This window comes from Sorex fumeus, unplaced genomic scaffold (assembly GCF_029834395.1).
Source record: "Sorex fumeus unplaced genomic scaffold, SorFum_2.1 ptg000033l, whole genome shotgun sequence".
In the NCBI taxonomy this organism is placed as follows: domain Eukaryota; kingdom Metazoa; phylum Chordata; class Mammalia; order Eulipotyphla; family Soricidae; genus Sorex; species Sorex fumeus.
In genome coordinates, this window is record NW_026606090.1 from 267,188 (window position 1) to 338,149 (window position 70,962).

Here is a 70,962-nt window from a genome sequence, read left to right on the forward strand (position 1 = left end):
CCGAGGCGGACGGCGGCATGGTCAAAAAAAAAAAAAAAAAAAGCGGCGCGGCCCCTTTAAGAGGCACAGCACCTTCTCCAAGATACCATCTTGCAGCAGGAGTTCACGTAAGCTCTCTACCTACCTTGCTAATGTTCCCTCCTCCCTCACTGGGTACGACCGGCCGGCGGGGCGAGCGGGCCTTCTGATTGGCGTGGCGCGCACAGCCCTAGGGTTCTGATTGGCTCGCGGCGGTGCCACTCGGCGCTGTCTCCCGCCCGCCGGCGCCGTCGCGCTCGGTTGAGTGAGGGCTCTGGGTTAGTTCCTGTTAGGCCCCCGGCCGGGGGGGAGTAGGTTGAAGTCTCCGAAGATGCCCGGTGGCTGGGGGCGCCGGGCGCTGTGAAGAGGGCGTGCGGACGCGGCGAGGGGGACCCCCGCGGCTGGCCTGGGGAAGCGCGGCGGCGTAGCCCGCCCGGCCTGCACCATGCTCATAGAGGATGTGGATGCCCTCAAGTCCTGGCTGGCCAAGTTACTGGAGCCGATGTGAGTGGGCGCCGGGCCGGGGCGGCGCGAACGTGGGCGTTGGGGGGCGTGGGGGGAGGGGAGGCGGCCGGGGAGGGGGGGGGCGGCCGCGTCCTCCCCGGAGTACTCGCCCCATTGTGGCGGCGGGGCCCGCCAGGGCTTTCAAAAAAAAAAAAAACTGGGGAAAAAAAAAACGCGAATTGTATGTGTGTGTGTGTGGGGGGGGGAGGCGGGGGGGCCGGGCCGGGACATGTGGGGGGGGGGGGGCGGAGAAGAGGGGGAAGCAAAAAAAAAAAAAAAGTAAAAGCCCGGGAGGGGGAGCTGGAGGGGCACGGAGGGGCTCTCGGGGGTCTCGGAGCGCGGCTCTGCTGCTCGTGTGCCCGGGAGCCCTGGGCCGGGGCGCCGGGGGAAGTTGGTGTTGCTGTTTGGGGTGGGGGGTTTGGGGACTTAAGGGGGAGTCGGGCGGACTAGGGGGGCTCGGACGGGTTCCAGGACGGAGCCGGAGCTGGTTGAGTGAGGGGCTGGCTGGGAAATAGGGAGACGGGCGGCGCGGGGAGGGGGGGCTTTTCGAACCCTTGCGGGCTCGGGGAGGGGGAATGGAGAGATTCATTATTTTTATTACTACTTATTATTATTATTACTATTACTATTTTAAAGTTTGGGCGCTGGGAGGGGCGCGGAAGGACGACCTTGGTCTCACATCCCTGCGAGTCTCACCTGGGAAATTGGGATCCACGCGGCATCTCGAGGTGTTTGGTTGCCGGGGTGGGGGGGGCGCGGGGGTGGGGTTTAAAAAAAAAAAGGAGGGGGGATAGTTAAAAAAGAGTTAAGTTTTGTTCAAGGCATGTTAAAAAGACAGAGAGGCTAAGGGAATTGGATGAGGGGTGGGAGGGTGGTTTAGGATGTATTTATTGGGCGGGGCTGGATGAGAGATGCTTCTAGAAGAATATTTGGGGGCTGGAGGTGGGGGCAGTGTTTGGTGGAGGGATGACCAACTTTTTATTGGCGCTCCAGTCACGGTTATAGAGTGGGGTTGTAGGGAGTAAGTTTATTGGGGAGCCCGGATGGCATCTGCGAAGCGGAGCTCCCTGGAGGCAACCCCGAAACCTGCAGGGAAGGTGGGGAGACTTTGGTATCTTGAACTCTTCTTTTTTTTTTTTTTTTTTGGCGAGGCAAAGGGTCATTTCCTGCCCCCCTGTCCCCATTGCTGCTGCTTCCACGGCCCTGGGGCGAGCTCGGGGCATTCGGGATGAAAGGGAAAGGGGTCGAGGAAGGGAGGGCGGGCTTTGATTGCACAATTTTCTGCTCGCTGCGGTGGAAAATTCGAGTGTTTCTTAGAAGTGGAAATGAGGGGTAATTTGGGAGGTGTTGGGGACCTGATGTGGAGTCGGGCCGCTGGGAGACAACCACTTCCCTGTTTATCTATTTCCTGGTCCTCCCGGGGAAGCCCTGCGCAGCCCTGCGCGGTGGCCTGGGTGTGCGCCGAGGCCACCGTAGACAGGTGGGTCAGCCACGTGTCCAGGAAGGTCCGAAGCCCTCGGATTGGCATTCGGAGGAGGAGGAGGAGCGTGTTAGTAAATCACGCGCAAGAATGATGCTCCGTCGAGGTCTTCTGAGGAGGTGGGCAGTGCTTCAAGTGGAAATGGCTGCTGGACACATTCGAAAGTTTTGTGGAGGAAGGGCCTCAAATGAAAAGTTTCGGAGAGCTGCTCGGGCGGGCGCTGACCTTGTGCGCAGCCCCCTCGGGTTCCGTCCCTGGCATCACCTGGGGTGCTCGGTCGAGGCCCGCCCGGAGTGGACTGAGTGACCCCCCCTGAGCACGGCCGGGGGTGTGGCCCCAAAACTAAACCAAAAGAGGAAAGCTTTGGGGGGTTAGGATGGAGGTAGATCTGAAATGGATCTAGTGAAGCTGGCCACATATGGGAAAAAGACTGGGAGAAGGAAAGAGGTCGGTGTTTCTGCACATGCTCCTCTGGCATCTCTGAGAACTTAGATTCGATCCCCAGGTTTCCCTCGCCATTGGTTTGTGCACATCCTTCTCTCCCCCTCCCCCCCCCCCCCCCCCCCCCGTGACTTTTCTGAACAGGCTCTGATTTTGTTTGTTGGTGGAGATACAGAAATATTAAATGTACATCTTCTGTCTTGAGTAAAAAGTGACAGTTTAATATTGTGGACAAAAAATACCCCCCCCCCAAAAAAAAACCACACCATTTTAATTGCTTTTTAAGTTTACTTACTTTTATTTACTTATTTTTTTAGTTGAGACTGTCTTACTTGCATTTTTTTCAGGGCAGGTGTGGGAGATACCTGAATACGACCCCCTCCACCCCAGCAGTGCTTAGGGCTTATTTTTTTTCTCTACTCAGGGGTCGCTCCTGGTGGGACTTTGGGCAACTCTGTATGGGGATCAAAACCAGTGTTGGTCCAGTGCAGGCCTTAACTTCATGCTATCCCTTAGGTCCCTTCATTGCAAAATAATTTTTGTTTTGTTATGTTTGGGGGCCACACCCTGTAGTGCTCAGGGCTTACTCTTGGGTCTGCGCCCAGGGATCACTCCTGGTACTCTTGGGGGGCTATATGGGGTGTTAGGGATCGAACCCTGGACAGACGCGTGCAAGACAAATGCCTTATCCAGTGTACTATCTCTCTGGCCGCCCCTCAGATAGTTTTTACTGAAAGAAATTTAGAGGTGTGTGAGAGGGGAGAAGGCGGGGGAGAAGAAGTGGGCAGAGATGAGAGTGAGAGAAGGAGCAAGAGCAGTAGCAAGCGTGGGTTTCTCCAGGAGGGAAAAGCCTCATCTTTTTTTTTTTTTTTAAGCTCCTTAAAATGCTTTACTCCAAGAGTGTGGTTTTCTTTCTTTCTTTTTTTTTAATGTCAAAATTAAGTTGGGTAATTTTGACTGTAGTGATAATTAGTTCTCAGATATTTTGTGGGGGGTTTTTTTTTTTTGTCATTGTTTCAGGCCACACCTGACAGTGCTTAGGGCTTATTCCTGGCTCTGCATTCAGGGGTCACTCCTGGCGGGCTCAGGTCACCATGTGATGTGGGTGCTGGGGATCGAACCTAGGTCAGTCACCGTGCAGCAAGGCAAGTGCCCTACTTATTGTACTATTGCACCAGCCCTAGATATTTTGTGATTTTTTTTTTTTTGGACTAAAGATTACCTACAAAAGGATTGAATTCAGTGCCACCTCCCATTCTTTTTTTCTGGTTTGCTTTGGGGCCACACCTGTGCTCAGTGGCTGCTGCTGGGGATTGAATTACGCAGAGCATGCCCTCCGACCCCTTCACCCCCTTTGCTTTGAATTACTCTGTCCATTTAAAGGACACATCATGCTTCAAAATCGGTGCTGGGAGAGCATCTTGGGGATGGGTGACTTGGTGACCATTTAGGAGTGACCTGTGGTGGTTCTGAGGGGACCACACTTGGTGTGAGGGATTCGAGTAAGACTGCCACAGCTGTTAGATCTACAGTTCCAGTGGGTTGTATGCGGTGTTGGGATCGAGCTGGGCTCAGCTACATGCAAGGCAAGCACCTCGACCCCTTTACTTTCCCGATTCTTAGTTGCTGTCCTTGTTGTTTTTAAATAGGGCCAGTGATGTGACTTAATGGTAGAGTCCCTGCCTTGAGTACTTGAGGCCCTGGGGTTAATCCCTTAAAGCCCAAGAGAGTGTAGATAAAGAAATATTTTTTATTTCATTTGGGGTTAAGGGAGATCAAAAAATAGGGCCTAGGTATATGTGTCAGAGATAGAACCACTTGTCTTGCTTGTTGACGCCCTTCAGTTCAAGGTCACAGAACCCTCCCTCAGCCCCCTAGCACACTCCCCAGTGTAAAGATACTTTCCTAGAACTACCAAAAATAATTATTTGGATTTCTGTGAGAGCTCATCGGACTGGTACGTGTACTCTGCATGCAGGAGGCCTAGTTTGATCCCAGGTGTCATAATGAACACAATCAGGAAGGACACCTCTCCTTCCAACACAGGAGTAGCCACAGCCCAGCAGTAACTACCGAGGGAAGCCCCCAGAAGCAAACTTTAAAAAAAAAATCTTGGGGCTAGAGAGATAGTACAGCAGTTAGGGCATTTGCCTTGCACAGGGCTGAACCTGGGTTCCATCCCCGGTATCCCGTATTGTCCCCTGCCCAGCCAGTGGGTCCCCTGAGCATGGCCTAGTGGGTCTAAAACTAAAAAATGAATTCGGGCCGACACTAGTCCAGCGGGTAGGATGCTTGCCTTGATTTGTCATGTTCAATCTGCACCGCCCCGTATTGACTCACAAAGGGTGATCCCTGAGCACTGCTGGGTGTGACACAAAGAGCAAAGAAAAAAAAAAGCCCAACTTATTTTTAGCTTCACTTAACCAGGTTTTGGATGGAATTGGTAATAAGAAATGATAAATGCAAAACTGTTATCACATGTATTTTTGTTAGTATGTTGTCTTAGGAAAAAATTTTTTTGTTTAGGCAACCTACAGTGTATTAAACGATATGCTAAAATGGATTGTGTTTGTAAATTTACTTTTTGCATATTCCAGATTCATGAAAATTTTCATGGCAGATTGGCATGTTGCTACAACATAGCATTTCAGAGCAGTTGTTAGGCTTTCATATAGTGAAGTTGCAATGGATTTGTTGAAATTATCATATTGTGTGCACATGATTTAGTATTGCAATTTTTTTTTAAATTTTTATGCCCTTCCGACTATGCTAAAGGCTTACTCTTGCCTCTGTGCTCAGGGATCACTCTTGGCCAGGCTCAGAGACCATATTTGATGCTGGGAATCAAACCTGGATCAAATGTGTGCAAGGCAGATGTCTTACTCTTTGTACAGTCTCTCTGGCCCCACTATTGCACTTTCTTATTTAACTTGACGAACTTTGCAATTTAATAGTACTTTGTTTTTTAACTGAAATTGACAGTTAATTAAATTGATCAAAGTTTGCAACTGGTGAGTCTTTAAGCATGCTCATCCATCCTGTCAGTGATGAAACAAAAATGGACTTTTTTCCCCCTCCCTTCAATTCCCCCCCTCCTCAGTATTCAGGCCTTACTCCTGACAGCACTCAGGGATCATTCATGGTGAGCAGGGGGCCTGGGATTGAAGTTGGGTTGGCCTCCTACAAGGCACGTGCCCTGCCCTCTATAGTATTTCGTCAACCTTTAATAGCTTATTTCTAAAACCGTCCAATGTTGTGAGAGTGTGTGTGTGTGTTTTCCTTCAAGTTAGAAATGTCATGCACATACAGTTTGAACTTTTCTCTTTCACTTTCACAGATGTAGAACACATCTCTTACTTTGATTAGAGAAAGTCTGGAAGAAATGACTCCGTTGATTAGGAAAAGAACAGCACCATTTTTTGTTGGCAGGGCGGTATAGGGGAGAGAAATCATTTTGGTCAAGACATTTCTATTTCAGGGCTGGAGCAATAGCACAGCGAGTACGGCATTTGCTTTGCACGTGGCCGACCGGGGTTCGATTTCCAGCATCCCATATGGTCACCCCAGCACCGCCAGGAGCAATTCCTGAGTACAGAGTCAGGAGTAACCCCTGTGTATCACCGGTGTGACCCAAAAAGAAAAAAGACATTCTATTTCTGGAGCTGGAGAGATAATATAGCGTGTAAGGTGCTTGCTTTGCATGTCCCAACCAGATTTCAATCCCCAGCACTCCATCAGGTCCCATGAGCCCCACCAGGTGTGATACGAGGAATAAGCCCTGAACACAGCTGGATATGGCCCCAACCCCCCCAATTATATTCAGATAAAAATTTTTCTAACAAATTCATTTTTTTATGAGGTGTTGTCGGGTTGGGGGCTATACTTGGTGTTGCTCAGGGTGCACTCCTCAGGGTGCACTCCTGGCTCTGCACTTGAGGGCTCACTTGTGATGATGCTCAGAGGAATATTTGTGGGAATTGAACCTGGGTTGGCCACATGCAAGGCAAGTGCCCTGCCAGTTGTACTCTATCTCTGGCCCAACATTTGTATTTCTTGGCTGGAGAAATAGTACAGAATTAAGGTGCTTGTCTTTCATCCCACCCATCCTGGTTCAAATCCTCAACAACACATACAGATTACAGAGTACTGTGGGTCAGTATTCTTGGGCACCACTGGATCTAGGTGCAACCCCCCCCCCTGCATCCCCCCCCAAAAAAAAAGTCTGTTTCTTTTCTGCTGTTTGAACAGATTGGACTCAGAGATCTTGTTGGGTTTGTCATCTTTTCCTCACTTTTAAAACTCATGTAGACCATGTAGGAATTATGTGTTTAGATCTGTTTGTTTAGATGTAGTCATCTATTATTTCAGCATAATTTTATATGTAATGATTTTGTTTTTTTAAAAAATGACATAAAAATATCACTTAGATGTGGTATTTAGAATAACTGGGTGCTAGAAATGCTGTGGTTCAAAGGGGGAGGGATCCCTGCATCACCCTTGGCCCCGAAGTATAGGGAGGAGGAAAGAAAGAGTGGCGTTAAGTGAATGGAGGAGAGAAGAGATAGGTGAGAAGCAGCAGGGGCAAGGGCCAAGGGCTTCAGGTACACCGGTGTGTTAAGGGGGAATAAAGCTAAATACCCACACCGCAGAGGCAGCAGTACCAGAACCATGGCACCCAAACGTTACCAACCAGACTCAACAAGGGGACTGTCAAGAAGGCAGGTGGGGGTGAGGGGTTAGTGGGAAAGTGGTGGGGGGAAGTTGGCCCTGGTGGTGGGCACTGGTGCCAGGGCATCGTATATCTAAAACCCAACTATGAATAACTTTGTAAATCACGTGCTTTAAATAAAATCGAATGGCACTGGGCTGGAGCCTAGTGCAGTGGATAAGGTGCTGGCCTTGCACAGAGCCGACCTGGATTCAGTACTCAGCATTTCCTGTGGGCCCCTAAGCACTGTCAGAGGGGATCCCTGAGCACAGCTGGATGTGGCCCGGAAGCAAAATCAGAAATAGATCACATCTCAGTTAAATAGGTGAACCTCATGAAAGCGAGTTTCTCTACATGAACCTAGAGGATAATCTCTGAAAATCTTTCTAGAAGTTTACAAAGAGTTCAGGAAACTTTTTTCAAAAATAAACAAGTGCTTCATGTTTCTTTTGGGGTGGGGGTGTCGACCCTGGCAGTTCTCAGAGGCCTCTCCCTGGAATGCTTAGTGGACCATAAGATGCTGAGGTAAGGTGTCCCGAAAGCAAAGGTCTTTTACAGCCCTTTGAACTGAGATCCCCCCAGAATATTTTTATGTCTGTATTATTTATAATTTAGAAGCTGTATAAGCATTAATTCACTGCTGCCTGTTTAGCTTATTGTAAAAATTTATATAGCGTTTAAAATGAATGGGTGGTGAGATTTAGAATACCTGTTTTTGTTGTGATGCAGGGATTAAACCCAGGGATTCACTAATTTCTGCAGTTGATCTATTTTATTGAATCATTATATAAATCAGGACGTTTAGTTACTAGTTTTTTTTGGGGGGTAGGAAAGGGCAAGCCACAGTCAGGTATGTTCAGGGGTTACTCCTGATTCTCCACTCAGGAATCGCTTCTGGCAGTGCTCAGGGGACCGTGTAAGGTGCCGGGATTAACCCCAGGTTGGCTGCATGCAGGGCAGGTCTGTACCCGCTGGCCTGTCCTCTGGCCCTGTCTTCTAGCTCTGAATCCGACTCCCAGTCTGATATTAGAAAAATTGCGTAACCTTGATTAAATAGAGCTAATTATATTAGCCTTTTACCTAATTCATATTATGTGCATTAATGATGTAGACTATAAAAAATGATTTGTATTTTCCCAGCCGGAGAGCTAGTGCGGAGGCTAAGGCACTTGTCTTCATGTGCTGTGGCCACATTCAGACTCTGCCACCGCGTGTGTTCCCCCAGCACTGCCAGGGGTGTCCCAGAACTCTGCTGCTGTCGCTGAGAACAGAAAGTGCATTTTCCCCTGTTAAATGTAAACAAAATTCAGTGGTTTTTGTATATTTTTAAAGATTTTTTTAGCACTATAGCACTGTCCTCCCGTTGTTCATCAATTTGCTCGAGTGGGCACCAGTAACGTCTCTGTTGTGAGACTCCTTACTGTTTTTGGCATATCGAATACATCACAGGGAGCTTGCCAGGCTTTGCCTTGTGGGCGGGGTACTCTCAGTACTTGCCAGGCTCTCTGAGAGGGGGCACAGGAATCAACCCGGATCAGGCGTGTGCAAGGCAAACGCCCTACTTTCTGTGCTATCACTCAGGCCCTAGGGCACTTGGCCTTGCACACAGCCATACTGGGTTCGATTCTTCCACCCCTCTTGGAGAGCCCGGCAAGCTCTTGAGAGTATCCAGCCCACACAGCAAAACCTGGCAGGCTCCACGTGACGTATTTGATATGCCAAAAACAGTAACAAGCCTCACAGTTTGTTTTGAGACGTTACTGGGCCCGCTCAAGAAAATCGATGAACAACGGGAGGACAGTGCTAAATTTTTTTTAATTAAAAAATTTATTTAGGGGCTGGAGCAATAGCACAGCGGGTAGGGTGTTTGCCTTGCAAGCGGCCGACTCGGGTTCGATTCCCAGCATCCCATATGGTCCCCCGAGCACTGCCAGGAGTGATTTCCTGAGTGCAAAGCCAGGAGTGACCCCTGAGCATCGCCGGATGTGACCCAAAAAGCAAAAAAAAAAAAAAATTATTTAATTGAATCACTGTGAGATAGACACTTACAAAAGTGTTCATGATTAAGATTCAGTCATAGAGTATTCTAGCACCCGTCCCTCCACCAGTGTCCATTTCCCAGCGCCAATGTCCCCCATTCTTCCCATCGCTCAGTGGTTTTTTAAATATGAAAATTGGTGCCGAATGTATAGAGTTGCATGTTCAAGGCCCTTGATGTTAGTCTCAGCACTACCTGGTGTTATCTAAAACCTGTTTTTACCTGCACTGTAGCACTGTTCTCCCGTTGTTCATCGATTTGCTCGAGCGGGCCCAGTCCATCGTGAGACTTGTTGTTACTGTGTTTGGCATATTGAATACGCCAGAGGTGGCTTGCCAGGCTTTGCTGTGCGGGCAAGATACTCTAGGTAGCTTGCTGGGCTCTCTGAGAGGGTTGGAGGAATCAAACCCAGCTTGGCTGGGCCGGCCGTGTGCAAGGCAAACGCTCTACCGCTGTGCTGTCGCTCCAGCCTGTTTTTACCTAAAGTTGCAAAAACATTGATTCTTTTTTTTTTTTTGCAAGGGTGGCGCATGTGGTTTTGGGGTGGCATCCTGTAGTATTTAGGGGCTATTCCTGGCAGTGTTTGGGTGACCATGTGTCAGGGCTGAAAATGGGCACACGTATGGCCTTACCCTCTGCTCTCTTTCTGGCTCCTCATTACTATTGAACAGCACCGCTGCTTCAAATAATCAGCCCGGGGCTAGAACACAGTAGACAGGAGAGGAATTGTTAGTGAAAGCCACAGCTTCAATAGGCAGTTTCTGAGAACTGAGTCTCTTTCCAGATCTCTTAATTGTTTATTTGTTGAGCTTTAGGCCGGTACCTTGTGATACTCTGGCTGTACCTGGACCTGTTTCTCGGGTTACTTCTCGCAGTGTTTGGGATGACACCCACTGCTGAGGAGTTAATCAGTCTGTCAGGTTTGAGACCCTTATTTTGTTTATTGTCCCATGTCTGTTGACTGCTTGAAGGAGCTGTGTGGTACTAGGGATTTTACCTTGGGCTCCTCTTGTGGAAAGAGGTGTTTCTGGCTTGCGCTGTCCGGGTCTCTTTTTCCTCTCTGTTTTTTGTTTGTTTTTATTCTGTTGGTTTTTGTTTTGTTTTTGTTTGCTTTTTGGGTCACACTTGGCGATGCTCAAGGGTTACTCCTGGCTCTGCATTCAGGAGTTACTCCTGTGGTGCTTGGGGGACAATATGGGATGCTGAGATTTGAACCCAGGTCGGCTGTTGTGCAAGGCAAACGCCCTACCCACTGTGCTATCACTTCAGCCCCTCCTCTCTATTTTGGGGCCGCAGTTGGCGATATTCAGGAGCTACTCCTGGGGGTGCTCAGGGGGACTACGAGGTGCCTTTTATCCTCTGTCCGCACTCAACCCTTTGAGCTCTTTTTCTGAACTTCTAAGGCTGTTTCTGGCGGGGGCACACCTAGCAGTGCTCAGGGGTCTCCTGGTTGTACTCAAGGTGAGCTGCACCCAAGTCGAGCCCTCTACCCTCATCTCTGTCTCCCCTCTTTTTCCCTTTTTTGCTCTGTGCACTGTTGGGGGTGGCCTTGCAGGGGCCCCGGTTAAGTGCTCTATTGTGACCTGCGTCCTTGGCCACTTGGTGGAACTCTTGAGAGGTGACATGCTGCTGTAAGTTGGTCAACTTTATCAAGTTAAATTCCACTCCCATCTCTGTCATTCAGATGGAAGGAAAAAATCTTCGCCAGTGGCTGTTTGACTTGATTGCTGATAAAATACTAGGGCAGACCTTCCCAACCCCTGTGGCCTATCATCCCCTTTTTAGGAAAAAATAAAAATCAGAACTGCTGGAAATTTCCCTACTTCCCGGAGGGTGGCCCGGGGGACACCTTGGAGTTCTCGGGGACCATTCCTACCTCTGCTCTGGAGGGTTACTGGTGGGTGGATGTGTGAGGCCGCGTGTGCAAGTGCTGGGAGTTGAGCCATTGTCTGGGCTGAAGCCACAGGCCACTGCCCTAACCTCTGTCCTCCCTCCAGGCCTGAAGTCTGTCTCTAAGTTTGGCCCCGCATCCAGGGCTACTCCTGGCCTGACTCTGTTGTTCCAGTGTACTGCCGCCACCCTCATAGGAAAGACTGTACTCGGGTTAAGTATTTGTGGGGGGTGGGGAGGTGTCCTTAAGACTGAGAAGTACTTCGAGAAGCGTTGCAGTGCCTGTAGAGGACTTGGATTTGATCTGTGGAAGGAAAGAAAAGATGGGGAAGTACTGTTGTTTTTTCTAAAGTCCCGTAGCTCCAAAAAAACTAGTGTGCTTCTGAACAGTTGCGGAACTGTTTCAGGAGACTGTTCATTCACTCTTTCAAAGAAACGGACTTATATTGACCAGAAAAACTGTTGGCATGCTTTTGTATACTAAGTTTCAAACATACTAGTTCTTACCTGATTTTGTCTGCCCCCTAAATATGTCTGACTTTGTTCTTCCTGCTTTGATTTGCTTTTATGTTTTGGTTTGGGGGCCATACTTTGCACTTCCCCAGCTTTGCACTCAGGAATCACTCCTTTCATGCTTTGGGGGGACTGTGGGGTGTTGGGGTTGAGGATCATCGCTCAGGCCCAGGAGTTGTTTTTCTAACCCTGTTGCTTACCAGTGTCTTCCCTTATCCTCTCACAGTGTTGTCACTTGGTTATTAATTTCTTTTATACCATTTGCTATTTTGTACTATAATTATTTTCATATCCCTTTCCTGGTTGGTGGCTAGAGGCAGAATCTGTCGGACTCTTAAGTCCATTCCCAGTCTGATGCTTGGCACTCAGTCACCTTACTCGGTTAAATTGTTCATTTATTGTTTTGGGGCCACACCTGCTGGTGTTCAGGGGCTGTTCCTGCCTCTGCTCGGGTCACCTCTGCAGTGCGTGGGGCACGTGTGGTGCTGGGAGTGAGCCAGGCCTGTGCTATCCCTCCTGTGCACTCTCATCCTCGACTTGAGTCCTTGAGCTTGTTTCCTGGAAGCACAATTACTGATGTGAGAGTATAAATACTGGGGCCAGAGCGATAGCACAGTGGGGAGGGCACTTGCCCTGTATGCAGCCAACTCAGGTTCATTCCCCGGCCTCCCAGATGGGGCCCGGAGCAGAGCCCAGGAGTGATCCTTGAGCGCAGAGCCAGAAGTAAGCCTTGAGAACCACCGGGCTTAGCCCTAAAACAAAAAAACAAAAGGAACATAAATGTTTTTCAGCTTGGTGTGTGTGGGGTGCCAGGGAATCAACCAGGGCCTTATACATGCAAGGGAACTGCCCTGCAGCTGAGCTGTAATCCCAGCTCCAAGATGATGAACACTTAAATTACTATTGTAATATGTATATTAGAATCAGGTTTCCTCCCTGTGGCCCCAATAACATTCATTCATTGTCTCACTCCTGACCTGACACAGAAATCGCTTTCAAGTGGAATTGAAATTGAACCTGTAGTCAAAAACTTTGATTTAAAAAAAATTTTTTTTTGCTGCACGTGGAAAGAATTAAGGGTCTCATCAAACAGACTGTAGTAGTGCCACTTGGCTGGGTGCCTGCTGCAGGTGCCCTTTGCTCTTTGACCCTGGCTTGGTCGGTGTCTAAAGGTGTCTAAACTCTGGAGCGGCTGTATCAGTGTCATTGCTGTTACATACCACAAACAAATGACACATTGAATGTCTTTACGGTTTCAGTGCACTATTTCTGTTAACTTCCCCTGCCAAAAATTTATTCTAGATCATTGAAACATGTTCTTAAACGTTTTTATGGAATTTGATTGACTTTTGGGGGGAGGAGTCACACCCATAGGTGCTCAGGGGTTGCTCCTGGCTCTGCACGCAGGAATTACTGCTGGCAGTGCTTGGGGGACCATAGGGCATGCCGGGATCGAACCCGGGACAGTGGTGTGCAAGGCAAACGCCCATCCTGCTGTGCTGTCGCTTTGGCCCTGTTTTTTGGTTTTCTTTTTGTGACCACCTTGGCCAGGCTTCACTGTGAACATAGTGCTGCTTGGGCCTGGGGGTGCTGGGGGTTACCTGGGCCATCCTGCTGGTGTTTTTTCTGTCCAGGACTCTTTCTAAAAATTTCTTTTTCACAGAGGCCCTTGGACCCCTGCCAAGCTCAGCCAACGCTTGTGCTTGGTCTTGGCATTCAGGTCTCTAACCAGCTGAAGTTGTGGGCAGGGGGCAGAGGGAAGATGGCACTTGGGCTCTACTGTTTACTTTTTGGGGCCACACCTAGCTGTGCCAGGACTTCCTCCTGGCTCTCTGTTCAGGGATCACTCCTGGTGGGGCTCAGGGAGCCATTTGTGTTGTTGGGGATCGAACTGGGTCAGCTGTCTGCAAGGCAAGCTCCCTACCCACTGTACTATCTCATTTAATTGAATTCATTTGTTTTGTTTCATTGCCACACAGTGGTGGTGCTCGGGCCTTACTCCTGGCCTGGCACTCAGGAATCACTCCTGGCAGTGCTCAGGGGACTGTCGTATAGGAAGCCAGGGATCAGATCCCGGTCGTCCACATGTAAGCAGACTCCTACCCTTCTGTATTATCTCTCTGGCCCCCCGTTTACTCATTTTAAACCAGTGGTCCGTGGACTGGTGCTGGTCTGCGGGTGTAAGGTTGAACACCATGGGCCTATCACCTTGGTTGTGATTGCTGTTCTTGGATCAGTATGCGGGACAGATATGGCTATACAGGTGTAAAAGGGTAGAAAAACACTACTCTAAACAAATATTTCGAATGTGTGTTCATTCCCTATTTTGATTTTTAGCTCATATTTGGAGGTACGCAGGGCCTACTCCTGGTTCTTTGCTCAGGGGTTATTCCTGGCAGTGCTCTGTGGACTATATGGGATGCTGGGGATCAGCAGGGCAAGTGCCGTAACTCCTTTCTGACTCTTCAGCCCACTCTTTTATTTGCTGCTTTCTGTCTCTTAACTATTTACCCTGAGTTTTAACACGTCACATGAAAATGTAGTGGTAGAGTGTTTGTCTTGCCAGCAGCCAACCCACATTCACTCTCTGGGCACATTTTGGTTACCTGATAACTGCCAGGAGTGATACCTGAGCTTTTCTAGGTGTGACCCAACAACAACAAAAACCCAAACCCCAGAACCTCCTTAGGTAAAGCCAAACAAAGCAACCTAACTGACTGGGAAATAGACCTTTTTTTTTTTTTTTTTTTTTTTTTTTGCTATTTTGGGTCACACCCGGCATGCTCAGGGGTTACTCCTGGCTCATGCACTCAGGAATTGCTCCTGGCGGTGCTCAAGGGACCATATGGGATGCTGGGAATCAAACTTGTGTCGGCCATGTTGACTGCGTGCAAGGCAAACAAACGCCCTACCCGCTGTGCTATCACTCCAGCCCCCTCCCCACTTTTTTTTTTTAATCTTTTAGCAATATCTTTTGTAGGGTTGGAGAGCAAGCCCTACTAGGTCTTATCCCTGAGTGCCATGCCAGGAGTAAGCTCCCAAGCACACGACCGTGTCCCCAAACAGAACACAATAACAACAAAGCATTTTCTCTTTTGGTGCCTCCGGGTTCTCCCATCTTGGTGCTTGCTTTTGGGGGACCATTTGGTACTCGGGATTCATCTGGGGTCATTTGCATGCATGGCAAATGCCATACCACTTATAATTTCCCTCCAGCCCAGATTGCTAGATACATTGTGTCAGATAGGTGAGTTTGTTTAATACAACCCATCTATTCAATAATCTGAATATTTCCCTATTTCTCACTTGAAACCGCTTATCTTTGCTCAGCTTTATACTTGTCAAGTCATGAGACTCCTTGAAAGTTCTGATAGCATTGGAGAAAATAGCATTGCCTCTTTCTGCCATTCTTAATTAAAATGAAAATGATTTTAGGAACCGGGAGCCGGCCTAAAGGACAGCAGCTCCGACTTTGATCTCTAGCACTGCGTGGTTGGTTGAGCACTGCTAGGGAGGAGTTGAACCCGACAGCCAGAAGTAGCCCCGGCATGGCTGGGTGTGGCTCAAGAGAAGGAAAAAAGAAAGAAAATTATTGTGTTTCTGTTCAGTTTCTTTGACTCCTGGGCCCTGGCTTTGTGATTGAGCAAATGCTTTGCATGCACGAGGCCCTGGGTTTGATTCTTGTTAACAAAGGTATGAAAAGAGAAGGAAGGAATGAGGTCTTTCTTTTATCCAAGAACTGGATTTTGTTGTTGTTGTTGTTGTTGTTGTTGTTTTTATTGTTGGTTTGGGGGCCACACGCGGCAGTGCTCCGGGGTTCCTCCTGGCTCTACACTCAGCATTCTCTCCTGGTGGTGTCCAGGGGACTATCCGGGATAGCATCTGGCTGTCTGCAAGGCAAGTGCCCTGCCCGCTGAACTGTCTGTCTGGCCCCAGCATCTGAATTGTTTGTTAGTCAAGATAGAAATGCGGAATTGGAGGGGCTGGAGAGATGGCCGAATGGGCAGAATCCCTGCTTTCATTCCCTGCCCTTGCTTCCTTGAAAGCTGGAGGAGCCTCAGAACACTGCTGTCACCAGGGAGAGGGGGCACCCAGATGTCCTGAGCGCTACTTGGTCGAAGCCTCCCCTTAGGAAAGTGATTGTGGGGGCCAGAGAGATAGTACAATGGGGAGTGCGTTTGCCTTCCACATGCTGACCCAGGTTCGATCCCCGGCATCCCAGATGGCATTCCTTAGTGCAGAGCCGGGAGTAACCCCTGAGTATCACTGGGTGTGACCCAAAAAGTTTTTTTAAAAAAAAGTGATTCTGTACTTCACCTTATCTCCATTTGAATGTTGATTAGAACTATAGCCCCAAAAAGCTTCTTCTCAAAGTAATTCTTCTTACAGGAACCACTTGAAGGGGAGTGATTATAACAGCATAGCAGTGGTGAGCAAGCATCGTGTGTATAACATAGTTTTTATTGTAGTTATTTTTTGTTTTTGCTTTTGGCCCACACCTAGCAGTGCTCAGGGCTTACTCCTGACTGCTTAGGGATCAGTTTTGGTGGGGCTCAAAGGATAAGGGGTGTTCCCCTAGTTTCAGGGTTTTGGGTTTTGTTTGTTTGTTTTTTGAGCTGGGTATTGAACTGCAGGGCCTCGTTTGTATAAAATTTTAATTTTGGGGTCACACCCAGTGGTGCTAATCTCACTCAAACCTACATCCATTAATTATCTCTGGCCTACTTTGTTTTGGTGGGGTATACCTGACTGCAGGGGAGTGAGTGTGGGTCGGGAATGGGGGTGTTATTCCTGTCATGTGTTCGAGACACCGTAAGTAGTGCTGGGGATTGAACTGGTGTCAGAAGTGTGGAATGTCTTCTTTGAAGGTGGAAATTTAGTGATTTTACTTAATTAAGGTATTCAGTTGTTGTTTTAGCTCTTGTCTGGTTTTTTTGGGGGGGGGGTCACATCTGGCAATGCACAGGGGCTACTCCTGGCTCATGCACTCAGGAAACATTCCTGACGGTGCTTGGGGGGCCGTATGGGATGCTGGGAATCGAACCCAGGTCGGCTTCGTGCAAGGCAAATGCCCTACCTGCTGGTCTATCACTTCAACCCCCTCTTGTTCGTCTGTTTTCTGATATGGGGCCATGCCAAGCAGGGCTCGGGAGACTATATGTGGTACTGGGGATCTATTGTGGGTCAGTCGCGTGCGAAGCAAGTTCCTTACCCACTGTACTATTGCTCGGGCCCACGAGGTAACGAGTTCTCCAGTATTTATTGACTTAGTTTTGGTTTCAGGGACCACATCCAGGAGTGTCAGAGCTTACTCCTGACTGTGCACTCAGGGGTGATATCTGGTGGGCTTGTCCCCCAAGAGTACAGGAGACTGAATCCAGATCAGCCGCATCTGAGGCGAGTGCCCAGTTCCTGTACTCTCTCACCCAGCCTGCACTCACGGATGCATTTTATTTTTATGTTTTCTCTTTCTTTGTTGTTGCGGTTACTGAGGACACATACTTGGTTGTGGTGTTCTTGGGAGTCACAGACTTGGTTGTGTGGTGCTTGCACATGTCAGCCATGGTATGTGCAAAGGGTTTCACACTTTTTTCAGCTGAGGAATCCCAAATGGTAGCATTGCTAGGACTGCCTGTGTCTTACGGGGTGGTATTAAGGACAGACGTCCCCGCCTCCTGTCTGCAAGGCAGGTACTCTACCACCATTCTTGCGCCCTGCAGTCATTTTAATTTGTTTGTTTCATTTTGGGGCCACATCTGGTGGTCCTTGAGGGCTGCTCCCAGAGTGGGCCGTATGGTGCTGGGGTTGACCCAGGCTTGGCTGCACGCAAGGCAAGTGCCTTAACGACTGGACTCTATCTGTAGTTTGACCTGTAGCTTTATAAAATCAAATGATTTTTGCTAATGACTGATTGGAAAAGATGGTTTCAAACGGTTTCTCTTTTTTGAACTAGATGTGATGCTGATCCTTCGGCCTTAGCCAACTATGTTGTTGCACTGGTGAAGAAGGACAAACCTGAGAAAGAATTGAAGGCCTTTTGTGCAGACCAACTTGATGTCTTTCTACAAAAAGGTAATATGGATCCTCATCCAAATATTTGGGTAAACCTGTAAAATTGAGACTTTGGGGGTAGAGAGTATAGAGATGAAGGTGCATGACTTGCACGTAACTGACCCTGGTTTGATTCCCAGCATTGTATCTGGTCCCCTGGGAACCCCCAGGGGTGACCCCTCAATTCAGAAGTAGGTAGCTGCCGTGCACAGTTGCTCCACACCTCCCAAATTCAAAACTTCCTCATAAAGACTTGAAGATAGAAGGAAATAAAATGGTTAGAGTCTTTTGAATACTTAACCTTATCCATTCATATTTATCATGCGTTTTATTTATTTACTTTTTGGTTTTGGGGCCTCACCTGGCAGTGCTGCAGGCTTATACCTGGCTCTGCTCAGGGATCACTCCTGGTGAGCTCGGGACTATCTGGGCAAGCTCTCTGCCCACTGTGTAATGTGTTTTGTCCACTGTACCTTATAATGTATTTTATTTTTTATTTTTATTTATTTTTATATGTATTTTGCTTTTTTTTTTTTTTTGCTTTTTGGGTCACACCCAGCATTGCACAAGGGTTATTCCTGGCTCATGCACTCAGGAATTTCTCCTGGCGGTGCTTGGGGGACCCAGTGGGATGCTGGGAATCGAACCTGGGTCGGCTGCGTGCAAGGCAAACGCCCTACCTGCTGTGCTATCTCTCCAGCCCCTTATAATGTATTTTAGCAGGAACTTTACCCATTCCTTTTCTGCTCTCTCCTCTGTTGAAACACGGATAGCTGTGATCCCTTTTAGGAGACTGGATCCTTTGTGGTTTGTGGCAATGTGTAGTTGATTATTAGGATTTGGGGGGGATAATTTAAGGATAATAATGAAGTTGCTTATAATTTTGTTTGATTTTGGTTTTGGGGTCACACGCAGGTGGTACTCAGCTCTTACTCATGGCTCTGTGCTCAGGGATCACTCTTATAGATTCAGGGTGGTCATACCTGGGTAGGCCAAGTGCAAGGCAAGTGCCTTATCCTTTTTTACTATTTCTCTGGTCCTGAAGCTGCTTATTCTGTTAGTTTTGTTTGGGGGCACACCCCAGCAATGCTCAGGACTTATTCCTGGCTCCGAATTCCAGTAGCCACTCCTGGTGGTGCTCAGGGACACCAGGGATGGCAGGGATACAGCCTGGGTCAGTTGTACGCCAGGCAAGTACCCTACCCACTGGGCTATCTCACCAGTCCAAGCTGCTGCTGCTTTTTAAGATTTTTCACCTTTTTCTTGGTGGCAGAGATTGAGTCCAGGTCTCATTCGTGCAAGTTATGCCCCTCACTGTTGAGCCACATCCGCGAAGTTTGGAAGTTCCTTATTGCCATTTATCAGGGCAGTGGGGCTGTTTCTTTTTAACCCACTTTTGGTAATGGTTGCTTAATAATCAAGAAAAGATTGCCATTGTTCTCTTTATGCATTTAGCATCACATCTTACGAGCTTTTCCTTTTTATGGTCCATGGAGGTCCTTAGAGGCATCCCCTGCTGCTTCTCTACTTTTCTGTTGTCTGTCTTCTTTCTTTCTCTCTCTCTTTCTCTCTCTTTCTTTCTTTCTTTCTTTCTTTCTTTCTTTCTTTCTTTCTTTCTTCCTTTCTTCTTTCTCTGTTACCCTCTCTCTCTTGTCTGTCTCTCTCTTCCTTTCCCTACCCTCGCCTCCCTCCTCTGCCATCACCTTCCCTCCCTTCCTTTCCTTTTGAGGGGTTCCTACCTGGCAATGAGTAATACCTTAGGCCAGAGCAATAGTACAGCAGTTAAGGCACTTTTACTTACCTGCATCCTCCGATCTCTGTTCAGATCCCGGGGACCACATAAGAGCCTGGAATAGCCTCTGAGCACTGCTGTATATGGCCTCCAAACTAAGAAAAAAAATTTGATTTAAAAAAAAAAGCCAGAGAGGTAGTACAGAGAGTAAGGTTTTTGCTCTATATGTGGCTAACCCTGGTTTGATCCCTGGCTCCACTTGTGGTCCCTGGAGCATTGCCATGAGTGATCCCTGAGTGCCTCTGGGTATGACCAAACACATCCTATCCCCAAGGGAAAGAAAAATTAAATTGACATTTTAGAACTAGGCACTTATGTAAAATGTGTATTAATGGCAGTGTACAGAAGCCTGTATACTACACTTTGGGGGAGGATGGGTTTGGGCCACACCCGGTGGTGCTCAGGGTTTACTCCTTGAGCTCCGCACTCTGGCTCTGCACTCAGGAATCATTTCTGGCGGGATCAAGGGGCCATATGGGGTGCTGGGGATCAAACCCAGTTCAGGGGTGTGTAAGGCACGTGCCCCACGCCCTACATGCAGTACTATTGCTTTGTTCTCCCCGCCCCCCGTATACCACAATTAATATGTTCTGTAGCCGTTGTCTAGGTTATGACCAGTGATAATTATTTAAGTCTGATTTGAATAATAAATATTTTGACATTAGTGTTTTAAATGAATTCATGTTTCTCTTATCTAATTTGAAAATGTTACAAAATAGAATAGCCTTTAAATAAAACTTTTCCTCCCTCCCTTCGGGTTCCATCTGGCAATGCTGGGAGATCACATATGGTGCTGGGGTTTGAACTGGGGTTTGCCTCTTGCCAGGCAAATGCCTTAACCCCATTGTCTCTCCCATTCTGGCAGCATCTGTTTCATTGTTGAAGGAGGTTTCTCCAGGGGTGCTCGGGGGCACTGATGCTATACCCAGCAGGTGTTGGGAGGCTGTATGATGCCAGGGGTCAAACTGGGACCTTGAGTATACCAGGTGTGTGCTCCAGCTCTTTGAACTGTCTCCTTAAAATTTTTTTAATTTATATTTTTGGCTTTCATAAAATTTTTTTAGGATTATGCAAATGTAAATAAATTTTAAAAAATTTTAGTCTTAGATCTTTGAACTCCAGGTGCCAAGGTAGAGCATAGTCTACCCTGCTTCCGTCCCCGGGACTGCCAGACGTGATTCCTGAGCCGAGACCCACCATAAGCCCTGAGCACATCAGCTGTGCTCCAGAAGCCAAAAACAACAAAACGCTTTTGAAACATGATATTACCATTGCTTATTTTTTATTTTTGGGTCCTACTTGCAAGTGTTTGTGAACTGTTCCTGGTCCTGTGCACAGTTGACCATGTGGTGCCAGGGCTTTGCACATAGAAAGCATGAACAATAACTCCTTGAACCGCCTCCCTGGTCCTCACTACCTTACTTCTCATAATTATTGTGTATTTTATTGTATGCTTGTCCCAGTTTTAGATTTTATTTGTGGATATATAGACGTACACACACACACTTTTTTGTTTTGTTTTTGTGCCACACACTGCAGTGCTCAGGGTTTACTTTAGGTTCTGCTCAGGGGTAACTCCACTCTTGGCAGCGCCAAGAGTGCTGGGATTGAACCTGATTAGGCCTCAGGTGAGGCAAGAGTGTTACCTGCTGTACTATTTTCTCTGGCTTCTGTTCCCAATCTTGCACTGTTGGAATCTTTTACTGGCAAGTAATCTTGCATGAATTAATTTGTATATGTACTTTGTTGAAGAGTTTTTATTATTATTATTATTTGTTGTTGTTGTTGTTGTTGTTGAAGAGCTTTAAAAAGCCAGAATTGGGGTCCAGGGTGCTAGCTCTGAGGACTGGTGGTGCATGTTTTGCATGTTTGATGCCTAGTACCTCCTGGGCCTGGGAGCACCATCAGGAGCAAGCCCGGAGCAGCAAGCTGTGCGTAGCTCCTCTAAGTACTGCCATTCGTAAACCTGGAAAGAGAATAAAAAACACACAACAAAACGAAAGTCAAAAAACCCAGAGTTTGGATTCTTTTCCATAAGAGTTCGACATATTTTGCACGGAGCTATAATACAGCGGCTAGGGCATAGCCTTGCACGCAGCTCACCCAGGGTTGATCCTCGGCATCACATATGGTCCCTTGAACACCACCAGGTGTAATTTCTTAATGAAGAGCCAGGAGTAACCCCTGAGCACGCTGGGTGTGACCCAAAAAAACAAAAAGAGACATTTTTAGTCCTACCCTTAGTATATGAGATATCTCACTTTGCTCAGCTTTGCCAATGGTGTATGTTATCTCACTTTGAAAAAATTTTTGTGTGTGTGTTTGACACTTAAATGTTATTTCTTCTCCTTAGAAACTTCAGGTTTTGTGGATAAGCTATTTGAAAGTCTCTATACTAAGAACTACCTTCCACCTTTGGAACCAGTTAAGCCTGAGCCAAAACCACCAGTCCAAGAGAAAGAAGAAATTAAAGAAGAGGTAATCTACTACAAGGTTTCTTTTGCTTTGGGGGACTTCTTAGATAGTATTGTCAGTCTCATTCTTAGATGAAAGTTACCCTTAGAAGTAATAATCTATTGGTGAACGTGTCTGGGTTTGAGGTATGAGCCATGTTCTTTATCAGTAATCCTTGCTTCTTGGACTTGAAGAATTAGGAACACGTTACATGCTTATATAGAGATATTACAGTATATCTAGGAATCCAGAGGCTTTTCACCCAGTGGCCTGTTTTGTGTCTGCCACTCACGGCAGTACTGGGGACTGCTCAGGGCCTCTGAGGTGGTACTCCTGGGAGCACTTGGTGCCGAGGTCAGACCCTCGTCTTCCACAAGCAGGGTATTTGCTTGAGCCATTCAGGCTCTCTCTTGGCCCTATCCAGTGACTTGTAGAAAACAAAAAATTTATTTATAAGCATACAGACTCTACTACTAATAAAGGGAAGCCTCAAGAAATCATTAATTTTCGTATAAAGATATCATTTTCTTAATTTTATGGTGTTTTACTATTTTTTTAAATGATGTTGTTTTATGATTTTTTTTATCTCTTAGTTTTCTCTAAAAACTAATTTTATCTCTTAGTTCTTACCCTCTTTGCCTGAAGATTTTTTGGACTTTGTTTTGGCCTTATCACTCCTGAGTGGGCTTAGGGGATCATATGGGTGCTGGGAATTGAAGTCAGGTCTGCCATCTGCAAGGCAAGAGCTGTACCAGCCATACTGTCTCTCTGGCCCCCATACCTTATTTTGTCACAGGGAGCTTTGTGGAGCCAGGTGTCGGGGGCACATCTGGGCACCTGTGTCCTGCATGGCCCATCTCCAGACCCGAATTCTCCTACACTTAATAGATGTAGACCATGGATGCTGTTGTGAGTGTCCTATAGCTTCTGTCACTCCTTGTGGGTGTACAGTGACTTATCTTTCCTCTCTAGTCTTAGTAGGAGCCATTCTGCCAGGCTCAGATGAGAAAGGGAGCTGTTTTATTTTTCGTTCTGCCGTCACACCCAGCAGTGGTCAGAGTGACCCTTGCCGTGTGCTCAGGAGTGACCCCTGGGGCTGCTTAGGGGACTGTCAGCTGTGCTGGCGAACGTATTGGGGGCAGTGGGATGCAAGGCGAGTGCCTTAATCCCTGTACTATTTCTCTGGTCCAATTACTGTTTATTTTAAATAGTTAATATACTGTCAGCATAGGATAAAAAACGAAAAGGTGCTTTTATAACACTGACGTTTTGGTGCATGATCTCCCCCCACTCCCATGACAGGTTTTGAATCCAGGACTTGATGCACGCAAGACAGGTGTTTTATTTCGACCACGAAGGGCATTTCACATAGTTCATTTGTTGTTGTTTGTTGCTTTGGAGCTTTTCCAGCACAGTCCTCGGGGGTTGTTCTGGTGGTTGGGGGAAGTGGGGGCTTGTGATGCTGGGGATCAGTCTGGACCTCCAGGGTACATGATGACCCTTTGAGCTGTTTCTTTGGCTCTGCCTTTTCATATTCATATACTAGTAGGATCTATGTGTGTGTGTGTGTGTGTGTATCTAATTCAAAAACTATAAGGCAATATTTTGCCATGTAATTCATTCCCGTTTAAAAGTTTGATTAATTGAGGAAACACTTATCTTTAGCTCTGAAAAATTCTAGAAAATTAATTAAAAATAGAAAAGTGTAGGGGCTTGGGCTAGATGCTTTGCATACTGGGGTTGGGGGCTTTGTTTCTTCCGCAGCACCACATGATCCCCTGAGCACTGTGCAAGGAGTAGCCCTCCTTCTCCAGCACTGTTGGGTATAGCCCCCAAGATCAAAATAGAAAAACAGAGACTTTTATTTATTTGCTTTTTGGGTCACTAGTGATGCTCAGGGGTTACTCCTGGCTCTGCTTTCAGGAATTACTCCTGGATGCTAGGGATTGAACCCAGGTCGGCTGTGTGCAAGGCAAACGCCCTACCCGCTGTGCTATCGCTCCAGCCCCAGATTACTTTGTTTAAATTTTTTATTATGAACATGAGATAAATTAGAATAATATGAATAAGCACCTGTTACCATTCAGTTTCAGTGTTCAATATTCTGGCTCTGCCTGCAGGGATCACTGCTGACAATGCTGGGGGACCATATGAGGTGCCAGGGATAGAACCTAAACTCCTTAACCTCTGTACTATCTTTCTGAGCCTAGATTTGAACACTTCTGCATTAGATGGGCACTTGTTAAACTCTTGCAAATGACTCCTTAAGAGTAAAAAGACTGTATTTTGAGATTACGGACAGTACTCAATTTAAAGACAGTAATCTATTTAATAAGGACAGTAATAAAAAGATGATTTCTCTATTTCTGTTTAATTTTTTAAAAAAGAAACACTGAGGACTGGGGAGATAGATCTCTCTAAACAGGTGGTATGGTCCCTTGAGGTGGTAGTAGCGTACACCCTTCCCCCAGCATCCCTGGGTGTGGCACAAAATGAAAGAAACCTTAATTTTTTTCATTAATTACAGAGCTTTTTCTGCTGTTAGCAAATAGTTGGTTATAGGGGCTAGAGAGATAGTACAGTGGGTGGGGCTCTTGTCTTACAGCCGACTGGGGTTAGATCCCTGGCACCGCATATGGTCCCCTGAGCCTTGCCTGAGTGCAGAACCAGGCATAAGCTGTAAAAGTTCCAGATGTGGCCCCCCCAAACCAGAAAAGCTGGTGAAAAAATTAACCTATTAGAGTGAACATAGACAAAGGTGGAGGGAAGTGATGATGTGGTGTTAGAATGTTGTACGCACAGTTGTAAATCACAGTGCCCAAGAGAAATAAATACAAAAAAAGAATTAACCAGCCAATTGCTATTAATGTTATTTCAGGATTTTCCCCCTCCGTACTAGGGATTGTATCAATTTTTGCTCTCCCTTTAGCCTATTTTTTTTAAGTATGTACAGTATGTAATTAGACTTATTTCTGTGTTTGTGCTCTCATGTACCAGAGTGTCAGGTAAATGGTTCTTTTCAGTGTATAGAGGGACCGTTCTTGTTGCTAATGAATGTTTTCTTACAGGTATTTCAGGAACCAGCAGAGGAAGAACGAGATAGCAGAAAAAAGAAGTATCCTAGTCCCCAGAAGATTCGTTCTGAATCTAATGAGCGAAGGTTTGTGTTTGTTTTTAATTAGGACGAAATCACTTCTTTAGTTACCGTAAAAGATTATTGAAGGGATTTTTATGTGCCAGCTTTTCTCTCTCCACCCCCCAGTTGATTAGAGTTGCCCCTCTTCCTTCTGTCCTGTCAGGTTTTTGTCTTTGACATCCTTTCTCTTCCTCTTATAAACAATAATCATGCTGCTCTTTCCCCAAGAGCTCCGGGGTGGGAGCAGTCTCCTTAGAGAATATTAACGAAATGTTCCATTTGATTAGGGGTGCTTCTGTGAAATCATCCATAATGTTTTATTTTGCAAATAGTGCAGTTTCTATGTTGATTCATCAGCCTGCCTTGGAAAGATTGGTCTTTGTGTGGAAAAACTAACTTTGGAGCCCTTTTTTTTGTTTTTTTTTTCCCCTTTCTAGTTTTAAATGTGTGTTTTCCCCCTACACCTCTCCATACTTTGGATTCACCTTTTTTCTTCCCTACCCGGCGTAGTTGAGGGAATGCTTTTCTTTTTATATACTGGATGAGAGAAATATTATGTGGTAGCTGTACAGCCTTCTGAAAGCGCAGAAAGGTTATGCATTTGGATAGATCCAGCAGAGTATTTTATATTGCCGGCTTGTTTGCAGACTTGCAAATTTCCGTAGTGTACATATGGCTTTTATATCGGTGTATTATAGACCACGTGAGAAAAAAAGAGAAGATGGCAAGTGGAGAGACTATGACCGGTACTACGAGCGGAATGAGTTGTACCGTGAGAAATACGACTGGAGGCGAGGCAGGAGTAAGAGCCGCAGTAAGAGCCGAGGCCTGAGTCGCAGTCGAAGCCGCAGCCGGGGGCGCAGCAAAGACCGGGACCCGAATAGGAATGTTGGTGAGTGGATGGTCTTCTTACCTTTCTTTATCATAGGGTGCAGGGCATTTCTTGAAAGGTAAAAGGTAACTTGTGAAAACTGGAACAGATTTTTAAAAAATACTTGTGACAAAGAGCAGTACTTGGGACAGAGTCAGGAGAATTTGACTAGAAAGAAGCTGTTCATAAGTATGGTAATTCTATCTAGACATAGGTTGTTCTGTATAATTGAAACAAAAGTCCCCCAATCAACAAATGTGTGTCGGGAAGTCTTCCTCGCTCCCTCTCTGCTTACCCCTCACCTCTATCAAAACGGGACATCGTTTGGCTGTCAGGTTGCCTAGAGTTTATAAAGTATAAAAAGAAAAAAAGTTTAGATAATGTATCATTGTTGTCCAGGAAGTTACTCGGAAAACAGTCTTATTAAATGTCAGTGGAGAAATGGGCCTTTATTGGTTGTGTGTTGATGTGGATTCCATAAGGTGATTTCATTGAAGTAATTAAGATGGCACACTGTTGATGGTCCTGTTTTAGGATATATTAATAGAGAGAGGCCTTTGAAATCTAAATAGCTTAGTCCATGAACTTTGCCGTTCTCGCCTTCTTTTTCTGAGAAAGTAGACGGTTGAAGAACCGATCGGTCAGCTCCACTTGTGTTCTTGTTTTCCCTCTGACCCTAAAGCAGAACACCGGGAAAGATCAAAGTTCAAGAGTGAGAGGAATGACTTGGAGAGCTCCTATGTGCCTGTGTCCGCCCCCCCTCCGAGCTCTTCCGAGCAGTACTCCTCGGGGGCGCAGTCTATCCCCAGCACTGTGACCGTGATTGCACCTGCGCACCACTCGGAGAACACCACGGAGAGCTGGTCCAATTACTATAACAATCACAGCGCTTCCGACTCTTTTGGCCGGAACCCACCACCAAAAAGGCGATGCCGAGATTACGATGGTAAAGATTCTCTTCTCTCTTCCATCTTACCCCCCGGAGTAGCCGTAGCCGTAGTTCAGGTTGTGTTAACAGGGATGAACGTGCAGGAGATGCTCTCTTTCGATATTGGCTGTGTTCTTGTATTAATTCATAGGTATAGGCAACATTCTTGACCGACCCTTTTCATTTTCTGTTGTCGTTGGTAACTTAGTCATCCACGATACTCGGTAGGCGGTAGGAATTGTAATTTCTTTGTGAGGTGTTCAGTCCTGGGAATAAGTCGAACAATGTCTAAGCTCTCCGTTTTGATTAACTGACTTTGTTTTCGGATGAATCAATCTGTGTATGTGACTTTGCTTTTTATTATGGAAATTCTTAAAAATTTATAGGAGGTGACAAAAGAACATAATTGACCCTCGTGTGTCCCTGAGCTCAGCAATTATTCATTCAACAACTCAACAATTGTTCACTTAGACTTTTCAGGGCGGGATTTCTGTGCAGTGCTCCCAGAGGCCCTGTGGGCTGCTGGTAGGGTGTGAGGCCCCGAGGATGTGGGGCTGGGGTGGCCTGGGGCCCTCTGGGAGAACTTTGGCAGTTGCACCCCGCAGTGTCATGGGGCCGCGTGGTGCTGGTTATTAGTTTCAGACCAGGGTTGGCCGCTTCTAAGGCAGTTGCCGTAACCCCGCACCGTGTCTGAGATACGGTCTACACATGGACCGTGTGTGTTTCCACGCAGGAAGCCCTAACCTCTTCACTATCTCCCCAACCCTGTCTTTGTGGCAGGTGGGGGCCAGGGAGGAGGCCCCACACCTGGCTCTGGGCTGGGGACTTGCAGGGACTGTTCTTGGCTCTGCTTTGCGAACCCTGCTATTGCTCAAGGAAGCCCTATGCAGCGCCACAGATTGAACAGGGTGGGATCCACCACACGCAAGGCAGAGCCTTAACCGCGGCACCAACTCTCTGGTCCTCTTAGTTTTTGATTCTTGTTTTTTTCTCACACTCCGCAGTGCTTAGGGCTTGCTTGTGCCCAAGTCCAGGGCTCACTCCTGGCAGTACGGGGACGTGTGCAGGGCTAGGGTGGGCTGCCTGCCGAACAAGCACCTAATGCCTGTGCTACCTCTCTGGCCTCCTGCCTCCGTTCTGTTTTCATTTTGCTTTGTTTGTTTCTGGGTCACCCGCCCGGCAGTGCTCAGAGGTTACTCCCGGCTCTGCACTCAGGAATTACTTGTGGTGCCAGGGACCTAACTCTGGTCGTCTGCATCAAACACGCGCCCTACCCGCTGTACTTGCTGTCCAGCCCCACATTCTGTTTGAGATAGGAAAGATCAAGCTGTAATTCAGGCCTGATCTCACTCTCACCCCTGTCTCCCTATCACAGGGATCTTCCCAAGGCCAATTTCATGTTCCCAATTTTTTAATATATCTTTCCAAGCATAGTTTGTACCTATGTGCATAAACAAACACGTCTTCACATCCTGCCCCACTTTTTACATAAATGTTTTGCATAAATGCCCAGGATATTCTTCTCATTCTTTGATGTGGTGTTTTTTTATTAAACAACATTTTTCTGGCAGTCATTATTAATTAAAAAGGAACTTTGTAATTTTTTTTTTTAAAATACATGTATATGTACTTTTGGATGTTTTAGATGTTTTTGTTTTCGGGTCACATCCTATAGTCTTCAGGACACCCTCCTGGTTCTCTGCCTAGGAGTCACTGGCTCGGGGCAGTATGTGGGGCACCATATACAGTGCCTGAGATTCAGTCGGGTTCGGCTGCGTGCAAGGCAAGCACCTTAACCACTGTTGCTCCAGCCCTGAGTTGAAAGTTTGAAAATATACCTGAATTGTGCGAACTTCATGATGAATGACTTGATCTGATCGTGACTGGTTACCTGTTCTTAAGCCTATTTTTTTCTATCTTGACAAGTAAATCACATAGTATAAACTGCAAAGCGTACACCTGCTTCTACCTCGGGGACATGTCATGATTAATAGAATTAAAATTAAGACTTTAATTGGGGAGTAAAAAGAACACTGTAAATCAGATTGGTAGGTTTTTCAGGAACTTTTTTAGTTTGTATTCTGAACTTTTAAGTAGTCTTAATTTTAAGTTTTTTCTTTTTAAAAACATGGTTGATCAAAAGAATTTTAATTCAAAACATTGGTTTGGGGGCCAAAGTGATAGTACAGTGGGTAGGCCTCTGCCTGCTGAGTGGCCAGTCAAGATTCAATCCCCAGCACCACATATGGTTCCCCAAGCACTGCCAGGAGTAAGCCCTGAGCACCACTGAGTGTGACCCCAAAACAAAATTGGTTTGGGGTCTGGAGTGATGTTACAGCGGACAGTGATGTTACTTGCCTTGTATGAGGCCAACCAGGGTTCGATCCCCAGCACCACGTAGAGTCCCCTCCAGGAGAGCAGAGCCAGGAGTAAGCTCTGAACACTGCCCGGTATGGCCCCAAAACCAAAACCAATAGAAATTAAGCGTTGGTTCAAGTTTCAGGTGTATATCTTCGCACTGAACACATACCACGTGTATGCCATGTCATGCTCGCCCCCTCCCCCCCGTTTGTAGTTGTCGTCCACTGCCCACTTGCTGACCCTTCCGTTGTTGTAGTCTCCCTCCCTCAGTCCCCTCTGGTAACCGCCTTAGAGTTTTCTTTTATTCTTACAGAAAGAGGATTTTGTGTACTTGGTGACCTTTGTCAGTTTGATCATGGGAATGATCCCCTGGTTGTTGATGAAGTCGCTCTGCCAAGTATGATTCCTTTCCCTCCACCTCCTCCTGGACTTCCTCCTCCACCACCTCCTGGAATGTTAATGCCTCCAATGCCAGGCCCCGGCCCCGGCCCCGGCCCTGGCCCCGGCCCTGGCCCTGGTCCCGGCCCGGGTCCCGGCCCAGGTCCTGGCCACGGTATGAGACTTCCAGTTCCCCAAGGACATGGGCAGCCTCCACCCTCTGTTGTGCTCCCCATACCAAGTAAGTATATGTGCAGTGAATATTGTGTTCTTCTGCTTTTGGACCATGTCTTGTGGTGTTTGGGGGCTACTCCTGGCAGTCCTGGGGGAACCATACGGTGCTGGGGATGATCTGGCTAGTTGGTTGCATGTTAAGAAAGCCAACATTTTATTATTGGGTTGTTGGTGGCCAACGTTGCTCAGGGGTATTAATTAACTCAGCTCAGGAATTGGCCTCTATGCGATGCTGGGGATTGGAGGGGGGTCGGTGGGGTGCATGGCAAATGCATGAACCCCTGTACTGTCTCTCTGGCCCTGGGGACCCAACATTTTAAAGATATTCTGTGGGGTGGAGAGATAGGACTGAGGGTAAGGCTCTTGTCTTGCCCACAGTTGACTTGGGATAGATTTCTGGTACCATATGATGGTCCCCTGAACCCGCCTGGAGTCATCTCTGAGCACAGAGCCAGGAGTAAACCCTGAACACCACAGGGTGTGACCACCCCAAAAACACTAGGGGGCAAAAAACCTAGAAAATAAACCCACAGTAAAAGATATCTTAGTGTGTGAACATACTATTTAAATTTTTCCCCCTTTTTTCCTGGTTTTGGATTGTACCTGGCAGTTGATGTTTATGGGCCACTTCCTGTTCATGCCTCTGGATTCACTTGTGGCTGTGCTCAGGGGTCCATGTTGTTCTTGAGCTTAGCTTTCACATTTAAAGCGTGCACTCCGCTTGCCTGTTGATTGCTCTGCTTCCACCTTCTTGGGTTTTAGTATTATTTTTTGGTTACATATAAACTTGACATCAGTGCTTTTCCCCCGTCCCTGGCTTATTTGCTCACTAGGGTCTAGGTCTACACAAACTGTGTAATAGTTTGTGTGCAGTTGGCCATGGGACTTGCCAGCGGTCAAACTCTTTTAACTTGTTTTACTTGCACACTTGTTGGCTAGATGTTGCACTCATTAGTTGTGCTTACACATGTCCTTGTCGGGTTGCTTATCTGACTAGAGTATTTGCACGTTTTTAGTTACGCTTGCAGAAGCCTGGGTGTGCAGCGCCCACATTTTGTTAATGGCGGTCACTAAGAGCACGAGTGATGGGACTGCTCACTGCTCTCCACACACTGCGGGCACCGGAGAGCCAACTCAAGGCCTCTTGCTGGAGTCATGCCTTTTCTCCCCTCTTTGGGATATTTTGGGGGGTCACACCCTGCTGTCCTCAGAACTCTGCACTCAGGGATCACTCCTGGCGGTGCACAGGGGACGCATCTGGCACTGGGGATGGATGAATGTTAAGGCAAACACCCTACCTACCACACCCCCTCTGGGTCCCGCCCTCTGCATTTAATTCCTTTTACTTTTGAGCTACTCTAGGCTGTGCTTAGGGCTTACTTCTGGTTATGTGCTCAGGCGTCACTCCCCATGGTGCTTGGGAGACCAAGGATTTTTACATAAGTTATTTATGCTCTACCTCTTACTTTTTTCTGTAGGACCACCCATAACGCAGGCAAGCTTGATAAACAACCGTGACCAGCCTGGGACAAGTGCAGTGCCCAATCTTGCACCCGTGGGAGCAAGACTACCTCCTCCTTTACCCCAGAACCTCCTGTATACAGTATCAGAACGTAAGTTTGATGCAGAGTTGCTGGGGAAGAGACAAGCACATTTTCTCATACTTTTAGAATAGACAGTTAATATCTATACTTAGGAATTGTGTCAGATAAATCATGCTTACATTCGCAAGGCCGTTTGCTGTGACTATGCTATCTATTTGTATTTTAATTTCATGTGATAGTAAGAGAAAGACAAGGCCTTTTATTTGGGTAACGTCTCAACGGTAGAGGCTTCTGTTAAAAAATGTGCTTCTCTAAATTTTCTGAAGCAGAAGAGTGATAGGTAAGTATAGGCAAAAGGTCAGATAAAATATGCTTATTAGTCGTTATCTTGTATGCTGAGCGAAAGATAGAACACATCACTTTGGTAATATTCAGTGGCTAGACTGTTGGTAAATTTGTCTTATTTAATGTGTTTTTCTTAAATAGAATTCTCTTACATTTTCTAGATGCTTTTTCTGTGGTGCTTTTATTTAATTATTGACTTTTGTGTTTTGGGTGCCACTCCTGGTGGTGCTTGGGGGTTGCCGTCTGGTGCTGGGCCTCGAGCCCAGGCTCCCTGCTCGCACAGCACACACTCAGCCCACTCAGGTACTTCCTTGGCCCCTGGTGGTGGTTTTCAGTTTACTACAGCTTTTGGAAATGTATTTTCCAGAAACATAAAAGCTGATCGGCTATTTTTAAAGTGTGATGTTGCAAGATTTTTTTTCCTAATGAAGATCTAGGTGACATGGATATATGTTCATCCATGTGTAATTGTATCTGTCGTAAAGTTTGTTTTGCTTCCTCAATATTTCTCCATCTCTCTCATGTCGCGGAAAAATAATTCAGCAAATGTTCGACTCATGTTTCTGTTGCTTACTGTCAGTGTGACTTTGGTCTGGTAATTTCTATATCGTTCTGCTCTTCTGTAAGTTGGAAATGCTATTATCGACTTCATCAAGGTTCCTTTGAGGAATAGATGTATTAAGGCACCTAGAATAGTTCCTGACATCTAGTCAGCTATAAATAAGGATAGAAGAGTATAGTGTAGTTATCATTGTCTTCCTTTTTAAAAAAAAAATTTAATTGAAGTACCTAGATTTATAATACTTTTCATCGTACTTTTTATGCCTTAGTCATTGTCTCCTTAAAATTTTGCTTTTGTGAATGAAACCCATCAGTGTTTCTTTGTCTCTGCCGCCTGCCATCCTTTCGTTGCTAGTGACACTAATGCTCACCTGCTCACCATGTTTTTCTTCATATGCCTGCTGAGTCATGTTTTTTTTCTTCATCTGCCTGCTTTATGTCCTCTTAGGGGAACTGTTCATCACCTTTCGGGGTGGTTAGTTTGTTTTCTTTACTTCCCCCTGTATTTTGGGCCATGCCTGGCTGTGCTGAAACCTTATTCCAGGTCCTGCTCTTAGAGGTGCTGGGGGGAGGGGTGGGCAGCAGGCACTGCTGAGGATCGAAAATGAAAGACGAGCGCCTTAACTTTAGACTTCTTTTCCTGCCTCAGTTTTTTGTTGTTGTTCATCTTTCTGAGAGTTTTATGTTGGAAATTATGCGTTATCGGATGTATTGTATGCAAAGACTTTCTTCCATTTGGTTGGGTGTCTTTTTATATTAGCCCAATTTCTTTTGTCATTTGAAACCTTTTCAGTTTGATGGAGTTCCTTTTATTTTTTTGTTTATCCCTCTGAAATTACATCATTGAAGACACCTCTGGGATCTATACTGTCCTACAGACATTTTTTTGTTTTTGTTTTTGGACCACGTCTAGTAGTCTGGGCTTACTCCTGGTTCTGTGCTCAGGGGGTCACTGCTGTTGATGGAGGGGATCAAACTGGAGTTGGCTGCTTGCAGTGCAGGCTCCGTAACCCCGGCCCTGATCTCTACCTCCTTGGAGTTTTGTTGTTTGCTAATTCATAACTTAATATTCTTTCTCTGAAGAAGAATAAACTATCTGGTATTGTCTTTGACTTAGTTCATTTAGCATAATCGGCTCAAGTTCATCTGTTTTGTCCCAAATAGTGCATCTTATTTATTTATCTATATTTATTGGCTTTTGGGCCAAACTCAGCAATGCTCATGGCTTGTTCCTGGCTCAGTGCTCAGGCAGGGATCACTCTTGGCAAGGCTCAGAGACCGTGTGGGGTGCTGGGGATCGAACCCAATTGGTGGTGTGAAAGGCCAGAGCCCTCCCTGCTGTGTTTTCCAGCTGCTGTAAATCAAGCTGAGTTTAGCATTAGCTTTAAGGTGTGCCTTGTATGCTACTGCTGGCTGCAGGGCCCTGGGTGGTCCCTCGGCACAGCGCCAGGAGTGGTCCTCAGCACTGCTGAGCGTGGCCTGCAGTCCACCCCACCCGCCTTCTTTCTGTTGTTTTTCTTTTTGCATTTCAGAATTTCCTGTATTGCCCTGACAAAATCACGGAAATTTTATATTTTACTTTGAGTAAAGACTATTTTTAAGACTACATAATTAATCATGTAAATATATCAAGCAACAGTGTATAGATGAATTATTTAAATAGGAACGTGAATTTAGGATGTTTGTAACTTGAAATAATTCAGTCACTCTCAGTGCTGACCTAAGGTAAATTTAGTTAGTATTAATTTAAGTCTGAGTTGGAGCAATAGCACAGCGGGTAGGGCATTTGCCTTGCACGCAGCCGACCTGGGTTTGATTTCTCCGCCCCTCTCAGCCTGGAAAGCTACAGAGAGTATCCCCCCTGCACGGCAAAGCCTGACCAACTCCCCGTGATATGCCAAAAACAGTAACAACAAGTTTCACAGTGGAGACGTTACTGGTGCCTGCTCGAGCAATCGCTGAACAATGGAAGGACAGTGCTATAATACAGTGCTACAGACTTTTTAAGTCACCAGGGTGGCCCAAGTGGTTCACTGTACATATGGGGACCATATGGGATGCCAGGGATCAAACCTGGCAGGGCAAGTGCCCTCTCCACTGTACTGTTTCTCTGGCCCCTTAATTTCATGCTGTATATAGTATTGGGTTGACTTCTTTCTGTTTTATAAAGATTGATCAGTATATGCAGGGTCAGTATATGCCTGACCATTTAAAAGGTACTTTCAGCTGCTTCCTGTGATGGCTGCCTAGATCTCTTTGTTTCTTTGGGGGTTATAAAAGTAAGATTTTTTTTTCTTTTTGGGTCACACCCGGAGATGCACAGGGGTTACTCCTGGCTCAGCACTCAGGAATTACCCCAGGCGGTGCTCAGGGGACCATATGGGATGCTGGGAATCGAACCTGGGTCGGCCGTGTGAAAGGCAAATGCCCTACCCGCTGGGCTATCGCTACAGCCCCAAAGTAAGATGTTTTAATTTATAGTTTACATTTACTCACAGGCATTCTAACAAAGTAAAGCATGGTTGTATTCTTAACATTTTTGATTTCATGCGTTTTGGAGCCATACCCAGCAGTGCTCAGGGCTTTTTACCTCCTGGCTCTGTGCTCAGGGATCACTGCGGTGGTTCAGTTGCCATTTACAGTTCTGGGATTGAACTGGGTGGGGTTTGCTGCTGGCAGTGCAAGTGCCTTGGCTGCGGAACTATCTTGCCCAGCCCCAGCCTTTTATCTTGCAACCATTTCTTTGTGAAACAGTATATAGAAGGTTTATTATGTGTTCAAGAGATTCAGGCTTCATTTGAATAACATACTGTCTTTCTGAAGCATTTGAATATGTGTTCTTTGTCACTTGTTTTATAAAGACATTGTGCAGGGGCTATAGTACAGCAGGTAGGCGGCTTGCCTTGTGTGCAGTTGGCTGGCGTACTCCAGATAGTCCCTGGAGCCCGCCAGGAGTGATCGCTGAGTGCAGAGCCAAGCACTGCTGGGTGTGGCCCAGAAACCAAAAAAAGAAGAAAAAAAGAAGTTGTGCAAGCTAGTTTGAGTCTAGCCTTCCAGTTTGCTTTGAGAGTTATTAATTAAGTGCACTTGGTACACTGAGTTACTGTATCATGAATTTAAACTAGTCATATATGTTAGGTACTGAGCTTGTACTTTCATTGCACTAAAGAATCCTCTGCGGTTGATCTTTTTTTTTTTTTTTTTGCTTTTTGGGTCACACCCAGTGGTGCACAGGGGTTACTCCTAGCTCTGCGCTCAGGAATTACCCCTGGCGGTGCTCAGGGGACCATATGGGATGCTGTGAATCGAACCCGGGTCGGCCGCGTGAAAGGCAAACGCCCTACCCGCTGTGCTATTGCTCTAGCCCCTGTGGTTGATCTTTTGAAAACCTATTTTTCAGATAGTTGAATGGTATTTTTTGTTTGTTTCTATGTGCTCCCAGATGTGCTTAGGGATCACTTCCGGCAGGGTTCAGGGAATAGTGTATGGTGTCAGAGATGGAATCTGGGGTGGCTGCATGCAGGGTAAGAGCGCTCCCTGCTGCACTTTCCTTTCGCCGTGTTGAATAGTATTTTTGTAAAGTAATGATTGAATGATCCATCCCTCCCCATGTGCAGTTCTCGGGGCTTTCTCCTGGCTCTGTGTCAGGGAGCACTCTTGGTGGTGCTCAGGCAACTTTATGTGGTGCTGGACACCATGCATGCCGGGCAAGCACCTTACCCACTGTACTGTCTGCCAGCCCCATGAATAAGCTCTTCTAATTTCAAAAGGGCTGGTGTTGTGGTCTGCTCTATAATGGTTTGTTAGCTCTTCCTTTGCTCCCTTTGTAGGAAGAGCACTATATTCACGTTTGGCATATCTGTTTTTCTTTGCATTTACTACGAAATCTAATAGTGGTATTGTGGTTTGTCTGTGTATTACAGCTCCTCAGAACTTTTACAGACATTTCATCATGTAAAAGATACTCTAAATTTATTTAGCTTTCATCACCTTGTGAATGTCTCACTTTAGGTACAAAATACTGAGTAAATCTTACTAATAGTTGGTAGGGAGAAATCAGTGAGAAAAAGGTAGCATTAAGTGACCAGTGCTGGGAGTTGTACTTCGATACTTTTAATCTTGTTCTATACAGTTTGACTCTCTCATGTCTGACATGCTTGTGTCAACGTATGTAAACACTGAAGGTGCTTTCTTTTAAAAAATGGCTCTTACTATCTGAGGTCATTTCATGTGTAGTGTTGGCTAGTCTGTTTACAGGGGGAGTGTGTGTACTTTTCCCCTTTCTCTGTATTTGTTACTCATCTGTTCGTGGTGTAACACATATTCACTGTTATCTCATTTTTTTCATTTGAACATTTCTCGTTCTTTGTATGAGCATGCTTGTGGTGGTCTCCTGCCCTTCCCCCCCCCCCCCCCCCCCTTTTAACTTCTGACTTGCAAACCTACTTTGTGCAAACCTGACATTATGTGTTAGGGAGAGTGGTTTTAATCTTTCAAATGGGAGTGACAGTAATAATATCTACATATCTCATTGGATACCAAAAAAAAACCCCTCAAGTGACCTGATCTGGTAGATTGTTCAGTTTTTAAGTGAAATGAGTAGTTGTTTGACTTAAGATGCTAACCACCAGAGATGTTGCTGTCATACTGTTTCTCCGTCTTTCTTTCGGCTTGGCTGCATCCTAACCACGCGCATGTCTGCTGCTTGGGTTAGAAGGGCTCTCGGCCGCCTCCCTCTCTCCTCATTGATGTGAGTTTCCTGCTGAGAAGCTTTTGACTCTCACTCCCAGCTGCCCTCCTATTCTTTCTCTCTAGGACAGCCCATGTACTCTCGGGAACATGGCGCTGCTGCATCTGAGCGACTTCAGTTGGGGACACCGCCTCCTCTGTTGGCAGCTCGTTTGGTGCCACCTCGAAACCTCATGGGATCCTCCATTGGGTACCATACCTCAGTCTCCAGCCCCACCCCTCTCGTCCCAGGTAAGCTGCAGGTGACCGGCCATTGCCTCTCTCTTCTTCCATACTGTGAGCTGCCCTGCCTCTTCTGGTACCTGGCAGACGATTTCCGTGAAAGCTCTTCGGTATTTTTATTTTCTGTTGCTCTGCTTCTTTGGTCTGTCCCTAGTGACCGTTAGATGATTAGGCCTCCTGTGTGTCTGTCATCTCTGGTGTCCTCTGTATTTATTTTCAGTACCTCGGTAACAAAAGTCATGCTGGTTCCTTCAGCTCGTTTCTACTCTGGTCTGTAGCAAGAGGATATCTACTCTAATCGGTTAGTTATACAGCATGAGAGAAACTCGATTGATTTCTCTTTACAACAAAACAAAAGCATCTGGTTTCTTGCTGATCATGATATGCTTCCCCTGACCCCCTTGCCCTTGGTATGGATTGAAGTGAGGAATAGAGAGTCTTGAAAATTCTTAAATCCTATCCACAGGTACATTTTTATGATCTTTGGAGTGCTTGTGGATATTTTATGAGGTTTTAATGTTTCTTGCTTTGCTTTTAAATCTCAGTTTGTCCTAATTGACTACAGGACTCATGTCTTGGGGGTTCTTTGTATTCTCAGGAATAATAGAATAACGCTCTTTGGTAATATAATTCTTTAAAACTCTGTAGCCTTTAAATATAGAGATTTTCTACCAGGAGTATCAAATGGTAACAAAACTTTTTAATTCATCATTTGTGAATCTAATACTCTGAGCTCTAGAAGTGATTGACCTGTAATTAAGATAAGAGTGCATCTTACAGCTGAAACAATATGAATGAGGATTTTTTTCCAGTGAGGACCAAAAAGGCTTGAGCTTTCACATCACAGTCGTGAAAGTCAGTCAGTTTCTACCCTTTTCGTTTCATGTAGGATGAAGACAGTATATGCCATTTGGAGCACTAACAAAATAGTTTTGGAATTCTAAAGAATAAACTTTTGGTTGTAGAGAAAACAAAGACGTGATTTAAAAGTCTTGATGAGAAAATTGGTGCTAAGATACTGTCTGTTCTCATATATATAAAATATATTTGGCTGTTTAAAATCTGTTTTCTGTAGAACCGGCTTTTGTCTCTCCAGTTCCTGTTTTGGGGCTGTGCTAGCTGTACTCAGAGCTTACTCCTGGCTTTGTGCTCAGGGATCACTCCTGATGGGCTTGGATGACCATACGGGGTATTGGGGATTGAACTTGAGTTAGCCTTGTCTGCCCGGCAAGCTCCTTACCTATCTCTTTGTCCCCTCTCTGTCCAGTTTTAAGTCTGGATAACCTTGGGGTCAGTTGTGGCTCATGGCTAGAGTCCAGGCCCTGCATCAGTAAGGCCCCGAGTTCAGTTCCTTGCACCACACACACAGAAATGCAGATGACAAAATTATGGATTCCTTCCTCCCTCATCTAAATACTACCTAGGAATTATGATTCTTGATAGCAGAAGAAATTTAGTCAGTTCTTTATGGGTGGTATTAGTATATGTAAAAATTGTACTCAGTGTACGCTTTGGGGAGGGTAGTACACAGAGGTACAGGGGTTAAGATACTTGTCTGTCAGGCTTCTAGCCATGGTTTCATCCCCTGCCTTACATGGTCCCTGGAACACAAATGGGAACAACCCTGAACACAGCCGGGAGTAGCCCCCAAGCATAACTGGGCATGGCCCAAATTCTGTTTCCCTGAACCCCTAAATACACGTTTGTGTTTGGATCCAGGGAAGTCATGCAGAGGGCTAGGGAGCCTTGTATACCCAGTCCAAGTTTAGTGCCGGGCATCATGTGATCTTCTGAGTACTACTTGGTGTGTCCTGGGCAGCTGTCCAGCACCAGCCCTGCACCCCTAGGCTGAGCCTAGAACCATCCGGCCTGCACAGGACTGCCGAAAAGGGGCCCTCCAGGTCCTGTGAGCACTTCTTGGAGCTCCAGAAAGTTTAGTGGGATAAAAATGAGAAGGTAAATCTGGATAGGAACATTTTTATTTTCTTCATTTCCAACAGGTGTTGTGTCTATACTGTAACTCAAAGAGAATTTACTATGGATTAAATTGATGCATCTTAAAAAAATATTCCTGTTTTGTAGTTATGATGAGTAGTTATTTAACTTTAAACGTTCTTGATTTGTGATATGATGGAGCTTTTTTTCCCACCCTCAGATACGTATGAACCGGATGGTTATAATCCAGAAGCTCCTAGTATTACCAGTTCTGGTAGATCTCAGTACAGACAGTTCTTTTCAAGAACACAGACACAGCGTCCAAATCTGATTGGCCTAACATCTGGAGATATGGATGCAAATCCAAGAGGTGAGAATGCTTTGAACTTTTGCTACTCTGGGCTACAGTGCTTGGGGGACTGGACGGTGCCTGGAATTGAACTGGGGTCTGCTGCATGCGAGGCAAGAGCTTTAATCTCTTATCTTACCTTTCTTGCCATAAATGTGTTTTTTGGGTTTGACTTGGGTTTGACTTTGGGTTTGACTTGTTTTAGCTATGTGAGTTAAATACTTCACTTAAAATTCTCTAAATGCAATGCATGTTTGTAAATGTTAATTTTTGTTTCCAACAGCTGCTAACATTGTCATCCAGACTGAACCTCCAGTTCCCGTTTCAATTAATAGCAACATAACCAGAGTAGTTCTTGAACCAGATAGCCGAAAAAGAGCGCTGAGTGGTTTGGAGGGGCCACTCTCAAAGAAACCTTGGCTGGGAAAGTAAGATTTTTTTGCTGATGAGTAACTTCTAATTGGTGTTTCCTTATTCTTTTGTTTGCATTAGTAAAGTTACTGAAGTCAGGGTTATGTTGCCGATTTTCAAACTGTGTGCCTCAAATTTAGAATACTAAGGCAACAAACACTAGAGTGCTTAAAATGTGAATAGCTTGGCATGGAGAAATTGCTCAGAGGGCTGTGTGCATGCTTCGCCCGGGAGAGACCATGGGAGTGATCCTTAGCAACTGTTGGGGTACACCCTGACCAGAGGTGATTGTGATCCAACAAAACAAGATGGAAAAAAAAATACAGGAAAACTGACAGTTTTCATAGCAGATGGAGTAATTTGTCCTTACTGATTGTATATTAATGCCTTATTATTTGTTAGGCCTGATTGTATATTAATGCCTTATTATTTGTTAGGCCTGATTGTATATTAATGCCTTATTATTTGTTTTGTTTGGGGGCTATGAGTGTTCAGGGACTGTACTTGAGTGTTGTGCAGGGGTTACCCCTGGCAGCAGTCAGGGTACTATATCAGGTGCTGGTGCATCCTACACACAAAGCGTTTGTTCTAGCTCATCGACCTTTCTCTCTAGTTCTACTTTGATGTGTTCGGGGCTACATCCTGCGGTGTTTGGGTGTTACTTCCATCTCAGTACTAAGGGGAGTGCTACCGGAGGTACTTGCAGGATGGCCAGGGATCAAACCCAGGGACCCCATATGCAGTGTATGAATTCCAGCCCTTTTACTATTTCCTGGGTCCAAGAATTATTCCCTAGAAATGAATAGAAAAGAAAAAGTTCTCTACTTTTGCAGAGGTTGAAACATAAAGCATAAATAAATGTTTCATCTTTACCTTAATGTTAAGATTTCTTGATAATTATAGTTGGTCTTTTTATCACATAGTTTAGCATAGTCTCAACTTGGTCTCTTTTTAAAAAATTTGTTTTCATTATATTTTGTTTTTCTGTTTTGGTTGCCATACCTGGCAATGCTCAGGGGTTTACTCCTGGCTCTGCACTCAGGAGTTACTCCTGTTTGGGGGACCATATGGGACGCAGGACTGGAGCGATAGCACAGCGGCTAGGGCGTTTGCCTTGCACACGCTGACCCAGTTTCAATTCCTGTGCCCCTCTCGGAGAGCCCGGCAACTACTGAGAGTATCTCACCCACACAGCAAAGCCTGGCAAGCTCCCCGTGATGTATTCGATATGCCAAAAAACAGTAACAAATCTCACAGTGGAGACGTTACTAGTGCCCGCTCGAGGAATTAGATGAACAACGGGAGGTCAGTGACAGTGACAGATGGGATGCAGGGGATTGAACCCAGTTTACCGCATGCAAGCCACATGCTCTACCCTATGAACTGTCTCTCTCTGGCCCCCCATCTTTTATTTTTAAGCCTGGGCTGGTATCCGATTGAATATCTCCAGCTTCTATATCCCATCATCTGTTGACAGGCAGGGTGACATTTTGTGTTTTGACTACAGTGGCAGAATTTCTTTGACTCTGTGATCACCTCAGATTCCATTTAGGTAACATAATTTTATGTTTCATTAAGGTGCTGTCAACATAGGAGTCCAAATATACTTTCAAATTAGTGGTTAATACCCTTGGAATAAATGCCTAAGAGTAATACCTCTGGGTCATACGAAGTGTCCACTGTTTCATGGACTCTCCGTCCCTTTGTTCATAGGAGTCATCCCAGTTACATTCCTGTAACTGTATCAGGGTTCTGTGTGCTCCACGTGTTTCCAAGTCTTTTTGCGATAGGCCAGTTTTATTGCTCTCAGGTGATGATAATAAAATGTACTGTAGTTCCGATATGCACTTCCCTGACATAAACTTGTACTCTTAACCTGGTGGTGTTCAGGGTTCACTCCTTGTTCTCTGCTCAGGGATCACTCCTACTGGGTCTCTGAGGGACCTTGGGTGGTCCTGGGGATCAAACCAGGCCCGGCCGCATGCAAGGCAAGCACCTTACCCATTGTACGCTCTATTGATGTGTGTCTTGGCGAGGTCAAAGGTGGGAGCATTAACCAGCTATGTGGAATATTTCTTTCAGGCAAGGGAATAACAATCAGAGCAAACCAGGATTCTTGAGAAAGAATCAGTACACAAACACCAAATTAGAAGTCAAGAAAATCCCTCAGGAATTGAACAACATTACGAAGCTCAACGAGCACTTCAGCAAATTTGGAACCATTGTTAACATTCAGGTAAATGCACCTATATGGTCATGTCTTTCATGTGTCTCTGAAAATACTCTTAAATGAGCCAGTGATTAGTTTGGATCCTCTTCAGTTACACATACATGGAAACTTGACTATCTGAATGTCCACCTTTATAATAGAATCGTTAAGATTAATTTCTTCTTGTGGCTTAATTTTGTTCTCAGCACCTTTTTTCCTAAAAGTCACTGGGCAAACTAAATTTTTTTCCCTGTTTCTGGCTGGTCATACCTGGGTGCAGGGCTTGAACCCAGGACTCTCGCCTGGAAAGCAGGCACTCAGTCTTCTTTAGACATTTTCCTAGCCCTTTTCTGAGACTTTTTTCCTTCTTATTCTTCCTTCTCTTTGTTTGTGAACCCAAAACAAAACAACTTTCTGAGCTGTGGCCAGAGAGAATGGAAAGGGTTGGTAGGGTTCCGCTTGGACCACGTGATCCCTCCTCCCCCACCCAAACAAAGTCTCTGAGCAGTGCCTCAGGAGAAATCTGAATAGTTCATGTTGTGACCAGCTCCAAAAAGAAAAGAAAAAGAAAGGGAAAAAAGAAGGGGGGAAAAAAAACACGTTTCTTTTATATACTTGGAAAATACAAAAGAGGAGCCGGAGAGAAGTATAGTGAGTGGGTGTATGCTCACCTGTCACCAGACTGACCTAGGTTCTGTACCCTGAACACCCTCTAGCCCTCTAGGGTGTGTGTCGTGTCCGTCCTGTGTCATGTGTTGCCCCCCCCCCCCCCCCCCCCACACACACACACACACACACAAATCAGGAGTGGTTCTGGGGCACAAAGCTAGGAGGAATCCCTGAGCACTGCCAGGTACAACCTAAAACCAAAATCGAAAAAAGGAAACGAAAATAGAAAAGATGTAATTACACCAAGAATAGCTTTTGTTTTCTCTTAGATCTTTCTTAGGTTATTCTTTATTTTATTTTATTTTATTTTTTTTTTGGCTTTTTGGGTTACACCTGGCAATGCACAGAGGTTACTCCTCACTCTGCACTCAGGAATTACTCCTGGCGGTGCTCAGGGGACCATGTGGGATGCTGGGAATCGAACTTGGGTTGGCTGTGTGCAAGGCAAACACCCTACCTGCTGAGCTATCGCTTCCGCTTCTTAGGGTATTCTTTAAGGTATTTTGAAAACTTTAGATGAGTTCTAAAAAAAGGGTATGTTCAGTTTGTTATTTAAAAAGTACCATAGGATTGGCTGGTTTAAACAAAAATAAAGAAATAGAGTCTGGAGAGATAGTACAGTGAGTAATGCTTGCCTTGTTTGCAGCCAACCGGGCTTGATCTCCCCTGCCCCCATCCAGTATGGTTCCCAGGAGTGATTCCCAAGTGCAGAGTCAGGAGTCATCCCTGAGCATGGCCGAGGGGCCCCAAAAGGACAAAATAACAGCAACAATAATGACCTTGGGGAGACCTTGCAGACCAAGATGATGGTCGTTTGTTTCTGGATGAGGATGGAGGCTCTCAAAGTACCCCTGTCTCATCTCTTTTTTGTGTTTGGACCGTGCCCTTTGATGTTCAGGGCTTACTGCTCCTCCTGGTGGGCAGGGGACCATGCGGAGGACCAAATGTTGAGTGGCACATATAAAGCAAGTGCCTTACCTGTGCAATATCTTTCTCCATCATTCCTGGTGGTGCTGGGGACTCACCTAGGTTGACTGCATGCAAGACAAGCACTTCAACCACTGTCCTGTTTCTCTAGCCTTAAAATTATTTTTCGTTCTGTTAAAAATAAAAATTAACATTTGTGGGGGCAGCCCTGAGCACTTGATTGTTATGACCAAACCCCACCTCCTCCAGAGAAAAAAAATCCATATCTAAATAAATAGCAAAAATTACTCCAGGAATTACTCTTGGCGGTGCTCGCGAAACCGTATGGCATGCCAGGGATTGAACCCAGGTTGGCTGCGTGCAAGGCAAGCATCTTACCTGTTATGCAGATATCTCTCTGACCCAAAAATAGATTGTTTTTTATTTGCTGTTATCAAATGGTGTTTTTGGCGTTGGAGAGAGTACAGCAGGTAGGACGCCTGCTTTGTACCCAGTTGACCTGGGTTTGATCCCCAGCATCCCATACGGTTCCCAAGTCCACTGGGAGTGATTCCTAAGCGCAGAGGCCTAACTGAGCGCTGCCGGGTATGGTCCAAAACCAAAACAAAACAAAAGTTCTTTTTTTTTAAAAAAAAAAACAATACTGCAGTTTAACAAAAGACAGATAAGAAATTTCAACTCATGTCTTTGACACTTATAAAAACATTGAAGTCTTGGCTAAGTTATAAACATGTTTATAATGCAACATTTGCATAACGAATAATGCTACTAACGATGTCTAGAAGATCAGGATCATTTAAAAAAACAAAACATAAAAATACAGAGCCAATTATTTACTTGTAGAACATGTACATTTATGCCTAAATTTTAGCATTTACTGTACCACCATTAATTAAAAAAAAATAATCACATCCAAAATATAAGGCAAAACCACCTATGAATTGGCGTATTAGTTTATTTCTCAGTTTTTGAAAATGTTCTTAATTTACTGATGTAGCAAATGAATGTCAGCTCTGATTGCTATGCAAAAGAACAGAAGATAATCTGCTTGGCCATGAACATTAAAAGTTCAGTTGCACACAGGCCACAGGCTATATATGAAAAGTTACTAACTGAACTACAGGTATTAAATACTGAAAAAAGTTAACAGTTTGTTATAATTTATTTAACAATCTAGGAAATTCGCAGCCATCAGCAGTTCCAGTGCAATTTCAGGTGCAATTGGGAATTCAGGAATCTCAGTCGAGCTGTTAGTGTAACGAACCTTGTAGGTGAAATACATGCATACATGTGAAGGGATCTCTCTAAAATTGACTTCATTGGTTTCGTTTTCAGCAAACTGACCTGGGCCACTCAACATGGCTTTTATTGATTCTGATGTTAACACATGTTCTCTTTTTACAATAAACTCATGGCCATCAGAGGATATTAATTTGACATACGTAGCATCAGGGCCTTCACAGCCAACATAGGTTTTCTCTTCTCCATTATGTTCTTAAGAAATTCTGTTTCACTCCCAGAGGAAATTTAGGAGTTTCTCGTCAACTCCGCCCCGCGCACCACCACAGCCCCAGCGCCAGGGTCGCCCCCCCCCCTCAAAGTTCTTTTTTGTCTATTTAAATATAACCAGAGAGGATCTTTCGGTATTTACCCTAGTGATAAGGTAACATTAATTTTTTAAAGAGGTACCCTTCTGGGTTTGGGCAGTAGCTGAGTTTGACCATATGCCCTGCGTATCTGGGCCCCAGGTTCCATCCCTGGCATTGCCCAGCCCTCCCATCATCACTGAGTGAGACCCTAACTGCTCTTGGGCATCACCAGGTGTGCCCTGGTGGCTCCTGGCACTGCTGGCCCGAGGGGCATGATGTTGGACCCAAAGGTCCACTGGCTGAGGATTGTTGGGAGCGGCTCAGGGCCTCCTGAGAGAGCATTACTTGGAAGGGCCTCCCAGAAATAAGCTGCCTTCTTTATAACTTTAGAATATGCATATCATTATTTCAGAGATGGCAAATTTTATTTATTAAACATTTCAGCAAGTTTTCATACGTGTGTGTGCTGAGAATAGACTATAGACCGGACATGATTGCCACTCAATGCCTCTTTTGCAAACCACAGCACTCCAAAGGAGAAAGAGAACAAAAAGGAATACCCTGCCACAGAGGCAGGGTGGGACGGGGGGATGCGGGGTAGGAGGGATACTGGGATCCGTGGTGGTGGAAAATGGGCACTGGTGGAGGGATGGGTACTTGATCATTGTCTAACTGAAACCCAGGCACAAAAATTTGTAAGTCTACAACTGTACCCCCTGGTGTTTCACTAATAAAAATTTAAAAAAAAATTAAATAGCGTATTAGTTATTTAACATTAAATTTCTGCGTTTTTGTGTTGCTTTTGTCTTTCCTTCCAGGTCGCTTTTAAGGGAGACCCAGAGGCAGCCCTCATCCAGTACCTCACCAACGAGGAGGCTCGGAAGGCCATTTCCAGCACGGAGGCGGTTCTGAACAACAGGTTCATCCGGGTGCTGTGGCACCGGGAGAACAATGAGCAGCCAGCGCTGCAGCCATCCACACAGCTGCTCCTGCAACAGCAGCAGACACTCGGGCACCTGGCCCCGCAGCACCACCACCTGCCGCAGCACCTGCAGCAGCAGCAGATGCTGGTGGCCCAGTCTCCTCCATCAGCGGGACACGGAGGGATCCAGAAGGTAAAGAGGCAGCCGCAGAGCTCAGCTTCCAGCCCTCTAGGTCGGGGTTTCCCAGTTGGTCACCCCCTGCATCGTCACTGTCTGACCTCCGGATCTGCATCCCCGTGATGCCTGGAGCCTTAGACCCTGCCCATTGACCCTATCCCAGATTGCTTCCTTGGATTGGGGATTTTTTTTTGGGGGGGGGGGCTTTTGGGGTCACACCCGGTGATACACAGGGGTTACTCCTGGCTTTGCACTCAGGAATCACTCTGGTGGTGCTTAGGGACATACTGGTTGCTGGGAATCGGCCTTGTGCAAGGCAGGCACCCTACCCACTGTACTATCGCTCCAACCCCTGCGTCACATTTTAAAACTAGCCATACTACAATATACTCTTTAGTGGTGTCACACCCAGCAGCAGTCCTCGGGCTTACTGCTGGCTTGGGGGAGCCTGTGTGGTGCCTGGGTCCAACCAGGATTGGCTGCTTGCCAGGCAAGCACCCTGCCCACTGTGCTGTCACTTCGGCCCAACAACTGACTTGTATTAAGCTGTTGTCAAAAACCTCCAGTTTTTCAGAACATTGTGTCCATAGGCTGGCAACATAAAAAATGTATTTTTTAAAATAGGATATACAGATTTGTATCCTTCCTATTGTGACATTTCAGACTAATAAAATAAAAACAATGACATAACCATTATCTCTATTATCTGCCACTCCCCCCCCCCAAAAAAAAACCACAAAACCCAAGGTGAAACCAGTATCTAGAGCCAGATGGATTGATTAGCTCAATGAGCTAAAGTGTATACACAGGAGACCTAGGTTTATTCCTGGTACCGAGTGGTAACCCCTAGCTCAGCCAGAAACAACCCCTGAGCACAGCTTTCAGAGTGTGGCCTGAAAGTCAAAAAAAATTTTTCCTACAGTCTAGGGCTATAGAGAGAACTCAGAGGAGTTGAGTGCATGCTCTGTACCAGGAAGTCTGGGTTTGATCCCTGGCGCCACATGGTCCCTCCGGCACCGCCAAGCCCAGAGTAGCTCCTGTGTACCTGCTTGGTACGAAACAAAGTGATCCCCTACCTTTCCCCAGGGAGCCTCTATTGTAAAAATCCTCCTGCAGGATTTGTAAACGTTTCTCGTGTTTGTGTTTATTATGTTTGCAGATGATGAACAAACCACAGGCGTCGGGCGCCTACGTTCTTAACAAAGTTCCTGTCAAACATCGTCTAGGCCACGCGAGTAGCAACCAGAGTGACTCAGCCCACTTCCTGAATCAGGCGGGGGGTGCTGCGGAAGATTGCCAGGTACTCCCTGACCCTTAGAGACGTTCCCAGTCGAGACATGAGGATGGTCATCTAGACTTCTAGCACACTGCATCCTCAGTCAGGAAATAATGTAACAGCACACTCATACTGACCCCAGCGGCATACATTTAGAAATTGGCCAGAATTTTTGTTCTAGTCGGAATTAAGCAAGAATTTTAGCTATCAACAGGCAGTTGTCTTTGTTAGTTTATTTCTTTGATCAGATTTTCTCTTTAATTGAGAACATAGTGAAATTTTGAAACATTGAGTTTCAAACTTTGAAATAGTGAAATTTTGAAATACCTCTTAAGGTGGTGATTTTCAGTCTTTTCACACCTGCAGGCTGGCATCCGAGGACTGCTGCCCTAAACTGAGTCAGGCCAAGGTTTTCAGCCTGTTTATACCAGTCCACCAACCTGCAATGGAAAACTGCTGTCTTAATAGTTGTTTTTCCTTTGGGGAATGTAATTATTTTAGAAAGCCAGGAAAATTGTAAAAGAACAAGGGATCTAGCTCTATTAACTATTAAAAAAATCCTGTCATAAAGCCACTGCACCTAGAAAAGTTTGAAATCTGTACATCAAAATACAGACCAGTAGATTGAGGAGTAGACTCATTGCATATAGTAATACTTGCAAAACCTCTTATAAAGAAAACATGAATTTTGATATGGTATTGGTGTGGATAATTAGAACTCTCAATATAAAAAAGATAAAATTTGACTTTTTTTTTAAAGTTACATTATGAAACTAGACTAAGTTCCAAAGGATATTGGTGGAGATGCTAAATGGCACAGCCTCCATGAGAGGAATGATACTTGAGTTTCAGTAAAAACATTTAGTCCTCTGTGAGGTGGAGACAACCCTGGTTCTTTTGTTTTTGTTTTTGTTTTGCTTTTTGGTCACACTGGCAATGCACAGGGGTTACTCCTGACTCTTCACTCAGGATTTACTCCTGGAGGTGCTCGAGGGACCATGTGGGATGCTGTGAATTGAACCTGGGTCGGCCGCATGTAAGGCAAACGCCCTACCTGCTGTGCTATCGATCCAGCCCCGACCCGGATTCATTTGATCCCCAGCATCACCAGGAATGATTCCTGATCGCAGAACCAGGAGTAAGTCCTGAGCAGAACCCCAAACACACACACACACACACACACACACACAAAGTTTTAGTTCTGGTTGAGTTAAAATTGGATATTTTGTTTTTCTCTTTTGGGCCACACCTGGTGGTGCTCAGGATAATTGCTGTGCCAGGGGTTGTTCCTGTATGCGAAGCATGCACTTAGCCCACTGAGCTATCTCTCCAGCCCTCAGATTTTTCTTGTTTTTTTTTTTTTCATTTCATCACAACTGTCTATGCAACAGGGGTTACTCCTGGCTCTGCACTCAGGAATTACTCCTGGCAGTGCTTAGGGGACCATATGGGATGCTGGGAATAGAACCAGGGTTGACCGCATGCAAGGCAAACGCCCTACCCGCTCTGCTATCACTCCAGCCCTCAGATTTTATTTTTAAAAGTTTGGATGGTTTGGGAGCCACACCCAGTGAGCTGAGGGGTACTACTCCTGGTTCTGTTCTTCGGGCATGGCATGGTACCAGGACTGAGCTAGAGTTGGTGTCAGATTGTATTTGATACTGAAATTTAGATAAGCAACCAAAATACTCTAAACCTTTCCCTAATTCTGTTTACTGATCTAGAAATAATGACCTGCCCGATAGTAATGAGGGCCCCAACGCCCAAAGGAACCAGGACTACGTAAAGAATTAGTGTCTCCTGGGCCTGGCAGTTTTCTGGAGACCTAGGATATTGTGACAGAAAGCGAGGAAGTGCCATGGAGCTCCCATGTCCTGCTTGTCCACAGGCGACCACCCCAGCCCCCATAAATGGGTTTTTCAAAAAGCAGTCTTTCTGAAAAGTGTTGTGAAAATATTTCCCAGATTTAACTTACTCTTCTGTGTGTTTTATAGATATTTTCAACTCCAAGCCATCCAAAAATGGTTTACAGCTCTTCAAACTTAAAGACATCTTCAAAGCTTTGTTCAGGGTCTAAATCTCATGATGTTCAAGATGTTCTTAAGAAGAAGCAGGTAACAACAGCCTTAGTTAATTTTTTTTAATTTTTAATTTTTTGATTAATGTCTCTTTAAAGAAGAAAGGATACAAAATTCTTAAGGGATTTTGTTAATACTTAACATTTGTTATGAAGGATCATGATTTGTTCAGCTGGTTTTTAGTGCAGAATAGACTAATAAAAGATAAACAAGAAAATGTTTCACAATTGTCTTTTAACTACTTTCAACTCAAGGAATATTTTTCTATGCAAAGATAAACAACTCTCAGTTATCTCTTTTGTTTTCTAAGTGAGAAAAGCAGACCTTTTATTGCACTATTTTTTTTCTCTTCTTAATTCCTTTCTGATTCTGTGCTTTAGATAGCATCTATCTCACAGATTTTTGTTGGATTTTTGCTTCTTTTGGGGAGGGGGCCACACCAGGTGCTTCTTAGTGCTTGCTCCTGACTCTGCACTCAGGGATCTCTCCTAGGGGGCTCGGGGAACCATAAGGGATTTCAGGGTTCCCCAGGTCAGCTGCAGCTAAGGCAAGCACCCTGCTGCTGTATTGTTGCTCCTTCCTGAGTCTTTTTTTTTTCTTTTTCTTTTCCTTTTTCTTTTTGGGTCACACCCAGAGATGCACAGAGGTTATTCCAGGCTCTCGCACTCAGAAATTACTCCAGGCGGTGCTTGGGGGCGGTGGGGGGACCATATGGGATGCTGGGAATTGAACCCGGGTCAACTGCGTGCAAGGCAAACGTCCTACCTGCTGTGCTATTGCTCCAGCCCCTCCTTCCCCAAGTCTTAACATTTTAATGTTATTATTCACAATTCAATTCTGAGTTTCATTAGTAGACTTAATGAAAGATGTATTTACTGTATACACGTAATGTTAATATGATTGTAGATGTAACAGGTGAAAAGCATTTTCTTTGTGTTTTTGTGTTTTGGGGTCACACCGGCAGTGCCCAGGGCTCATTCCTGGCTCTGTGCTCAGGGATCACTCTTGGCAGACCACTTGGGGCTGTGTGCCTGCAAGGCAAGCACTATGCTATTGCTCCAGCTCCAAAAAGCAACGTTTTCCTTGTAAAAAATTTTACTGTCTTCTACTCTGTAGCTGCATCACACATTTAAAATTTTTAAACTTTCAGAATAAGGGTTTGCCTAATACACTGTCAAATGAAAGCATGCTGTTTTCTTCATCAATATATGTCAAGTTAATAAATCTTGTAGGAGCCCGAGTGACAGTAGGCTGGTAGGGTGCTTGCCTTTGCATACAGCCAACCTGGGTTCAATCCCCAGCAGCCCTGTGGTTCCCCGAGTATGTCAGGAGTAATTCCTGAGGAGCTCAGCCAGGAGTGAGCCTGGAGCACTGCTGGGCACGGCGGTGCGGGGGCCCTGCCACCACTCTTACAGATAACTAATTTGGACTAAATATTTTAGGAACTTAAAATGACGATTATAAAGGTGGAAATGTAGGAAGCCAAGATTCATTTGTATTTTAGCTTTTTTTAATTTGAAAAGGAGTTGAGAATAGCTTTCTATAACATTGACAAATGTTGTTAATCTTTAATTTTTTATTGTTCACATAGGAAGCTATGAAACTACAACAAGATATGAGGAAAAAGAGGCAAGAAGTGTTGGAAAAACAAATAGAATGCCAGAAGGTAATACAGGAGCTTATTGCCTATTGGAATTGGTGTGTAGACTAGATATTAAAATGTTTTAAAGAGCTAATTTATTAGAATTTGCTAAGCAGCACTTTACTTTTTTCCCCCTGTTTATAGATGCTAATATCTAAGCTAGAAAAAAACAAAAACATGAAACCAGAAGAAAGAGCAAATATAATGAAGACTCTGAAAGAACTTGGAGAAAAGATCTCACAGTTGAAAGATGAGTTAAAAACATCTTCTGCAGTCTCCACGCCATCTAAAGTAAAGACAAAGACAGAGGTATCTATTGCATTTTCACTCTAGGTAGGGTTATGTATTTAGCAGTTGAAGAGAGTGAACTGTTAGCTTACTGTGAATGGAAAAGAAATTATCTATATATAATGTGTCTGTGGGTGCCTCAAAGGTTTTTGTTTTGTTTGGGGACCATACCTAGCTGTGCTCAGGACTTTCTTGCCACTGTGCCCAGAGACCATGGTGGCAGGCTTGGGAAGGTCACGCCTTACCTGCTTTGCCCTCTCTCCGGCCCCATGGGGATTGTTTGTGAAAGAGGTGATGACACTGTATTTGAACAGATGCTTGTAGGTGTTTTTCCCCCTTCCCTGATTTTGGCTGCTGTTGTCAGTGTTGCAGTGTGAGGTCCCACGCTTGGTTAGTCTGCACCAGGGGTTTTACTTAGGTGACACTGGGGGTTCTAAAGGTAGTGATGCCGAGATCCCATTTGAAGATGGTGGGTGGTGCTCTGGGCACTTTACTCCCCACAGTGGCACCCTGTCACCGAGTCCACTCTCCAAGTCCGAAGCTGTAGGGTGTTCTCCCTCCCTCCCCCCCCCCGTGTTTCTGCCATATGTGATTATGCGTAGGGCCTACTTTGGTCCCTGCTAGAAGGTGTGTGCCTCTTGGCTGGAAAAGCAAGAGTTTTGTTTTTTGTGGGGGGTAGCCACACCTTGTGGTTGTTCAGGGCTTAATCCTGGCTCTGCTACACTCAGGGATCATTCCTGGTCAGCTTGGGGACTGCACGGGGTGCTAGGGATTGAATCTGGGTTGGCAGCGAGTAAGGCAAGTGCTCTTTCCAGCAATGTATTTTTCAGTTTTATATTTGCAAAGTTGCTTTCCCCCAAACCCCAGGGCCCTGTTACAGTCTCCCACTCTCATTTCCCCAACGAGATGTGTGTCACTCTGCAAGTCTAACATTCAGAGCGAGATTTTGGAAGTTCTCTGAAAGACACGTTGTATTCTTGATTATTTTCTGAAGGCCCAGAAAGAACTGCTAGATACTGAGCTGGACCTCCATAAGAGGCTGTCCTCAGGGGAAGACACGACGGAGTTACGGAAGAAACTCAGTCAGTTACAGGTTGAGGTATGAGGCGTTTCTGTCCCGTTACGTTTGGTATCTTTTCAGGTGGGCTTGGTGGGGCTCCCGGGCGGGGCCCAAACGCAGTCCTGGAGGTTCTTCGGGCTCTTTCAGACTGCACAGGCACATGGGTGGGGGTTCAGGTGCTCCTCTACTCTCTCTCCAGCCCCTGCATTTAATATCTTGAAAAACAGCGTTTCCCCCCAGGTGTTTGCAGAGACGCTTGAGCTGTGTGTGTTCTCTGCCTTTGTTTCGCAGGCTGCGCGGTTGGGGATTCTGCCTGTGGGTCGTGGCAAGACCATGTCGTCTCAAGGCCGAGGCCGAGGCCGGGGCCGCGGGGGGAGAGGAAGGGGCTCCCTTAATCACATGGTGGTGGACCATCGCCCCAAAGCACTCACGGTCGGGGGCTTCCTGGAGGAGGAAAAAGATGAATTACTCCAGCATTTCTCAGTAAGTTTGCAAAGCCGCAGAGGCCGACTCTTGAAACAGTCTATTCAGCATTTCCTGCCTGCATTCTGTGTAAATGCCAGATGTTTTATAGATCAGGAAATTAAGTTGGTAAAGAAATGGATATTAGCAATTTCTTATTAATACATGTGAAGGTCAGGGAGGCAGCTTGGGACCCTGTGAATTCCATATCACTCCCTGTAAATGCGTTTGTAGTGGCAAGATCTTCCAAAGTTATATTTGATTTTTGTTTTAGGGTTATTAGATGGTTTACTAGAGGTCTGTGATCAATAAGTAAAAATCTGGGATGGAGGCAAAAGTCAGAAAAAGAATTTATTAGGAATGAGGTATGTTCACTTATATTTTGTCTATGGTGACAACTACTTAACTTTTGATGAATATGCAGAGATTTGTGACGGGTAAATGTCTGTTGTTTTGTGCATAAACAGTGCTTCTTTCCAGCCACTCCATAAATAGAATTTCTGTTCTGGTCTACACTTGGCAGTGCCCAGGGTTCTGGTTGGTGCTCGGGGTTGTGTGGTGCTGGGCCTTGTGGCCAGGCCTCAGGCATGTAGAGCATGCACTCCTGCCCTTTGCGCTAGTTCCCCAGGCCCTTAGTAAGTTCATTATTAAACATTTGTGTGCAGAAGGTATGTGGTGGTGTTTGGGTCACACTAGGAGTGCTCAGCCCACTCCGGTCTCTGCTCAGGGGTCATTCCTAGTGTGGCTTAGGTGACCTTATGTGGTGCAGGGATCGGATTGGGACCATCAGGCACATTACCCCCATGTAGAAGTGTTTTTTATGCATGTTTTCATTTAATTATAACTTCTGGGCACATGACATCCTGCTTGTACAGAACCTAGAGCAGGAAAGGAAGTTGCTCCCTGCAGTGCTCAGCGACACACATGGCACCAGACTGGGGCTGGCACGACATGCGCCTGATCTCCTTCCTGTACTGGGTCTCTTGTCCTGTGTTGACTTTCAGGATGCTTGTTCTTCATATCATTACTGTTGTGGTTTTTTTTTTCTGGGGGGGGGGTACCCTAAGCCGTGCTCAGTGCTTACTCCTGGCTCTGCTACTCAGGGAACATCCGGGGCAGTTTGGGACCTTGTTGGGGAGCTGGGAATTGAACTCGGGTCAGCTACATGCAAGCCACACACCCTTCCTACTGTACTCTCTCTCCAGCTCCATCCATAGTTGTTTTGTTGCTGTTTGAGAATTGATTTCTGGCCCAGGGACTGGAGACCTCTGGTGGGTCCCCGGCACTGCCTGGCCCCCTAGCACTGAGCTGAGAGGACTCCCTAAGTGCCCCTGGCTGTGGCTCAGAAACAAGGATGCATTTCTGATTTCTGTCTTATGTCTCCGTTTGTTCTGGGGGCCCTGACTGGTGCTGGGTGTAGAGGGGCACAGTGACTGGCTGGGACTCAGGGCGAGATGGGAACTTGCTTGCTTGCATGAGGAGTTTTGAACCCCTCACACAACTTGGTTTTGTTTTGGGGGTCAGAACCAGCATTGCTCAGGGTCTACCTGGGCCCCGTGATGAAACCTGCTGGCAATTAAACCCGGGCTTTCTGGGCATAAGGCTGAACCTTGAGGAGCTGTTCCCCTGTCCCGCAAAACAACGATTTTTTTTTTTATTAGTGAAACACCATGAGGCACAGTTGTAGACTTACAGATTTTTGTGCTTGGGTTTCAGTTATTTCAGTTATACAATGATCGAATACCCGTCCCTCCACCAGTGCCCAACCACCACTGATCCCAGTATCCCTCCATAGACTGAACATGATTGCCAGTCAGTGTCTCTTGCAAACCACAGCACTCAAAAGGAGAGAGATAACAAAACAACTATTTTGAGGAAAAATATTTTCAACCTTGGGGGAGGGTGACTGGAGAGAGAGAGAGAGGGAGAGGGAGAGAGAGAGTGTATCTCAGGGGAGTTGTTTTTTTTTTTTTTTTGTTTCAGCCACACCGGCTGTACTTAGGGCTTGATTATGGTCGGGGGGAGATATTTTCAACCTTGGGTGTGTGTGTGTGTGATGGCGGAGTTGTTTTTTGGTGTACTTAGGGCTTGCCCCTGGCTCTGCAGTTATCCGCATGGGTGTGAGGGATCGCATCTTGGTTGACCATGTGCAAGGCAAACACCCTACCCACTGTACTCTCTGGTCCCCTTGATAGAAATTTTAAGACGTAGGGCCAGTGAGATACTTAGAATAAATACCAAGGGTTAAGGCACTTGCCTTGTGTCTGACTGACCCTTGTGTGCCCCCAGCGTAACATACAATCCCCTGAGCACCGCCCTAGAGCCAAGACCAAAACAGTAGCATAACCTTTGAAGATCTGCTCTGTTAGGAGCTGCTAGATTTTTAGAACCTGCTGAATGTGTGTTTGGAAAGGACAAAATCTGAAATTCCTAAACAAATAAGAATAGTGCTAAGACTTATGCGATTTATGTATAAACCCTAGACTATCCTGAATAAACAAGAACACAAAATCTTCTAGTTGAAAGGGACCTCACTTCTCCTGGTTCTCATTGGAGAGTGTAGATTCACTTTATCGAGTCCCCAAACCCTCAACTCATCACGCAATTAGAAGAGACACAGTTTGAAGAAATTGTTAGTAAATGTGAGTACAGACTTTTGTGTTCTTCTGAAAATCTATTTTAGGCTACAAACCAAGGATCAAAATTCAAAGACCGTCGGCTGCAGATACCGTGGCATAAGGCCAAAGTGCCTTCCGTCTCCACCGAGACTGAGGAGGAGGAAGTCAAGGAGGAGGTAAGTTTAATGGTTAGGAAAATAAGAACAGATTTAGAAATTATGTATTTTTTTTTACGTTAAAATAATACATTAATAATATGTAGAAGTAAGTAACGTTGGAGTTCTTTTATGCATGCAGTTGTTAAAATTAGTGTAGAAGTTTATTAAAGACTGAGAAAAATAATAAAAAGGATTTGGGTATTATTTTCTGGTATTATTTTTTTATTTGCTTTTTTTGTTTGTTTGTCTGTTTGGGGGCCACATCTGGTGGTGCTCAGGGGTTACTCCTGGCTCTGCAGTGACGAATTACTTCCAGCGGGCTCAGGGAACTTTGTGGGATGCTGGGAGTTGAGTTCAGTTTGGCCGTGTGAAGGCAGGCAGGCAGGCTACCTGCTATACCACCGCTCCGGCCCTATTTGCATTTGCTTTTTTTTTTCATTTGGGTACCAGACATTCTGGTGAATTCAGGCATCGAGTGAGTATATCATGGTTCCCAGGTTGGGTGGTGGCGGCCTCCTCCCCCCGTGCAGTCCTGCTCTGGAGTGTGCAGATAGCCTGAGTGCAGCGTGTTCGGGTGAGGCAGGGAGGGGGCTGGAGAGAACACAGGGGCCCGCATTGTTCAGTTCCCACAGCATGTATCGTTCCCCAGTCACCACCAAGAGTGACCCCAAAGTGCAGAGGCCAGTAGTTCCTGAGCACCACCAGGCACCCTAAATGCTCTCCCAGAAAAGTAAATCCAAGCAGTTAGATTCCTAGCTAGAAAGATAGTCCAGAAGTTGAGGCACCTGCTGACCCATGTTCTGTCCCCCACACGTGGCTGACCCCTGTTTTAAGTGTCTGTAGTGTTGGTTTTAAAAGCCTTTGATGACATAGTAAGAGTCTCTGACCTCTTAGGTCATGCTGCATAACAAAGAAATTCTCCCTGTTTGAAAAAAGAAAGTCACTTAAAAATGTTTATTGATGGGGCTGGAGCGATAGCACAGTGATTAGGTGTTTGCCTTGCATACGGCCAACCTGGGTTCGATTCCCAGCATCCCATATGGTCCCCTGAGCACCGCCAGGAGTAATTCCTGAGTGCAGAGCCAGGACCAACCCCTGTGCATTGTCCGGTGTGACCCCAAAAAGCCCAAACAAACAAACGGTTTATTGATACACTTCTCCATATGGACAGTTTTAAAGTTTGTTATGGGGGGTGATGCTTTAGGGTTATCCCGGGGCAGATGGGGCTCAGGATCGCCCCTGGCATAGCTCAGAGGACCGTTAGTGGTGGCAGGACTGAGCCCGGGTTGGCTGTTTGCAGAGCAAGTGCCCAGCCCACTGTACCATCGCCGGTCCCCAGGTGTGAACTCTTACATAATATTTAGAATATGAGTTTCATACAGAAATTAGTATATTACCCAAAATAATTGGATAGTAAAGGAAGCATTTTAAGAGTTTAGTCATTTTCGCTTTCCTTAGTTTAATAGAATAAAATTAAATGTTCTTAAAATTGTGTTTTACAGATTTTTTTGTTTAATGCTCAGGGGTAACTCCCCACTCTGCACTGAGGAATTACTCCTGACAGTGCTCAAGGACCATATGGGATGCCCGGGATCAAACCCAGGTCTGGTCTGTCGCATGCAAGGCAGTAGCCCTACTCACTGGAATATCTCTCCAGCACTATTTTACAGATCATTTTTATTTCCCCTAACAAACACTCATATGTTGCTTATTTTCCTCATGATACTGGCTTGGATATCTGTTAAAAATAGCAAAATTAGTAATATATAATGTACATATACACACTATATTTTTATATAAATATGTTTATATATGTGTTTGCTTATTTATTTGCTTATTTGGACTACACCAAGTGCTGCTTAGGGCTTGTTCCTGGGTCTGCTCTCAGGTTTCACTCTTCACTCCTGGTGGGTCCTCGGGTGCCCCACCTGCTGTACCATCAGTCTGGCCACGGTGGGGAGGGGGGATATATGTGAATGTGTATTATCTTTAAAATATTTTGTTTTTGGCCTTGAACAACATACGGGCTGGAGAGATAGTACAGTGGGGAAGGCATTTGCCTCGTATGTGGCAGACTCAGGTTCCATCTTCGGCATCCCATGTGGTCCCCTGAGCACTCCCAGAAATAATTCCTGAGCACAGCACCAGGAGTAACCCCTGAGCATCTAATGTCAGGTGTGACCCCAAAAAACAAAAGAACAGAAAGAAACTGTATATATCCAGCCTGAGCTCTGTATGACTAGTTCATTTGTTTGTTCTTCGGCCTAAAAAGTATTTTCCTTAGTTTCTAATCCACTAAACAGATTTTACACTCTTTCTTCAGGAAACAGAAACCTCAGATTTGTTTTTGCATGATGACGATGATGAAGATGAAGATGAATATGAATCTCGTTCGTGGCGAAGATGAAATCTGTTGCAAGCTGTGTATACTTTTTAGGAATATTGTTTAAAAGAACAACTTTTTACAATTATTTAAAGACGTCAATGAGCCAAAAAATTTTTTTATTTTTCTTTTCAACACATTAGGTGTAAAGCCGGCAAGTTTGCTATTTAAACACATCTCATAACTGTTCATGATATTAAAGCACCAAAGGCCTAGTGACTTTGACACGGTTGTGAAGATCCACAGGAATGACATGGATAATCTCTAGAGCCTTATTTTCCACACCACCTGTTTTGTTGCTATTGGTGTTGGATTATGATGTAAATGACAGGGTGTTCAGAAATTTTATTTTGGATTCTGCTGATAAAATTTCATTAAATGTCAAAACCGCTTGGAATCTCTTAACTCTCAGCTATTATGGATGGGTCGTCAGACAGTAAGAGATATTTGTGACGCAAATACCTTTTGCTTTCAAGAATTGTCTTGGAAGGAAAGAAAATTTATCTGAAGTTTTTCACTTTGGAGGAGCCCAATCTATGTTCATGCTAAAATTGGCAGGGGTTTTATGTACAGTAGTACCATTTTAGTGTGTATTCTTAAATGCAGTAAGGCAGTGGTAGCTAGCTACGAAATTCCCATGCTCTCATAATAGGAACTCTCCTGGATTCTGCTACTGATCCTTAACTTGCTTTGGTACTGTGAGCATTAGTTCTACTAGGTCTTTTTCTTAACATTCTTAGAACGTAAAAGGTTTTCACTGTTACCTTTTCTCGTCCTTGTTTTCTTTTTCCAGCTTTTTTTTTTTTTTTAAATAATGACCCTCATTTGCCCATTATTGAGATAAGGGATTCTTTTAGGCCACCAAAATTCAGTCCCTAATAAAAAGCTTAAACCAGCACCTTGATAAATAAGTGATGTTTTGATGAGAATAATGAAAAGATTTGTGGAGGAGACTCACCAGCCTTTTTTCCTTCTCCTTTTTAAAGTTTCAATTTAGTTACACTAACACAAAAGGCTTTACAAAAAGTGTCTGGAATTCCTAAATTTAAACCATGATGGTGTGGTGACTAGGGGCAGGGTGGGGTGGGCTACGGGGGTGGGTCTGCTAGTAATAAATGGGAGTCATACTTGACCTTGATCAGATGAACTTATATTTTCATAATTTTGTAGCTTGTTGTTGCTGTCCATGAACATACCCATCCTTCAGTAGACAACTTCCCTCGCTGTGTGCATTTTTACTGTACACTGTATAGAGTATCTGTTAAGTGAAATATATATGTAAATTTATGTCCTTGTGTTCTGAATGTGAGATGGAAAAGCAGAGGAGCAGCACTACACTGTATTGACCCCTGGGGAAATAAAAAGATTCATGTATATAGGATGTCACTTTCTTGGGGTTGATGCACATCTGTCTTTTTATATATGTGTGGTGTGAAAATTGGAAACTTCCTGTTGGCTTCAGAGGGTTCTTTGTGATCGCTCTATCAAGGATTTTGTTCTTCGGGTAAATACTGTTTCTCAAAACAGGAACTCTTCCCTAAGAAACTTTAAAACCATCAGGACCCTAGAAAGTTCAGTCCCAGGTTCTGATTGTTTTTTCCCCCTTCTGCAGAGTTTCCTGGGATGGTGTGGCAAACCAGGATTATTTTTAAGTTTGTGTAATTTTGCTTTCATAAATAATAAGGACTTCCTATTTCTAGGTTAGTGCATATATTTTTTATAACACTGAAGCTAAAATTAAACATACAGAGAAAGGAACGTGTTACAATGGGGTACCTAGAATCTTGCTCCTTCCTCCTCCATCATCTCTGATGAAATTTTCTTGATGTCTGTGGCTCAGTCAGTATATATTTTGAAAGATTCATTGTGGTGAATATTTTGAGTCCTGACAGTTTAAACGTGATAGAGGGAACAAAGGATTTATATATTTTTTGTACAAAGTTCTTTCTTAAATTGTATAATTTTGTAAATAATTTGTTTGGTTTTTTTGTGTACTAAAACTACCAGCGTATAGATTTCAATAAGAATTGTTGTATTTTTGTATTTGGAAACTGAAAATTACAGTAAATTAATGGAGCTGTAAGAAAATTTTCAGTAGACAGTTCAACAGAATGAGATTCCTTTTCATATGATTTTTTAGCCTCAAAATTGACATCTTACTATGCTCTCAGTACAGATAGAATTGAGGACTTGTTTGACATTTTAGTTATTGGGGGAGGGGAGATCAAAGAGGGTGTTAAAGTTAAAATAGATACATACTTTGAAGTAAGCTTTGAGACCCTTTGTATAAAATTTAGTTTTCAATACATCTTAAATAGGACTAAAATACCTTTGAGATGCCCTTTAAAAGAATTCTCAAACATTTGGTACTGAATTCAAAATGCGGATTAAAGATAATAATATAAAATTTAAGTTAAGGTTAACGTGGAATAATTTGATATATATACATACATATATATTTCCCTATCCTCCCCCCACCCCTTTTGGGTTTTCATTTTACCCTCACCCTCAAATCCCCAAGTGTTAGAATTTTTCTCTTGAAAAAGGGTCTAACTTAATGTTACTTGTTTTCTTGGCATCTTTATTTACAGAGATAACATTTAGCGTCTGAGGCAAATTGTGTTCTTTTTAATATATATGACATCTAAGTGGCTGATGAGCAGTGACCATCTCCAGTCCGGTCCGGTCAGCCTGGTTTACTAGAGAGGTGCTGCCCAAGGTCCAGCAGGTAACCCTAGGGAACACAGGGTTCCCCTTAATTTCTTCACAGCATAACTTTGGGTACATACTGTCACTAGTGAAGATGATAAAAATTGGAAAGTTTGTCTTGTTAGGGTCAAAAGGTCCATCGTTGATGGTTTATCATTTCAAAAAGAAGGAAAAAAATCATGTGAAAAGGAATAGTGTTTCCTCTCGATGTATAGTATGCCTGTATTATAGTTTTTACAAAATTGTGAACTTGTGTAATAGTATAATAGGAGATATTGTTGAATTTCTAACTGTTTATACATTTAAATTCATATATGTAATGTTTGTTTTATCGATTACAATCTGAATTTCTAAGAAGCATGTTGACTTTTGCAATAAAGATGCAATATGGAATGGTTCACAATTGGAAAAGAAAAAGAAAAAGAAAAAAGATAAAAGTATTATGAATTCAAAACAATTCGGAAAATCTATGAACCATTCCAAAAATTTAACAATCACCAAAAGAGCTGTAATTCTGGCTTGTTCTGGAAAGAAAGAAGATGCGTGTGTTTGCTTGTTGGTGAGAGTGAGCGACAGGTGTGTGTGGTTTACGTGGGGGTCGTACATACAGAGACCGTCACTGGGTTGAATCTGGGGCTGGAGTCACTGACCACTCAGGAGAAGAAGTTCCTCCGCATAGTCTTGGCGGCAAAAGAGAAGGGTCCTTAACAAGTATGACTTCTAAGCAGTTTTTTAACAACCACATTTTCTTTGCTCGTGGATGGCACTTAGGCATCCCAGATATAAAGCATAAATGGTTGCCATGAAAACAGTCGTTACCATTTTCAGAGAAATCTGTCTTTTCTGGCCAATGAGACCGTGTGAAGGAGGTGGAATGGCTGGCCCTGGTGCATCACCTGCCATGATGTAGAGGCTGACGTGATTCAAGACAACGTGCCCGGGGCAGTGGTCAGTCATCCCAGACCTGATTTGGACCTGACTGTGAATGTTCACGGCTGCCACCACCCGGGCACAGTGACCGAGTGAGTCCAGGGGGTTGCCTTTCTACCACCTTGGACTTCTTCACTTAAAGGCAGTTATTTTAATATTATCTTGATATAGTAGATAATATAACAGTACACTTGCCAACAGTAGAAAGGGGAGAAAAACATGGAAATTGTGATGAGTATTTATAAGGAATAACAGGTCATTTGGTACATCAGGACGGGGTCAGATGAGTCTGGGAAGGAACTCACTTAGCATCCTGCTTCTTCACATAAAAATGTTAGAAATATATATACATGATTAGAAAGTACCCCTCCACATGATTGCACATTGTCCAAGAAGGAGTCACTGTCACTGTCCTCCCTTTGTTCATCGATTTGCTTGAGCGGGCCCAGTAACATCTCCATTTTGAGACTTGTTTCTGTGTTTGGCATGTTGAGTATGTCACGGGTAGCTTGCCAGGCTTTGCTGTGCGGGTGAGATACTCTCGGTAGCTTGCAGGGCTCTCCGAGAGGGACAGAGGAATCGAACCCTGCTAGGCCAGGCTGGCTGCGCGCAAGGCAAACGCCCTACCGCTGTGCTATCGCTCCAGCCTAAGGAGGAGTATTCTTTTTAAATCATCCCTTACATGTGTGTATAGGAAAATGAAAACTCAAGTGTGAAGGTAAATCTAGTTTCTTCTCAAATCTGAATTAGGTAAATGGCATTTTTAAATAGGTCGTTTATCTTAGGTATTTTATGATAAGCAATTCTGGAGTTTGGGGGGAGAGAATATAGTTCTGAGCATATATATAAATACATCTATTTGATCTGCTTAATAGTATCAAGTCATGTTTTACTCAATAAGAAGCTTCCATTGTGTGTTATTTTTACTGATTGAAGATTTTTGGGGGGTGGAAAGGTATACCTGGCAATGCTCAGGACTAACTTTAGGGATCACTCAGGGTAGGGTTCCGGGGACCATATGCAATGCCAGGGATCAAACCTGAGTTCAGCCACATGACCCTTGTCTGCTATGCTCCAACCCCTGATTCAAGATGTAAATTATTGTAAAAGAAAGGGTAAATTTTGAATCATGAACCCAGTGAATAGTCTGGATCTAATTAGGTGTGTGTGTATTTTTGTTTTTTAATTTTTAAAGTGACTTTTTTTTAAAGAACCGTGATTTACAAAAGTTATGATAGTTGAGTTTTAGGCACATAATGTTAACACCAATCCCACCACCAGTATCAACTTCCCTCCACCAGCGTTCCTGTATTCCATCCCTACCCCCATCTAATTAGGTTTTAATGACACAGATAGGAGTGTGTATGTTAACAGCTGGGATGGTTTTAAATAATTCACGTTTGCTTTACACAAATGGAGCAATGTTAATTTTCATAACCTGTTCATCTTGTGTCACTTTTTGTCTCAAAGATCTGTTAGGAGGCACAGCCAACACTGGACAAAAAACAATACTCAGAAAAGCTCTCGACCAACACATTGTCGATAAGACCGCTTTTGCGTGTCTTACAAATCACCCTCATTTGTGCTGAAATGATTTTATTGCCAAGTAATTTCTCCCACCAGATCATCCAGAATTTCACCTCTTTGCTATTTGACCTGTCAACCTTAGTTGAGCGGAACCATCCCAGCATTCCTGGGAAGCAATGTATGTGGACTTCAGATCGGCATCATTTTTGATGACGTGTGGTTAAAATCTGCTATTCGTATTATGCAAACAAGTTTTGTACTTTTTAATAATTAGGTGGTCGTGCTGATTGTGGTCTTTAAAATAATGCAGTGTTACTTTTTTTTTTTTTGCATCTGTTAATCTTTTGTGGAAAGGAAGGGGCAAGGGGAGAAAACCCTATCAAGTCTCTCGTTTGTTTTCCCTGGAGGTGTCTATTTCCTATATTACTTTGGTTTTTAAGACACTCCCTAAAGTTCTAATAATGATAATAACGATCCATTAGTTCTTAAGACAGTACTTAGGATTGGGGTACTACTAGTTTAGTGCTTGACTGTTCAAAATGTCACATTCTTTATTCTGTTCTTCGTTGGGAAATAGACTAAGAAATATTTAGGCATATGGAACTCCACCCCCCTCACTCCCTAGGAAAAGTTTTGTTCTTAATGCTGTTACTCACATAGCATGTTGTGTTGGTTCCTCAGGGTTGTTGTTAATTTGGTTGTTGTTAATTTATCAAAGTGAATATCTGGGGTGTGTGTTGGTGTGTGTGTGTGTGTGTGTGTGTGTGTGTGTGTGTGTGTGTGTTGTTAAGGAGTTTATAAAGGTGAATATCTGGCGTGTGTTTGTTGTGTGTGCTCGTGCACGCGTGCGTGCGTGCGTGTGTGTGTGTGTGTTTCTTGGCGTGTGTATGTGAGAGAGAGAGAGACAGCCATGCTGCAAGGCTGCTTACAGCTTGGAGCCTGGGGGTTCTCTCCTGGTGATGCTCGGGGCCTCTGCATGCTGGCCGTGTTTCTCAGGCCAGCCCCAGTAGCAAATGTCTTAAGAGCTTTCTAACATCTTTGTGAATCCATCTCTTTGTTTACCCTCCGCTGTGATTCTGAAATTGAATTGGGGGTGCAGGGAAGCACTCCAGCTTGGTTCAGGGGTGTGCCCGGACCACGTCTGGCATTCCCAAGTGACTAGGGGAGGCTTGTGGTGCTGCGGATGAAACGCAGGATCTCACGAGTGCCGTTTGAGCCATGGCCCTGCCACATTTAAAGCTGGGTAAGAACTAACTCCTAACTTAAACTTTGGCTTCTTGATCAGACTTCAAGGATTGAGGTGGTGCAAAGGTCCAGTTTGAGTCCTTAAACCAAACACTAGTTACAATCATGCTTATAAACAAGCATCTGTTTCTGTATGAACAATTGGATCCTCTATCTTAATGACCCTCCCAACAGGAAAAGTTTGGTTTGGTTTGGGGGTCACACCTGGCTGTACTCAGGGTTTACTTCTGGCTCTGCACTAGAATCACTCCTGCCAGGGATCGGGGGGGGGGGGGGCATTTGTAGTGCTGGGCATTGAACCCAGGTTGGCTGCTCCCTGAACTCTTATCTCGAACCCTGAAGAGTTTTGTTTTTTAAAATACAGGATTCAAGGTTTTTCTTTATTTTTTCTTTTTCTTTTTTAAAAACAAAAACATTTAGAACCTGTAGGGGGCTCCAGAAGGCAAAATTTAGTCAGTCTCCCAGCTGTGTGGCTGAATCTTTTTACCCTCCAGTGCTTAGTGAAAGCATCTCTTGCACGTTCACTCAGCTTCGAGACGCAGCTCCCCTCCATGCCCAGAAGTCCCCAGAGATTCACTTCCCCTTCTCAATACGCACCTTGTTGTCTTTATTGAAAAATCACTCGCGAAGGACTAGGAGTCGGCTTGGCCTGTGGCAGCTCTTTGCTCCCACCGTGCACCCCAAAGTCTTAGTCTTGTCAAGACGATTTGACTTTCCAAATTGCAGTTTGGAAAACTGACAGGATTGTAGCTCTGAGTCACTGTCCTTTCCTGTGACTGCCAGTATTCCTTCTGGTTTGGGCCCAAGCCAGGTGGCGCTGAGGGGATGCTCCCCACTCTGTGCTTGCGTGTGGCTCCATGCAGTGCCATATGTTAGTCCCAGGCCCCTGTACAAAAGCATGGCTCCAGACTGTGGAACTATCACCCCAACTTCTCAGTAGCATTGTGGACCTAAAATGATAGAATTTCTCGAAGTTTTTTTTTAAACCTTTATTTTTTGGGTCACACCAGTGATGCTCAGGGGTTACTCCAGGCTCTGCATTCAGGAATTACTGCTGGCAGTGCTCTGGGGACCATATAGGGCGCCGGGGATCGAACCTGGGTCAGCTGTGTATAAGGTACAGACCCTACCCACTGTTCTATCATGCTGACCCCTGTAATTTTTTTCTTGAGGAAGTGGTACACACTTAGAGTCTAAAATTGACCTTTAATCTGAAATTAAGGAAGGAAATAATGCATGCTTCTGTATCTTTCTTGATTACCTGGGGATCCTGACCATGAAGGCATTTTTTGTTTCTTTTTTTCTTTTTGGGTCACACCTGGCGATGCACAGGGGTTACTCCTGGCTCTACACTCAGGAATTACTCCTGGTGGTGCTCGGGGGACCATATGGGATGCTGGAAATCGAACCTGGGTTGGCCGTGGGCTAGGCAAATGCCCTACCCACTGTGCTGTCACTCCAGCCCCCATGAAGGCACTTTTAGAGTAAAAATTTTGTGCAGACATTAAGATGCTTGCCTTAAATGCGGCTTACCCTAGTTTGATTCCCAGCATTGCATACGGTCCCCCAAGCATCTCCAGGAAAGATCCCAGAACACGAGCCAGGAGCAAGCCTGAGCACTCCTTACTACCCTCCCAGTTTGGCTAGGTGTCCCCCCCCCACTCTCCATACTGGTAATACTCAGAGCTCCTCACAGCTTAGTGCTCAGGGGTTGCCCTGGAAATGCTTGGAGGGCCCTGCTGTGCTGGCAGCTGCACTCAGCGGCCCCCTTTACACTGTTAAACAAAACTATTGCCTTTCTGAATGTGCCTGTAGCTTTCTGGGTTTTTGTTTGTTTTGGTTTTTATTCTCTATAGACCAAATAGGTACTGTTTTTTTAAAACTGAATTTTTTTTTAAAATTTTTATTAGTTGAAACACCATGAGGTACAGTGTAAGTTGTAGTCTTACAAATTCTTGTGCTTGGGTTTCAGTTACACAATGATCGATTACCCATCCCTCCACCAATGCCCATTTTCCACTACCACGGATCCCAGTATCCCTCCCACCCCCCATCCCACCCTGCCTCTGTGGCAGGGCATTTCCTTTTATTCTCTCTTTCCTTTTGGGTGCTGTGGTTTACAAAAGAGGTATTGGGTAGCAATCATGTTTGGTCTATAGTCTACCTTCAGCATGCATCTCCCATCCTGGGAGGATCCTCCCTACACCCTTTATTTGGTGCTCCCTTCTCCATCTGAGCTGCCTTTTCCCCTAGCATGTGTGGCTGGCCTCCAAGCCATGGAACGAACTTCCTGGTACTTATCTCATCTATTCTTGGGTATTCATCTCCTATTTTTAAAACTGTAATTCTTACCACCTGCAGAAATTTTTTTTTGGTCGGGGCCCACTTACTAGTGCTTAGGTACTACCCCTGGCTTGGTGCTCAGGGATCATTCTCAAGGGTGTTGGTGGGCCGGCATGTCAATGGGAAACCAGTGGGATTGGGTTGCTAGGGTGTCTGCACTCACACCTGGGCTCCAGAGTGCAAAGCAGGTGTTCTGGCCTTCACCTGCCCGTGAAGTCCATGCAGTTACAACTAATGTGTGTCAATCAATAAAAATTATTTGGCTTTGAATTTGATTTTTATCTAGAATTTAGCAACAAGTGTTCCAAATCAACCGAATTTGGGACCGGAGAACTCAATGGACAGTGCACACTTGTGGGAGGCTCAGGAAAGATAGCTTTTTTTTTTTTTTTTTGTTTTGAGGCCACATGCTCAGGGCCTTCTCTTTACGCTGCACTCAGGAGTCGCTCCTGGCAGCTTCGGGTCCATTTGGGTGCCGGGGATCAAACTCTGGTCAGCTGTGTGCAAAGAGCCCTGTCCACTGTGTACCTGTCACTGCAGCATCCCCCGGCCACAACCCCAAGTGACCCCCCCCAGCACCACTGGATTGTGGCTCAAACCAAAACAAACTCAAACAATTTAGCAGCCCCCCCCCCCAAAAAAAAAACCCTGTTTATCTTTGAGAAAATTATATATGTTCCAGGGTTGGAGTGATAGCACAGCAGGTAGGGCGTTTGTTTGCCTTGCAATCGACCAACCCGGGTTCGATTCCCAGCATCCCAGATGGTTCCCAAAGCATCGCCAGGAGTCATTCCTGTGCAAGGAATAACCCCTGTGCATCACCGGGTATGACCCAAAAAGCAAAAAAAAAAAAATTATGTTCCAACATTCTGACACTGAATTGAGTCATTTTTAAACTTTTTTCTAGGGCCCAGCAAGAGTTAGGGTTACAAAATTGCCTTGTGCGCAACCAACCCTGGTTTGAATCCCCAGCACCACATGGGCCCCTGAGCTGGGACTGATCTGAGTGTGGCCCAGAAATGAAACCAGAACCAAACCAAACCATACTTCTGTGTAGGCTTATAACGAGATGCCGATAACCCCATGAAAGAAATTACCTGATCGTGCCACTGTTTTATGGTGGGTGGGGGCCAGGGGCCAGTCTTCTACATATAAATCAGGCACTGCCACCTTTAGAGCTCCCTCCCCCAGCACCTTTGCCACTTTATCTTGGTTAAGATTTAAACGTGGGAGGGCGTTTGCCTTGCACATGGCTGAACTGGGTTTGATTCCCGGCATCCTGGCATCCTGAGCATGGCCAGGAGTAATTCCTGAGTGCAGAGCCAGGAGCAACCCCTGAGCATCTCTGGGTGTGACCCAAAAAGAAAAAGAGTTTTAAGTGTGTGGAAGCCGGGTCTGGCTCTGCGGAACATTTGCCCCGCATGTGTGATCTCCAGATGTTTAGTCTGTGGCAATGCAGAGGGAGAGGGAGGAGGGGGAATGATACGTGCCATTTGTGGTTTTTTATATATGATTTTATATGATGGCCATATCAGAGTTTTCCCAGATTCTAAAATGCCAAGGGAGATATGGGGAACATGTCAGCAAGAATGCTGCCCTCCGCAGGACCCCTCCGGCTATAGCACTGTAGCACTGTCCTCCCGTTGTTCATTGATCTGCTTGAGCAGGCACCAGTAATGTCTCCATTGTGAGACTTCTTACTGTTTTTGGCATATCGAATATGCCACAGGGAGCTTTCCAGGCTCTGCCTTGCGGGTGGGATACTCTTGGTTGCTTGCTGGGCTCTCCGAGAGGAACGGAGGAATTGAACATGGGTCCACCGTGTGCCAGGCAAATGCCCTACCCGCTGTGCTATCACTCCAGCCACAGACTAAAACCTAAAATTTTACGACAGTAAATGGACCTGTCAATGTTTCTGGCCGGTCTCTGTCCGTTCTTTAGGGGTTCTTGCAGCAGTGCACCTGACTTTCCTGTAGTACAAAGTCATCCTTTCCTGCCTGGCCTCCTGGCTCATCCAGGGCTCCTTTGTGTCCTGTCAGCCGCCCCTCGAGAAGGCACTTGCCTCTGTGTAGCTCTGAAACAGCTTTGAAGAGACCAAAACAGCTTTTAGCTTCCTCGAGGCCTCATTGTCTGCAGTGGTGGGACCAGAGTTCGAACCCGGGTCTGCCTCCGGGATCTGCACTTTTCACCTCTGTGCTCTCCTGTTTGCAATAAAGTGGAATCTTGCAAGTGTGTGGAATGTCACTGGCTTTTTCCCTGAGTGTCTGTCAAACCCCTTCCTCTCTGACTCCATCCATCTCATCTCCATCTGTACTGGAACCAGCTCCCCGGGGAACTCATATTTTTCGGTAACATATTGGAAACCATAGAGAGTGGTGTTTATTTATGTTAATTTGTGGGGAAAGGTTTTTAAAGTAATTTTTCTGTGACCTCCATAAACTGTAACCAGCCAATTTAATACCCTTCACAATCATTTGGCTATATCGTAACCTATGTTTATTTTATTTTCAATTTTATCTTAAATATTTTTCCGGTGGCAAACTGAATTATGATAATCTTGCAGTCTTCCTACCTTGCTCCTTTGTGTTTTTCAATATTTCTGGTGCTTCCCTCCTTTTTACCCTTGGCATTACAAAAATCATGTTGTACATAAATAAGTTTACATGCTTTAATTTAATAATGTTTTCATATAGTACTCTGGATTTTCTAGGCAGAAAGTGCTGAGAATAGCAGTGTTCCTGTATAGTTTATGTATATGCCATAGATTTTTTTAAAAGGAATATATTCTCAGTAAATGAAATTGATGTTTATGTTATTGTTCTTTTTATATAGTTACTGGATTTTTTTAAATTTCAGATTTCTTATTTTTAGTAATGTCATTATCAATCCTTGTGGATTTCCAATTTTTGCTATTTTGGCCACTCTGAAGTGGTTATTAGCTACTAGTGGCATGGAAATAATTGTCATCTGCAAATCAAAAAAGAAAAGGAAGAGATGGCAGAGTCTTGGGGGAGGAAAGGGCTATGTATTCTCTGACCATCGGGAGAAGACTAGGCCTGGCTTCAATGGAGACACGCTTCACCCTCTGGCTGTTCCTGGCCCCCAGAAAAAGTGTTTCTTGACAAATTTAGTCGTGTTTGAAAATGGTTCCAGCACAGTAACTGTCTAACTGAAAGAGCTGAGACAAAAGAGGAGGTTTGTAATTTTTTTCTTGGTGTGTCTTTAGTAAAGCGTTTTCCCCTATGATAAAATTGGATGATGTCATTTAAAATACGCTGGGGCCAGGGAGAAAACCTAGGATTGAAGTGGGTTGACTGCCGGCAATCCTATCTTTTATTAACTCCTGTGCTATCTCTGGCCTCAGAGTTCAGATCTCATGGCGAACTTCTTGTGTTCCCAACATTTGGGGGAAATTATGAATTGTAGGCCCCTACCCATGTCTCAGAAATGATTGGGGGGGGAGAGAGAGAGAGAGAGAGAGAGAGAGAGAGAGAGAGAGAGAGGAGAGAGAGAGACTGGTACTCAGATATGGTTCACAGCATTTTTGCCCCTGTTTCAGAACCCCGAGGATTGCAGTAGGTGTTGAAACAAGATGAGTTTGGGTGGTCTTCAACATCTCATCGTCCTTGACATCCTTGTCCAGATACATTGTGTCTTGTGTCTGTGCCATTGATAAGTATGAAGGTTCTGTCACAGAGGTGAAAGGCTCTACATGCAGAAGCCCTGCAAGGGCTGTTGTGGGGAGGATTTGAAGACCCAGAAGAGGCCATACCGAGTCTGCCTTTCATTGGAGCATTTTTCATCCTTTCAACCACAGCCAGTTTTAATGGGGAAAG

General features: G+C 45.1%; 2 protein-coding genes across 3 annotated transcripts; one reads left to right on the top strand and one right to left on the bottom strand.

The window, feature by feature from the left end:
* The first annotated feature begins 267 nt into the window (after positions 1-267).
* RBM27 (RNA binding motif protein 27) lies at positions 268-59,725 on the top strand. Of its 2 annotated transcripts, none has more exons than XM_056116711.1 (21): positions 268-522; positions 17,546-17,664; positions 21,789-21,913; positions 24,958-25,049; positions 25,724-25,917; positions 26,579-26,842; positions 29,499-29,804; positions 31,276-31,410; positions 37,063-37,227; positions 39,374-39,523; positions 39,786-39,930; positions 41,996-42,149; positions 46,126-46,422; positions 47,567-47,707; positions 49,678-49,797; positions 51,353-51,427; positions 51,548-51,712; positions 52,686-52,790; positions 53,043-53,234; positions 55,897-56,007; positions 58,313-59,725. In XM_056116711.1, the coding sequence occupies exons 1-21, from the start codon at positions 464-466 to the stop codon at positions 58,394-58,396; spliced, it is 3,198 nt and encodes a 1,065-aa protein (XP_055972686.1). In that variant the 5' UTR covers positions 268-463; the 3' UTR covers positions 58,397-59,725. The 2 variants fall into 2 exon arrangements, with proteins under 2 accessions (XP_055972686.1, XP_055972687.1); XM_056116712.1 differs by having other exon boundaries at positions 26,582-26,842.
* Positions 44,884-45,799, bottom strand: LOC130026170 (elongin-C-like). The gene is made up of 2 exons (XM_056116917.1): positions 45,793-45,799; positions 44,884-45,212 (listed from the first exon to the last, which is right to left on the bottom strand). The coding sequence occupies exons 1-2, from the start codon at positions 45,797-45,799 to the stop codon at positions 44,884-44,886; spliced, it is 336 nt and encodes a 111-aa protein (XP_055972892.1).
* Positions 59,726-70,962: the final 11,237 nt, after the last annotated feature.

Excerpts from the sequence above, each read along its gene's own strand:
- RBM27 (XM_056116711.1), top strand. The coding sequence starts at position 464 with ATGCTCATAGAGGATGTGGATGCCCTCAAGTCCTGGCTGGCCAAGTTA. Across the intron at positions 21,914-24,957 it reads AAGAAGAAATTAAAGAAGAG|GTATTTCAGGAACCAGCAGA; the intron begins GTAATCTACTAC and ends GTTTTCTTACAG. Across the intron at positions 29,805-31,275 it reads TGTTGTGCTCCCCATACCAA|GACCACCCATAACGCAGGCA; the intron begins GTAAGTATATGT and ends TTTTTTCTGTAG.